General features: G+C 40.2%; 2 protein-coding genes across 6 annotated transcripts in view; both read right to left on the bottom strand.

Annotated features, from left to right (window-relative positions):
- Window positions 1-16486: 16486 nt before the first annotated feature.
- LOC130883452 (cytochrome P450 2J4-like) lies at window positions 16487-52738 on the bottom strand. Of its 4 annotated transcripts, XM_057783875.1 has the most exons (9): window positions 52517-52738; window positions 43351-43513; window positions 40566-40715; window positions 39699-39859; window positions 35904-36080; window positions 31107-31245; window positions 25024-25211; window positions 23302-23440; window positions 16487-16892 (listed from the first exon to the last, which is right to left on the bottom strand). In XM_057783875.1, the coding sequence occupies exons 1-9, from the start codon at window positions 52724-52726 to the stop codon at window positions 16714-16716; spliced, it is 1506 nt and encodes a 501-aa protein (XP_057639858.1). In that variant the 5' UTR covers window positions 52727-52738; the 3' UTR covers window positions 16487-16713. The 4 variants fall into 4 exon arrangements, with proteins under 4 accessions (XP_057639858.1, XP_057639859.1, XP_057639861.1 ...); XM_057783876.1 differs by lacking the exon at window positions 25024-25211 and having other exon boundaries at window positions 16763-16892; XM_057783878.1 differs by lacking the exon at window positions 23302-23440 and having other exon boundaries at window positions 16785-16892.
- A 7169-nt stretch (window positions 52739-59907) lies between these two features.
- Window positions 59908-62481, bottom strand: part of LOC130883453 (cytochrome P450 2J4-like) — a 21342-nt gene continuing 18768 nt past the window's right edge. The window contains exons 8-9 of one of the 2 annotated variants that reach the window (XM_057783879.1): window positions 61847-61985; window positions 59908-60086 (exon numbers count right to left, since the gene is read on the bottom strand). In XM_057783879.1, the coding sequence (XP_057639862.1) occupies window positions 59908-60086; window positions 61847-61985 (318 nt within the window). The remainder of the gene's footprint in view (window positions 60087-61846; window positions 61986-62481) is intronic. The other variant, XM_057783880.1, reaches the window with a different exon arrangement.

Below are 62481 nucleotides of genomic sequence, written 5' to 3'. Positions count from 1 at the left end.
AAGTCCGGCTTTATCCCATGCTTTTTCAGACCCAGGCCAGCTGGCCTTGGTGAGTTCCTGATAGAACATCCCCATTGTCTCAGCGTGTGGGTGCACCCCTCGCGGTCCTAAGTTCCTTGCTCGTGCTCTGTCTCCTGCTCATGATTTGGACCTTGAGATTTCAGTCCGGTGCTTCAATGTGGGTCTTTGTCTCTGTCTCCTTTCATCGCCTGAATGTTTTTCTTTGGGTTCACCTTCTTAATTAGCTTCTCTAGGACCACGCATAATAGGCTCAACGTCCCCTATTCATGGCTAGAAACCAAATATGAGTGAGTACATCCCATGTTCCTCTTTTTGGGTCTGGCTCACCTCACTCAGATTAGTGTTTTCTATTTCCGTCCATTTGCCTGCAAAATTCAGGAAGTCATTGTTTTTTACTGCTGAGTAGTACTCTAATATGTATATATTCCATACTTTCTTCATCCATTCTTCCATTGAAGGGCATCTAGGTTGTTTCCAGGTTCTGGCTATTACAAACAATGCAGCTATGAACATAGTTGAGCATATACTTTTGTTGTATGATAGGGCATTTCTTGGGTATATTTCCAAGAGTGGTATTGCTGGGTCCAGGGGTAGGTGGATCCCGAAATTCCTGAGAAACCGCCACACTGTTTTCCAAAGTAGTTGAACAAGTTTGCATTCCCACCAGCAATGGATGAGTGTACCCCTTTCTCCACAACCTCTCCAGCAAAGGCTATCATTGGTGTTTTTGATTTTAGCCATTCTGACAGGTGTAAGATGGTATCTTAAAGTTGTCTTGATTTGCATTTCCCTGATCACTAGGGAAGTTGAGCATGACCTTAAATGTCTTTTGGCCATTCGAACTTCTTCTGTTGAGAATTCTCTGTTCAGCTCAGTGCCCCATTTTTTAATTGGGTTGATTAGCCCTTTACGGTCTACTTTCTTGAGTTCTCTATATATTTTGGAGATCAGACCTTTGTCTGTTGCGGGGTTGGTGAAGATCATCTCCCAGTCAGTGGGTCGCCTTTTTGCTTAGTGACAGTGTCCTTTGCTTTACAGAAGCTTCTCAGTCTCAGGAGGTCCCATTTATTCAATGATGCCCTTAATGTCTGTGCTGCTGGTGTTGTACGTAGGAAGTGTTCTCCTGTGCCCATGTGTTGTAGAGTACTTCCCACTTTCTCTTCTTTCAGGTTCAGTGTGTTCAGACTGATATTGAGGTCTTTAATCCATTTGGACTTGAGTTTTGAGCATGGTGATAGATATGGATCTATTTTCATTCTTCTACAGGCTGACATCCAGTTTTGCCAGCACCATTTGTTAAAGATACTTTCTTTCTTCCATTGAATACTTTTAGCTCCTTTATCAAAAATCAGGTGTTCATAGGTTTGTGGGTTAAAGCTAGGGTCTTCTATTCAATTCCATTGGTCGACTTCTCTGTTTCTATGCCAATACCAAGCTGTTTTCAATACTGTAGCTCTGTAATAGAGTTTGAAGTCAGGGATGGTAATGCCCCCAGATAATCCTTTATTGTATAAGATTGTTTTGGCTATCCTGGGTTTTTTGTTTTTCCATATAAAGTTGATTATTGTCTTTTCCATATCTGTGAAGAATTTTGATGGGATTTTGATGGAGATTGCGTTGAATCTATAGATTGCTTTTGGTAGAATTTCCATTTTTACTATGTTGATCCTCCCAATCCAAGAGCAAGGGAGATCCTTCCATTTTCTGGTGTTCTCATCGATTTCTTTCTTCAAAGACTTAAAGTTCTTGTCAAATAGATCTTTCACTTCCTTGGTTAGAGTTACCCCAAGATATTTTATGCTATTTGTGGCTATTGTGAAAGGTGATGCTTCTCTGATTTCCCTCTCTGCTTCCTTATCCTTAGTGTATAGGAAGGCAATTGATTTTTTGGAGTTGATCTTGTATCCTGCCACATTCCCAAAGGTGTTTATCAGCTGTAGGAGTTCTTTGGTAGAGTTTTTGGGGTCGCTTATGTATACTATCATATCATCTGCAAATAATGAAAGCTTAACTTCTTCCTTTCCAATCGAATCCCCTTGATCCCCTTATGTTGTCTTATCGCTATTGCTAAAACTTCAAGCACTATATTGAAGAGGTATGGAGACAGTGGACATCCTTGTCGTGTTCCTGATTTTAGTGGGATGGCTTTGAGTTTTTCTCCGTTTAATTTAATGTTGGCTGTCGGCTTGCTGTAAATAGCTTTTATTATATTTAGGTATGATCCTTTTATCCCTAATCTCTCCAAGACCTTCATCATAAAGGGGTGTTGAATTTTGTCGAATGCTTTTTCAGCATCTAATGAAATGATCATATGGTTTTTTTCTTTCAGTTTATTTATATGGTGGATTACATTGATAGATTTGAGTATGTTGAACCAGCCCTGCATCTCTGGGATGAAGCCTACTTGATCATAATGGATAATTTTTCTGATGTGTTCTTGGATTCAGTTTGCCAGTATTTTATTGAGGATTTTTGCATCGATGTTCATGAGTGAGATAGGCCTGTAATTCTCCTTATTGGTTGGGTCTTTGTGTGGTTTTGGTATCAGGGTAACTGTAGCTTCATAAAAGGAATTTGGCAATGACTCTTCTGTTTCTATATTGTGAAATACATTAAGGAGTATAGGTATTAGTTCTTCTTGGAAGGTCTGGTAGAATTCTGCATTGAAACCATCTGGTCCTGGGCTTTTTTTGGAAGGGAGATTTTTGATAACCGTTTCTAATTCTTCGCGACAAACTGGTCTATTTAGCTCGTTCACCTGTTCTTGGTTTAGCTTTGGTATATGGTATTTATCTAAAAAAATGTCCATTTCTTTTGCATTTTCCAGTTTTGTGGCATACAGGCTTTTGTAGTAAGATCTAATGATTCTCTGAATTTCCTCTGTGTCTGTGGTTATGTCCCCCTCTTCATTTGTGATCTTATTTATTTGCGTGTTCTCTCTCTGTTGTTTAATTAGTTTGGAAAGGGGTTTGTCGATATTGTTGATTTTCTCTAAGAACCAACTTTTTGTTTCATTGATTCTTTGGACTGTTTTCTGTGTTTCTATTTTGTTGATTTCCGCCCTCAGTTTGATTATTTCCAGTCTTCTACTCCTCCTGGGTGCTTCTGCTTCTTTTTTTTCTAGAGTTTTCAGGTGTGCTGTTAAGTCCCCAATGTATGCTTTCTCCGTTTTCTTTAAGTGAGCACTTAGTACTATGAACTTTCCTCTGAGCACAGCTTTCATCGTGTCCCATAGGTTTGAGTATGTTGTCTCTTTATTTTCATTGAATTCATGGAAGACTTTAATTTCTTTCTTAATTTCTTCCTTGACCCAGGTGTGGTTCAGTAGTTGACTGTTCAGTTTCCATGAGTTTGTCGGCTTTTTGGGGGTAGCATTGTTGTTGCCTTCTAACTTTAATCCGTGGTGATCTGATATGACACAGGAGGACACTGATTTTTTTTTTTTTGTATCTGTGGAGGTTTCCTTTGTTACCCAGTATGTGGTCAATTTTCGAGAAGGTTCCATGAGCTGCAGAGAAGAAGGTATATTCTTTCCTATTTGGGTGGAGTGTTCTATAGATGTCGGTTAAGTCCATTTGCTTCATTACCTCCAACAATTCTCTTAAGTCTCTATTAGGTTTCTGTCTGATTGACCTGTCCATTGGTGAGAGAGGTGTGTTGAAGTCTCCTACTACTAGTGTGTGTGGTTTGATGTCTGCCTTGAGTTTTAGTAATATTTCTTTTACATAAGTGGGTGCTTTTATATTAGGGGCGTAGATATTCAGGATTGAGACTCCATCCTGATGAATTGTTCCTGTTATGAGTATAAAGTGTCCATCTCGATCTCTTCTGATTGATTTTAGTTTGAAGTCCATTTTGTTAGAAATTAGTATGGCCACACCTGCTTTTTTCTTAGGACCATTTGCTTGAAAAACCTTTTCCCATCCCTTTTCTCTGAGTAGATGCCTGTCTTTGTGGTTGAGATGTGTTTCTTGCAAACAGCAGAATGTTGGATCCTGTTTTCGTATCCAATCTTTTAGTCTGTGTCTTTTTATAGGTGAATTGAGACCATTAATATTAAGTGATATTAATGACCAGTGGTTGATTACTCTGGTTATTCCTATTGTTTTTTGTAGTAGAGTTTGTGTGTCTCCCTTCTTTGAGTCGTGCTGGTGAAGGGTCGCTAGATGCTTGAGTTATTGTAGGCAGTGTTGGCTATGTTGGATTCCTTGTGTTGTGATTTTCCTTCTATTACTTTCTGTAGGGCTGGATTTGTGGCTACGTATTGTTTAAATTTGTTCTTATCCTGGAATGTCTTGTTTTCTCCATTGATAGTGAATGATAGCTTGGCTGGGTATAGTAGTTTAGGTTTGCATCCATGGTCTCTTAGTTTCTGCAGTACCTCTATCCAGGACCTTCTGGCTTTCATGGTTTCCATAGAGAAGTCAGGTGTAAGTCTGATCAGTTTATCTTTATAAGTAACTTGCCCTTTTTCCTTTGCAGCTCTTAATATTCTTTCTTTAATCTGTATATTTTGTGTTTTGATTATAATATGGCGAGGGGATGTTTTTCTTTGATCCAGTCTGTTTGGTGTTCTGTATGCTTCTTGAATATTCAAAAGAATATCTTTCTTTATGTTGGGAAAGTTTTCTTCTATAATTTTGTTAAAAATATTTTCTGGACCTTTGAGTTGTGACTCTTCTCCTTCTCGTATCCCTATTATTCTTAGGTTTGGTCTTTTTATTGTGTCCCATATTTCCTGAATGTTTTGCGACAAAACTTTGTTGGCTTTGCTGTTTTCTTTGATCAGTGCGTTTATTTTCTCTATGTTGTCTTCAGAATCTGAGATTCTTTCTTCTATCTCTTGTAGTCTGTTGATTATGCTTGTTTCTGTAGCTTCTGCTCATTGACCTAGATTTTCCATATCCAACTGGTCCTCATTTTGTGTTTTTTTTCCTTGCTTCAATTTCCGTTTTCAATTCTTGAACTGTTTCCATTACCTGTTTGATCATTTTTTCTTGGTTTCCCAGGGCATCATTTACGTATTTACTCATTTCATCAAACTTTTTGTTATACTTCTCATCCATTTCTATAAGGGTGTTTTTTACATGTTGTTTAAGGGACTCTATTGCTTTCATAAAGTCAATTTTTTTCCACTTCTTCTTTGTTAGGGTGTTCAAGTCCTTCTGTTGTAAGATCATTGGGTTCTGGTGTTTCCATGTTGTTTTTCATATTGTTGGGTGAATTCTTGCCTTGGCGCCTGCCCATCTCCTCCTAACAATGCTATCTAATGGGTCTTTTAAGTCAAGAACAGGTTTCCCTGCTGGCCAAGGGCTCCGCTTACAAAGTGCCCTTGCTCCATTTCCTGGTGGGCCAAGATCGCTCTTACCACTCAGAAGGATCTTCAGGACCAGGACCAGGTTCCCCGTTTGCCCAGGACCTCGTCCACAAAAGGCCTACCCCTTTGTAGGCCAGCCACCAAGACAGAGAAACTCCGCTGTCCTCTGCCCCGAGCTCCCGACTCAGTGCCCAAACAGGCTATTCTGGGTGATCTCGTAGCCCCGCAGAAGGGAGGGGGAGTGGAAGAGGGCCCTGGGCACAAGCTGGGATGTGCCAGAAATAGAGAGGTTGCAGCAGAGGAGGAGCAGCCCCCGCAGAAGGTATCAGCCTTTGCAGGCTTACCAGGGGGGTGAAGGGGGTCTGAGAATGCTCCCGCTCCGTTTCCGGGCCCAGAACACTCTCCCCACTCAGGAGGGTCTTCAGGGACAGGACGCGACTCCTCGTTTGCCCGTGGACCTCGCCAATAAAAGGCCTCCCTCTCTACAGACCAGGCCCCAAAAAAACCTACTTGATTTAACTGAGCGGGCCAGGGGTCCGCTGCTTCCATCCACGTGGGCCGAGGGACCGCCACTGCCGTCCGCAGCGGGCCAGGGTTCCACTGCTGCGGGCCGGGCTTCCGCCGCTGCTGCCGGAATTTAACGGTTTTTATGTGGGACAAAAACAACATGTGGAAATATGTATCTTAGACTAGACACAGTTACATACAATGCAGATGTGCCCTGTATATTAATCAAGTAGATTAATAAGCTCATGTATCCCTATCTCTTTATATTATGCGAGAGGCTGAGTGAAATGATCAAAAGTTCAATTTTATCATGTGGACTTAAGGCAATATTCTTTTCTATTTTTAGAGCTAATCATCTGAGGGTAAAGTATCATTACAGAAAACAACTACCACCCTCAATGTTACTTTAGGTAAAACGAACGAACAAACAAACAAATAACATTTACTCTTTTAATTTGTATTCGGCTGAACTCCATTTCCCATGCCTGCTTACATAACTATGAAAGAAGAGGAACTAAACAGAAGAATAGCATCATAAACCAGCTATCAGCTACGTGCTCAGTACCAGTCTCACCTGTATTTTGTCCTGGTCTACATAAAGATGATCTGTCCCATATTTATCTGGTATTGGGTCATCACCAATGCTTAGGTGGCTACTTTTCTGTCTAGACATCCTGAGTGTTCCATAGATTGGAAATGATTCCATCCACTGATATTCTGAGGAACATATGCTAAGTTCCCCACCATGATAGGATCCTAATGTTCATCTAGTACAAAGTCAATAAACAGCCAAAGTTTGAACCTCTTAAGAAATCAAAATGCATTGAATCTGATTTCTCCTATCTTGACATTAAAAGTTCTGAGTCAGCCCCTTCTCAGGAAATCGTGGGGGTGGGGAAGCAGGCATCTCCCTTTTCTAAGCAATTAATCTTCCTTAAAACAGAGAAGACATGAAGGGAAGAGAAGGAGCAGAAAGTCCCTAGAATAATTTAGGGAAGGCATAACCATCCTAGTGTGATTTAAATTCAGAATGTACTGTTTTCTCAAGCAGCCTCCATTGTGTCTCAGGATGCTCTCTTGTAGGGAAGCGAGTTGCTTGGGACATTTGGGAGCATAACCTTTCTGAAGATGTCCCCCAGAAAAGTCATATATTATTTCATCTACTAAGAATAGGGTTTAGATAAGTCTAATTTCTATTTTTAGTTCCAGTGGTATTTTCTCAACACCATGTGGAAACCTCAGGTAACTTGTAAGCTATGTTTAGCAAGGCAGATAAGCGGAGTGATGAACAGGTAAACTCATCAACAATCCTTCAAGTTGGAGTCTGGCATGAGCCGCTACAAACCCTAGTTGAGACAGAGACATGGCTGTACATGGTCATCTACAGCTGCCTGGGGATTTCCCCTAGACTTTCCAGGACACAGCTCATGCTAAGTTAGAATTTTTGGCTTGTGGTATAGTTTAAAAGTCTTTTAATGAAAATTTAAGCATAAGCGTTAGGAGAAAGAGAGCTCCTCAAAGGGAGACTAAGATATCCAAATGCAGGTCAATTCTTGAACTCTATGCAGATCAGGAGTCCCCAAGGTTACTCTGTGTCATCTAATATCTGAAGAAACATGCAGGGTAGAAATATTATTAGAGGGTGGCAGGCTGAAATACTTGGGCACTACTGGTATCTGTGGTGCTTTAGATGAGAACTAGCCCTCTTAGGCTTACATATTTGAATACTGGTTGATGGTGATGATTAAGAAAGTAATGAAACCTTTAGGAGGTAGAGACTTGCTGAGTGAAGAATGTCTCTGGGGATGGACTTTGAGTAAGTTTATAGCCTTGGTCCATCCCAGTTTGCTCTCTTTGTTTCCTTCATGTCGATGAAACTATGATTTCTCCATTTCTTGCCCTGGTCACTGCTGCCATGCCTTTGGAAACTCCCTCTAGAAACATAGGCAAAATAGACTATTTAATGAGTAAGTTTTCTTTGGCCACAGAGTTCTGTTACAACATGGGAAAGTAACTAATATTGATCCTGGATTTGGACTTTTGATAAGAAGGACATTCACTTTTTTTTGGTTTGTCGAGACAGGGTTTATCTGTAGCTTTACAGCTTGCCTGTCCTGGAACTACTTTTTCTTCTTTTTTTATCAATTAATTAATTAATTTAATTATTAAAGATTTCTGCCTCTTCCCCGCCACCACCTCCCATTCCCCACCCTCCCCCAATCAAGTCTTCCTCCCTCCTCAGCCCAAAGAGCAAGCAAGTTTCCCTGCCCTGTGGAAGGTCCAAGGACCACCCACCTCCATCCAGGTCTATTAAGGTGAGCATCCAAACTACCTGGGTTCCCACAAAGCCATTACGTGCAATAGGATCAAAAACCCATTGCCATTGTTCTTCAGTTCTCAGTAGTCCTCATTGTCCGTTATGTTCAGCGAGACCGGTTTTGTCCCATGCTTTTTCAGACCCCGGCCAGCTGGCCTTGGTGAGTTCACGATAGAACATCCCCATTGCCTCAGTGTGTGGGTGCACCCCTCGCGGTCCTGAGTTCCTTGCTCGTGCTCTCTCTCCTTCTGCTCCTCCTCACTCATATTTGGTTTCTAGCCATAAATAAAGGACATTGAGACTATAATTCTTGATTCTAGAGAAGCTAAATAAGAAGGTGAACCCAAAGAAAAACATATAAGCATCCTCCTGAATATTAACCTTCATCAGGCGATGAAAGAAGACAGAGACAGAGACCAACATTGGAGCACTGGACTGGAACTACTTTTGTAGGCCAGGCTGGCCTCGAACTTACAGAGATCAGCCTGCCTCTGCCTCCCAAGTGCTGAGATTAAAGGCATGTGCCACCAAAACCCGGCAAGAAACCATTCGTGTATGAGCCTAGAGGACTGTAGTCCTGAGTATAATATACAGTGGTGGTTTAGCTCATGTGTTTAGCTCAAAGGGAAGCAGAATATGTAACTACTACTGAGTTAGAGGCCATTTGTATATTTTGTCAGTCTGGCTGCCATATGCCCTTGTTATAAGAACTTGTGGGAAGCTGAATTTAAAATCAATGGATTCATTTCTCTGAAAGAAAAGATTTCCAAACAGCACAATTTTGAGTCTGTGGTTATTACTGATAACTCTTACATAGATCTATCATGAAAAGGATAAACTAGCCCAGAAATAAGTAAAAAAAATATTTTGGAGAGTAAAAGAACATTAGGATGCTTTTTTTTTTATTGAAAAAAAATTTTCCGCCTCTTCCCCGCCTTCCATTTCCCTCCTCCTCCTCCCGCCCCTCTCCCCCTCCCCCCCTCCTCTTCTCCTCCCTCTCCAGCCCCAAGAGCAGTCAGGGTTCCCTGCCCTGTGGAAAGTCCAAGGTCCTCCCCACCCATCCAGGTCTAGGAAGGTGAACATCCAAACTGTCTAGGCTCCCACAAAGCCAGAACATGAAGTAGGATCAAAACCCCGTGCCATTGTCCTTGGCCTCTCGTCAGCTCTCATTGTCTGCCATGTTCAGAGAGTCCGGTTTTATCCCATGCTTTTTCAGTCACAGTCCAGCTGGCCTTGGTGAGCTCCCAATAGATCAGCCCCACTGTCTCAGTGGGTGTGTGCACCCCTCGTGGTCCTGCCTTCCTTGCTCATGTTCTCCCTCCTTCTGCTCCTCTTTAGGACCTTGGGAGCGCAGTTCGGTGCTCCAGTGTGGGCCTCTGTCTCTATCTCCACCCATCGCTAGATGAAGGTTCTATGGTGATATGCAAGATATTCATCAGTATGGCAATAGGATAGGGTCATTTCAGGTTCCCTATCCTCAGCTGCCCAAGGAAATAACTGGGGACATTGCCCTGGCACCTGGTAGCCACTCCAGGTTCAAGTCTCTTGCCAACCCTTAGGTGGCTCCCTTAACTAAGATATGTGCTTCCCTGCTCACCTATCCAACCTTCCTTTGTCTCCAATCATCCCGTTTCCCCAAGTTCCCCCCATCCTCTCCTTCACACTTTTCTCTCCCCAACCCCCCCTACCCCCATCCCACCCCATCCCCAAGATTCCAATTTTTTGCCCGGCAATCTTGTCTACTTCTCATAGCAGGAGGATAACTATGTTTTTCCTTGGGCTCACCCTCTTATTTAGCTTCTTTAGGATCACAAATTATAGACTCATTGGCCCCTATCCACAACTAGAAACCAATTATGAGTGAGTACATCCCATGATCTTGTTTTTGGGTCTGGGTCACCTCACTCAGGATAGTATTTTCTATTTCCATCCATTTGCATGCAAAATTTGAGAAGTCATTGTTTTTTACCGAAGAGTAGTACTCTAATGTATATATATTCCACACTTTCTTCATCCATTCTTCCGTTGAAGGACATCTAGGTTGCTTCCAGGTTCTGCCTATTACAAATAATGCTGCTATGAACATAGTTGAACAAATGCTTTTGTCATATGATAGGGCATCTCTTGGGTATATTCCCAAGAGTGGTATTGCTAGGTCCAGGGGTAGGTTGATCCCAAATTTCCTGAGAAACCGCCACACCAATTTCCAAAGTGGTTGCACAAGTTTGCATTCCCACCAGCAATGGATGAGGGTACCCCTTTCTCCACAACCTCTCCAGCAAAGGCTATCCTTGGTGTTTTTGATTTTAGCCATTCTGACAGGTGTAAGATGATATCTCAAAGTTGTTTTGATTTGCATTTCTCTGATCACTAAGGAGGTTGAGCATGACCTCAAGTGTCTTTTGGGCATTTTAACTTCTTCTGTTGAGAATTCTCTGTTCAAATCAGTGCCCCATTTTTTAATTGGGTTATTTAGCATTTTAACGTCTAGTTTCTTGAGTTCTTTATATATTTTGGAGATCAGACGTTTGTCTGTTGTGGGGTTGGTGAAGATCTTCTCCCAGTCAGTAGGCTGCCTTTTTGTCTTAGTGACAGTGTCCTTTGCTTTACAGAAGCTTCTCAGTTTCAGGAGGTCCCATTTATTCAATGTTGCCCTTAATGTCTGTGCTGTTGGGGTTATACATAGGAAGTGATCTCCTGTGCCCATGTGTTGTAGGGTACTTCCCATTTTCTCTTCTATCAGGTTCAGTGTGTTCAGATTGATATTGAGGTCTTTGATCCATTTGGACTTGATTTTTGTGCATGGTGATAGATATGGGTCTATTTTCATTCTTCTACAGGTTAACATCCAGTTGTGCCAGCACCATTTGTTGAAGATGCTTTCTTTCTTCCATTGTATACTTTTAGCTCCTTTATCGAAAATGAGGTGTTCATAGGTTTGTGGGTTAAAATCCGGGTCTTCTATATGATTCCATTGGTCGACTTCTCTGTTTTTATGCCAGTACCACGCTGTTTTCATTACTGTAGCTCTGTAATAGAGTTTGAAGTCAGGGATGGTAATGCCTCCAGAGGTTCCTTTATTGTATAAGATTGTTTTGGCTATCCTGGGTTTTTTGTTTTTCCATATAAAGTTGATTATTGTACTCTCAAGATCTGTGAAGAATTTTGATGGGACCTTGATGGGGATTGCATTGAATCTATAAATTGCCTTTGGTAGAATTGCCATTTTTACTATGTTGATCCTCTCAATCCAAGAGCAGGGGAGATTCCTCCATTTTCTGGTATCCTCTTCAATTTCTTTCTTCAATGCCTTAAAGTTCTTGTCAAATAGATCTTTCACTTCCTTGGTTAGAGTTACCCCAAGATATTTTATGCTGTTTGTGGCTATCGTGAAAGGTGATGATTCTCTTATTTCTCTCTCTGCTTCCATATCCTTTGTGTATAAGAGGGCGACTGATTTTTTGGAGTTGATCTTGTATCCTGCCACATTCCCAAAGGTGTTTATCAGCTGTAGGAGTTCTTTGGTTGAGTTTTTGGGGTCACTTCTGTACACTATCATATCATCTGCAAATAACGCAAGTTTAACTTCTTCCTTTCCAATTCGAATCCCCTTGATCCCCTTACGTTGCCTTATTGCTATTGCTAAAACTTCAAGGACTATATTGAAGAGGTATGGAGAGAGTGGACAGCCTTGGCGTGTTCCTGATTTTAGTGGGATGGCTTTAAGTTTCTCTCCATTTAATTTGATGTTAGCTATTGGCTTGCTGTAAATAGCTTTAATTATATTTAGGTATGACCCTTGTATCCCTAATCTCTCCAAGACTTTTATCATAAAGGGATGTTGAATTTTGTCAAATGCTTTTTCAGCATCTAATGAAATGATCATATGGTTTTTTTCTTTCAGTTTATTTATATGATGGATTACATTGATAGATTTGCGTATGTTGAACCAGCCCTGCATCTCTGGGATGAAGCCTACTTGATCATAATGGATAATTTTTCTAATGTGTTCTTGGATTCGGTTTGCCAGTATTTTGTTGAGGATTTTTGCGTCTATGTTCATGAGTGAGATTGGCCTGTAATTCTCTTTCTTGGTTGAGTCTTTGTGTGGTTTTGGTATCAGAGTTACTGTAGCTTCATAAAAGGAATTTGGCAATAACTCCTCTATTTCTATATTGTGAAATACATTAAGGAGTATAGGTATTAGGTCTTCTTGGAAGATCTGGTAGAATTCCGCATTGAAACCATCTGGTCCGGGACTTTTTTTGGAAGGGAGGTTTTTGATAACCGCTTCTAATTCTTCACTACTAACCGGTCTATTTAGGTTGTTCACCTGGTCCTGGTTTAACTTTGGTATATGGTATTTATCTAAAAAAGTGTCCATTTCTTTTACATTTTCCAGTTTTGTGGCATACAGGCTTTTGTAGTAAGATCTAATGATTCTCTGAATTTCCTCTGTGTCTGTGGTTATGTCCCCCTTTTCATTTCTGATCTTATTAATTTGCAAATTATCTCTCTGCCGTTTGATTAGTTTGGATAGGGGTTTATCAATCTTGTTGATTTTCTCCAGGAACCAGCTTTTTGTTTCATTGATTCTTTCAATTGTTTTCTGTGTTTCTATTTTGTTGATTTCAGCCCTCAGTTTGATTATTTCCAGTCTTCTACTCCTTCTAGGTGAGTCTGCTTCTTTTTTTTTCTAGAGCTTTCAGGTGGGCTGTTAAATCTCCAATGTGTTCTTTCTCTGTTTTCTTTAAGTGGGCACTTAGTGCTATGAACTTTCCTCTTAGGACTGCTTTCATAGTGTCCCATAAGTTTGAGTATGTTGTTTCTTTATTTTCATTGAATTCAAGGAAGACTTTAATTTCTTTCTTTATTTCTTCCTTAATCCAGGTATGGTTCAGTAGTTGACTGTTCAGTTTCCATGAGTGTAGGCTTTCTGGGGGTAGCATTGTTGTTGAATTCTAGCTTTAATCCATGGTGATCTGATAAGATACAGGTGGTTACTAATATTTTTTTGTAACTCTGGATGTTTGCTTTGTTACCGAGTATGTGATCAATTTTCGAGAAGGTTCCATGAGCTGCAGAGAAGAAGGTATATTCTCTCCTATTTGGGTGGAATATTCTATAGATGTCTGTTAAGTCCATTTGATTCATTACCTCCATTAATTCTCTTATTTCTCTTTTAGGTTTCTGTCTAATTGACCTGTCTATTGGTGAGAGAGGAGTGTTGAAGTCTCCTACTTTTAGTGTGTGCGGTTTGATGTCTGGCTTGAATTTCAGCAATGTTTCTTTTACGTATGGGTGCTTTTATATTAGGGGCATAGATATTCAGGATTGAGACTTCATCCTGATGAACTGTTCCTGTTATGAGTAGAAAATGTCCCTCTCCATCTCTTCTGATTGATTTAAGTTTGAATTCAACTTTGTTAGAAATTAGTATGGCCACACCTGCTTGTTTCTTAGGTCCATTTGCTTGATAAGCCTTATCCCAGCCCTTTACTCTGAGTAGGTGCCTGTCTTTGTGGTTGAGGTGTGTTTCTTGTAAACAGCATAATGTTGGGTCCTGTTTTTGTATCCAATCTCTTAGCCTGTGCCTTTTTATAGGTGAGTTGAGTCCATTGACATTAAGTGATATTAATGACCAGTGGTTGTTAACTCCGGTCACTTTTTTAGTAGTAGAGCTTGTGTGTTTCCCTTCTTTGTGTTGCGCTGGTGAAGGGTCTCTAGATGTCTGAGTTATTGTGGTCATTGTTGGACTCCTTGGTTAGTGATTTTCCTTCTATTACTTTCTGTAAGGCTGGATTTGTGGCTACATATTGTTTAAATTTGTTTTTATCCTGGAAAATTTTGTTTTCTCCATTTATAGTGAACGAAAGCTTGGCTGGGTATAATAGTCTGGGCTTGCATCCACGGTCTCTTAGTTTCTGCAATACATCTATCCAGGACCTTCTGGCTTTCATTGTTTCCATAGAGAAGTCAGGTGTAAGTCTGATAGGTTTACCTTTATAAGTAACTTGGCCTTTTTCCTTTCCAGCTCTTAATATTCTTTCTTTATTCTGTATGCTTTGTGTTTTGATTATTATATGGCGAGGGGATTTTTTTTTTGATCCAACCTATTTGGTGTTCTGTATGCTTCTTGAACCTTCATAGGTATATCTTTCTTTAGGTTGGGAAAGTTTTTTTCTATAATTTTATTAAATATATTTTCTGGACCGTTAAGCTGCGCTTCTTCCCCTTCTTCAACTCCTATTATTCTTAGGTTTGGTCTTTTTATTGTGTCCCATATTTCCTGAATGTTTTGTGATGAGAGATTGTTGGCCTTGCTGTTTTCTTTGATCAGCGTGTTTATTTTCTCTATGGTATCTTCAGAATCTGAGATTCTTTCTTCTATCTCTTGTATTCTGTTGGTTATGCTTGTTTCTGTAGTCTCTATTCGTTTACCTAGATTTTCCATGTCCAGCCGGCTCTCTGGTTGTGTTTTCTTCTTTGTCTCCATTTCAGTTTTCAAGTCTTGAACTGTTTCCATTATCTGTTTGATTGTTTTTCCTTGGTTTCCTAGGGTATCATTCACTGATTTACTCAATTCTTCAAACTTTCTGTTATACTTCTCATCCATTTCTATAAGGGCATTTTTTACATGCTGTTTAAGGGCGTCAATCACTTTCATAAAGTCAATTTTTTCTACTTCTTCTTGATTAAGGTGTTCATGACCTCCTGTTGTGAGGTCACTGGGTTCTGGTGGTTTCATATTGTTTTTCAGATTGTTGGGTGAATTCTTGCATTGGCGCCAGCCCATCTCTTCCTCTGAGTGCTCCCCTATGGATCTTCTTTTACAGGATCAGGTCTCCTTGCCTACTGTTGTACCTTCCCAGTGGTGGCACTCCCCAGTGATAGCTCTCCTGGTGCTCCAGTGATGGCTCTCCTGGTGCCAAGATCAGATCTCCATGCCCAAAGATGGCTCTCCTGGCGCCAAGAACAGATCTCCGTGCTGGTTGGGTAGTTTGTAAACAAAGCGCCTACCTTGCTTGGTGCAGGCAGGTTATTGACACACAGGAACCTCCGCCCGCCCGCTTGCCCTGAGGGTTCGACCCCAGCGCCTAGACAGGCTGAGCTGGGTGGCGTTATGTGCCCAAAGATGGAAGGTGGGCAGAGGGGAGGAGGGTTCTGGATGCAAGCTGGGTGGGATAGGAAGAGAGAGGCAGTATGTGGGGAGTAGAGCCCCTGCAGGGAGCCCAGGAAGTATTGGGGGGGGGATGAGGAACTTCTGAGTTCCCTGTCCGGGGCTGCTGCCGCGGGTCAGAAACTCACCCCAAAGATGGCTCTCCCCTGCGCCGAGAACAGATCCAAGTTCAGTATTTTTGAGAGATGTTGGAATGTTACAGGTCCAAGACTAATTACTTTATCTTGGACCAGCTTTAAGCTCCAGCAATATCCAGTCATTCCTTGCTAACCTCTGTGCATTGCTCACTTCCTGAAATGACTAGATAATGTTTATAACTTATGGACTTGCAGACCCACTGGCTTCCACCAACTTAAAAGTGAAGAATGTCATCAGTTAGCATTTCTGGTTGTCAGAGAAACCTCTCCCATCTTTTTATAATCACTTCTCTGATGTACTACTTAAATATTTTAGACCTCTTTTGACATTTTTGTTTTATAAAGCTATAAAAGTTAATGAAACTACTTTTGTGTTGGAACATGAAATTTGTGATAACCTGTGTTCCTGGGCCATGATCACTCAAAATGGATCCAGAATAAACTAATTCTTATTCCCTTTAAGATGAAAGTGATGCTTTCTTCACCAAGATCAACAGCATCAAGGAACAGACAGAGAACTCCCAACAATTCCAAGGGTCTCAGATTTCCTTATGTATCTGAAGATAGAAAATATTTACAATTTTCCATCCAAACTTGCTTCTAGGGTTTGCTTTTTGGTAACTATGTATTACCTGGTGCTGGGTCAGAGGTCAAGATCCATCAATAATATATAAGTCATAGAAATTGGCTCTACCTTGCTTATCTTGTTTGTGTGTCTAGTGAGCCATCCTTTTCCACCTGACTTCCAGGAGGACCACTGAGAGGCAGAGCAAGATAAGGTAGCTATAAACCTTCTAAGCAGGGTAGTCTTCAAGTCCTATTTCTGTGGCTTCCCCAGAAGCCGAGTTCTAACTCTTATGCTCTCTTGTTACTAATTCCAAATGACCCATTTCAACAGTCTAGAAGCACATACATGTCTACAACAGGAGGAAGGAAAAAACTTGAAGGCACACCTGTATGATGTGAATTATGATTTAAATAGCATTTTAATAAATTATTTCATTTTATATATAATAGAAATAGTCATTATTCCTTCAGAAACCTTTCTGAACTCATAAGTTCGATGACCAACATTAATTTGTGGGTCAAGCAGTCTAGGAATTTGATTTAGTTTCCTTACTCCAACTCCTCCCCTCTTTTCTCGTTGCCTTCAGCCTATCTCCTCTTCTGTGTGGATTGAGTTTGAGGTACATTTCACCCCTTCTTCTTTTCTTTACACTTTCCTTCTCCAGCATCACAGTCTGGGGACAGCACACAGGCGGTGACTGACTGGGGAAAGGGTGAGGCCCATTCTGAACTTCAGGCTCAGCTTCTCATTGACTGGGGGCTTGAAGGTAAAGTTTTGCAAAAGAGCAGTGAAGAAAATGAACAGCTCAGACCTGGCCAATTGTTCTCCCAGGCAGGCTCTCTTTCCTGTGAGACAAAAAAAGAAGTCAGCTGACTTTGGTGCACCTAGGGACTGGTGTCCCCAGTCTCCTACTGTAAATACTGAGCTAACTATGAGTTTTGTGTCCATCTGATTATGTCGAACATCTTCCTGATTTGCCCACTAGATCCCCATTCAAAGTGGCATTTCCTGACCTTGGTCCAATAATATGTCCCACACTTTCCCTAGTCCAAGATATTGTTATTTTCTCAGATGTCCTGGTCCCTTGCATTGAATAATTTGTAGATGTTAAGTCCTGAGTTGGCGGCATTCTAATAATTATGTGAGCCATTGCTTTAGGTCACTTCACATCACACACATATCACAAGGTATATATATCTAAGTGTGTGTACAGATATATACATTTCTGTCTACTTATCTACAATCTGTATCTCTCTTGAATATCTGGCTTCACATGCGTAATCTCTGTGGATGATCTCTGATGATCCAGGACAACCCTCTCATACCAAAAAAATTCTTAGACCAGCATTCAGACAAAACTACTATTATTATTTGTTCATGTTTTCCACTGTCCTCATGGGGTTTCCAACAAGGACATCGTCGCAGGAATGATAACATATGACACTCTCTGCAGAATAATGTATAAGAAACTGCATTGGTTTTACTGACGTTAATAATTGATAAATTTCTGATGGTCATCTCTCTCCACTTTGTTACCTGCCTAATACAGGTGTTGAGGAAATCAAACAAAAGCAGACCTCAAAAGTTGCATAGCAAACATAAATGTGTTATGATGATGTCTGTATCTTATGCAACATCTGTGTTTTTTGCCAACATGTTTCATTTATCCATGTTCTCCACATTCTCCTCCTGTTGTCCACCATGAATATCATGGACAACAGCTCATAAATCCTCAAGACTCTCCTGTAAGAATCCACATACCGTGACATGCAAACTTCGGACTCGGGGTTACTAACTAGCCTGTCTGCGATCTCCTATGTGACCGTGACTAAACCACTCCTTGTCAAGAAGCTAAGCCTTCCTCATGTGGCAGTTTTGTGAAACAGTCTCTTTCTTCCATCTGTTAAAGACTTGGCAGGTGTGAATTAGTTGTTCAGCATGGAGCATGTAATTTAAAGCTTGGCTTATGTGATGGATAATCTTGATTTCTGTGATGGCTGGATTGACCCATGCATTCGAATGCTTAGTAACCAGGAATGAAAGTCTTTTGGGAAGAATTAGGTGGTGTGGTCTTGATGGAGGAGTTGTGTCACTGGGAGTGGGCCTTGAGGTTTCAAAAACTTCATCAGTCCAATCTCTCTCTCTCTCTCTCTCTCTCTCTCTCTCTCTCTCTCTCCCTCATCTGTCTCTCTCTCCCTGTGGACCAGGATGTAAAGCTCTCAGGCACTCCCCCAGGGCCATGCCCGTGTGCTTTTTGCCAGGATGAACATGGACTAATTCTGTAATTAAGTGCTTTCTTTTGTAAGAGCTGCCTTGCTCTGTAGATTAGCTCATGGAAAATCAGGAACTCTACACCAACATCTGTGGAGCCTCCATGGGACCAAACAAGGTTTTCTGCATGTGGCACACAGTTGTGTAGCTTGGTCTTTTTGAGGGGATCCTGACAGGCAGAGCAGGATCTATTCCTGGTACATAAGTCAGCCTCTTGGAGCCCGTTTGCCATGGTGGGATGTCTTGCTCTGCCTTAATGAGGTGGGAAGGAGCTTGGTCCTGCCTTAACTTAATCTGCCCTTAGGGAGGAGTGGATGAGGAGTGGGCAGTTGGGGGGGTGTTGATGGGGGTGGGGAGGTGGGAAGAGGGGTGGGAGAAAGAACTGTGGTTGAAATATAAAATGAATAATAAATAAATAAATAAGTGTTGCGTTGATCATGGTGTATCTTCACAACAACAGTGTAGTAGTAAAGCCAGTGACCATCTTGATTGAGAGATGCCTAGAAAATCCAAGTTTATTGTGAGGTCATTTCAGAGATGCCTGGCATGAGGGTCATTGTAGTGAGAAGAAAGAACTGTCCTGAGCAGGGCTGATAGCATCCAGTTTGTTGACCTTTGACTCTTGGTAAGCCTGACTCTTCCTGAGCCCCTGTGACTGTGTTGATGTGAATGCTCATGATCTTCACACTCCAGCTCTCTTTATCGCTGCAAGAGACTTTCAGATATTCAGGCACAGGATGCTTCGTAAGTCCTTCTTGTCGCTAGAATTTCAAGTTTTTTGGACTTGGAAGTCACTAGTTACCTATTTCTCTTCCTCTTCAACTTGCCAAGGGGCATTTTGTCATCATATACCTGTGACTGTGTAAATAAAACTAGTAATATTAACATACTGTTGGCAAAGTTGTTCCATGTTGATTCAGAGCTCATGATACCAAACAAAAAAATTCTTTTTCCATTTTTCCTTTTACTGCTCTCTCTCAAGTCTTATTTATCTCTACTAAGGCTCTGTTAACTATGGGAAGTTCTACCCTTGAGGACATCATCATGGGTGTTATAATAAAGCACACTGAGTAAGCCATGGGAGCATACCAATAAGTCTAACCCCTACATGGCCTGTGCTTCAGTTTCTGCCTCTAGGTTTCTGCCTTGAGTGCCTACCTTGTTTTCCTTCAGTGGTGGACTGTGATAAGGAACCCAAGTGAAATAATCTTTTTCCTCCACAAGTTACTTTCGGTTATGATTTTTATCGCTGCAATAAACAACAAACTAAGACAGGGGATTTTGATGACTGAGGAAGATTGGAATTTTGGAATAATTGGTAGGGGAAAACCTACTCCTTCACAGTCACCACCTTCATGTGCATAAGCTGAAGCCGTCACTAACACGTCTCTCATAGTGTCAGCCAAGAAAACATGTCTTCAAAGATGCACTGTCTGTGCTCATATCTGCTCTTAACCTGGAGATGACAGTTACTCAGCTGGAAAACATGAATGATATGACAGCGTTCACCTAGGCTGTGTAACTTAAATGTATGGAGTTTAGCTTTTGTTCATTTGTTGGCAAAGACTTCATCAGCAAGCTTGGTTGCCACCCATGACACTATTGGGAAATGATGGATAATTAAGTAGGTGTTTGCCTAAGGTTGGCCATCTGAGATATGCCCTGATGGGATATTTGAAATTCGGTTGCTTCCTTTCCCTGCTTCCTGGCCACCATGAGGCATTCATTTTCTTCATACACACACTTCCAATGGATGCTCTGTCACACCGTGAGAGCTGGTCAATTACCACCGACAGAAACTTCTAAAACGATGACTTGTTCATCTCAGATACTGCTTCAGTAAGGAAAATGGACAGTCTGTACTAAAGGCTACTTATATGCTTTGTTTTTCACCAAAATCCCCCCAGAAATATGACATATTAAGTGAAATAAGAGGGTTGACCAAGACTATCACAAGTGGACTTCACTAACCTTGCTTTTATGTTCTATGACACCTTTTGTAAATTACTATTTTAATATTATAAACTGGTAAATATTATATTAATATTACTTATATCAATATAATTATATAAATTGGCATTAATTATATTAATGAATAGAAGATATCTATTAATTTATTAACTCTAGCAGAGGAGAGCATAAATCAGGAGAACGTGGGAATGTATGAATTAATTTTCTATCTTCTGTGATAACAATAATAATTATACAGTTGGTTATGTTTTCCAAAACAAGAGAAGTTAATATCTACTTCTAGAGATGCTGAAGGAAAGCAGTTACATGCCAAAGATAGGATTGTGGTAGATAATCCAGACTGTTGTCTTGTCAACCCAGAGGGTGGTTCAGATCTGCCTCTTCCGGTCTTCATGGCATCTCCAGGTAACTGAATTTCATTCATCTCTATCAGAAACATTGAAAGCAAAACATTTGGGTTTCCACTTCCTTTGGATCCTTGCTATTTTTACTGGGATTTCACAGCTATTCCAAAGAATGTAGGACTTTTACCACAACTGTAACTGGGACTTGTCTGGTGGTTTTAGAGTTCACTAGAGTCATGAGACGACGGTCCCAGCACATTTTACCAGTTTCATGTGCTTCAGTTCTGTTTCTTGGTATCTTAAGCAACACCATATGAAAGCCCAGGTTAATGTGTATAGCAGAACAAACAAGATTTGCTAAGCCAGTGATCTGACCTAGAAACTTCTGAGGATAATATGTTTCTTGTAAATAATATAGTTTTTGATGTTTACAGCAAGATTCTCACTAATACAGAGGATAGGCCATGAACTTAGGGAATCCTAATGTAGAAGGGCCTATAAATGGGAGGTCAGTTACCACGGATATGTGATAGGGAAAGAACTAAAGCAGGAGTGTAAACTTAAACCTGATCTCTTCTGCCAGTTCCTTGTGCACAGGTTAAATAAGAAAAAGCTCTCCTCTTCACTGAAGTTTGCTTATCTGATTTAATAGACGCTAATGTCCTTTTCCTATTGGATTACTAACAGCTATGCTACCTTGGTGATTGTCTGAGATAATTTGTCTGCTAATGAACTAACCCTCTAATTAAGTAATACAATTCTTAGTACCAGAGTACCAGTGAGTTTCTGTTTTTATTTCAGAACTAGTGTGGATAGGGGAACATTTTTTGTTGTTGTTGTTTTGTTTTTTGTTTTTGGAGACAGGGTTTCTCTGTAGCTTTGGATCCTGTTGATGGGGAAGCTCAGCCAATCACATTCTGTCTTGGGCATGTGTTGCCCTAAGGCCAAAGAATACAGATAAATCTTGCAGATGCTCTCCCCACTTCCTCTTTGGTTCCTTGCGCTCAAGGCGTTCGCGGGATCTTTGGTCTTGTAAGTTTTCCCTTTTTCCTCAATTATTAAAATCTAAATCCTTTGTATTGAGCTGGTCTGGTTATTTATCAATCGACCACACCCCTATGACCACACCCTTACAGCCTGTTCTAAAACTAGCTCTTTTAGACCAGGCTGACCTCGAACTCACAGAGATCTTCCTGCCTCTGCCTCCCAAGTGCTGGGATTAAAGGCGTGTGCCACCAACATTTTAAACTGAATGAGACATAAAGCACCTATGGGGAAAGATTTTGCAATATGAAGAGAATGCATATATGCAGCCTTCATTTGGCCTAAAGGATCATCTCCCTATGAAAGCCGTGGGGAATCGACCAACAGTCCTTTCACTGCAGATCTAGGAATCAACACATAACGCACTTATGTGGACTGTATAAAGAGTCTCTTCCAGGCTTTCAGGATCTGATTTAATAACTAGAATAATTGGTGTATATAAACACATAGTTGAGATTTTGAGTCATAAATCAGAGCTTTGTAATGTTTGGTGATCAGGAAGACAGGAGAGATGTCTGCTGTTTTGTCAGCTTCCCTACTTCAGTAAAATGTGAAGGATCAGCAAAGCTGACCCCGAAACACAGGGAAAGGGAAAGAGAACGAGCTGGACGCCATCATTGAAGTCCACATTTCCGTAGTGCGACTTCTGTGTGGCATTTGTCACCTCCTGCAGACACGTTAGGAAACACAAGCTTCAGTGTGAAGAAACCTGGGGGACACCGAGCTCTAGCTGCAGCACATCTGTCTACATCTGTGTCCTTTTCTCTTCAGGGCTTGCTGATTCCTGCTTGGAAGGCTGCAGTGAGACACATGCTCCAAGGGGAAGCTCTGCTTCATCTCCTGTCCCTCTACTTTCATGATTTTAGGTGTGTGTTGGACACGGACTCCATACTTGGTACATATTTATCGAACTAAGGAACTGCAGAATTATTTGAAAACGCATGTACAATGCATAGAAACCAACAACTGTAATATACTAGTGCATTTTGTTATGGATTCAACAACTGTAAGGCTACAATATTCATTCACAATTGGCTGGGTAGAAAACACAAGAGGATCTTCACTACATCCTTTCCCTGATCATGTGGAACAACAGAAATACATCAAACTAGAATTTCTAAGCGTGCTTAATATCTTAAAAGACTAAAGATTTACTTGTTTAAGGAGTTCTTCTTTTGAGTAGAACCTAATCCAGTTATGTAAATGACAGTTAAAATTATTGTTTGCTATTTGTAGGTAGCCACCCTCCATGCCTCCTCCCCATCTCATTACGAGTCTGATATATTAACCTTTGAGAGTCTATCACTTAAAAATAATATGGACATTACACTTTGAAAAGACATTATGTATTCAGTTTTCTTTTTGAAGAGAAGGCAGGGTTTGGATCTCTAGTGCTGTGAAAACCAAACAAGGGAAGCCAAAATTTCAGTCAGAGGCAAGGGTGAGTTTGAGTGACAGGAGTGGTCTGAAGTGATGCTCTCTCTGAGAACACTGGCCTGCAAACAACAGCTGCTCTGGGTGTGGCCTTATGGAAGTATTCAAATGGGAGTAGAGTTCTCTAGGGAGAAGAGGAGGGAAGGGGTGAGGCAGGATTCTGACCTGTTTCCTCCCCATTACCACTCACCCATTGAAAAAGGCAGAAAGGATTCTCTCTTCTTAAACTGTCCATTCTCCAAAAAATGCTCTGGATTGAAGGTGTCTGGGGTGGCCCACTCTTTGGGATCCCTGTGCAGTGCAGTCAAATTGGTCAGGACCATGGTCCCCTAAAGAAGACAACAAACAGTCAAAGCTGGATACGTGGAAGAGACCCAGACAAGGGATGGGGTTCCCAAGCTCCCATTACTTTTCACACCGACAGATCCATGATGGATTGTGTGTCCTTAGGCTGTTCTAGGCCTATCAGTCTGCTCTTTATTACAGAATACAGGGCTGTGGGAACAGGCCAGCATGTGTCTAGGGAGACAACATGTACCATCCATGGGAAGATAACTGGACATGGGCTAACAATCATCAACCTAGCTCCTTCCTCCAGGGACATGTAAAGAGGTAACCTGTCTCTGGGGTTAAATGAATGAATTGTATCTGTGTTTACAGAGTAGACTTAAACTTTCCAGGGGAACAATACATTCTGAGGCACTAAGACACTAAGACAAAGTGTTACAGATCCACAGAGGCCTCCTCTGGCAGACACTCTTGACTCTGGATCCTGGCAATTGATAATTGTCTAGGTGATTACAAAAAAAAAAAAAAAAAAAGCACTGAGACTAGCCATGAGGACATTTCTAGAAATCATTAAGCAATGGCAGGTGGACTTTCCCTGACTATATGTCACCATCCCCCATGCTCAAGTATTGCGTGGAATAAATGGGGTGGAGGTTAGCCTCCTGCAGATTTTTTTTCTTTTCCTGACTACCATCATGAGGACTGATCTTCTGAGTCACTTCCTTGTCATGCTGAACTGAAACCTTAGGCATTTATTTTGTCACTGCCAACAAGTGTCTAACCTTTTTTCAGTATACAGCAAACAGAAAGAACAGAAAGGATTGTGCCTTGAACAGAAGGAGTGTGATGTGGTGAGGAGCACGCTCTGCAGAAATCCTGAGATTCTAAGCTGGGCTGTGTGTGCACTTGGTCTGTGAACAGAGGGAACGCAAGAGGGATCCATGGAGAAAAGTATAAAAGAGATCTTTCAATGTCTAATGTAGCAAGTCCTGAGCAGTACAAATAACCTAAGTAGTTCTGGATCCGAACTCTTCTGAGGCTGTATATTGTAGTGGAGAGATCTTAGGTAAACTTAATTCCCAGAGTCTCAACCGTCTAGTGTTTAGAGTAGGGACCAAATCGCTATGAAAAGGGGATAATAAGCATCCTCAGCACATGTATGTTTGGCAAACATCTGTTCTTATCTCTTCCTTTCTTATAATTAAAGCTTCTTTTTTGACTGGTTTCTCTGTGAGATATGTAGTTCTCAACAATGGGAGAGTATGCAAAGCTGGAAAACACCTGTGAGCACAGATGTGGCAAGAACAACTAACTCCTGTAAGGTCATATTAGCATTGGAATATGTTAGGATAGCCTTCAGCTGCTAAAGCCAGATTTACATTATTTGCTAAAATCAAAGTAGATTCCACCAAGAAACCTTCCTTTCTCTATTCTTTATGCACATAAACAGCATTTAGACACATTGGAGGAAAGCTCTTTTGGTTTTTTTTTTTTTAAAGGAATAATATCTGTCTCTGTTTAATTGTTTTTTGGAGGCAGAAATGTATGTTATGTTTTAGATTTAGATTACTCAGATACTGCTAAGGATGGACTGGAGCACTGGAAACCAGGAATGAAAAGTTACCTTCCGCAGATGGAATCCAGCCAGTGTGCTATCAGCTGTCACTTCCCTGGGAACATTCAAGGGGATGATGTTGCTCATCCTCTGCACCTCATGGATGACAGCATTGGTGTAGGGCATGGACTCTCGGTCAGCTGTGCTTGGCTGCCTCCCATGGCCAATCACTCTGTCAATCTCAGTGTGTACTTTTTCTGCAAAAAACAGGGTAGTGGGGGAACTCAGCTGGTTTCAAAGTTTAGTGCTTTCTTCTGAAGGCAGAGAAGTTGTCTCTAAGCTGTTATCTCCTGAACATTTCACCTACTGTTTTGTCCACAAAAAGACACCATGTTCCTCAACTCAGAAACCAGAATTGGAAAATTGTCAATTCTGTAACTTTCTTTGTTCTTACAACATAGCCACAGCTTTCCACTGACCTTGAACTGAATAGCTGTCATCAACTTGGCTAAGCTCACAGCAATAACCATGTGGGCGGGTTTCTGCAAACTGTTTTCTTTCACCTAGTGGTTTGTAAAAATAAAAGCTTAATTTTCAGAGTTTGGTGGTCTGGAAAACCTACAGTTAAGGCATCAGGACATTTCCTTTCTAAAAAGGATGAAGTTTCTGTCTCGTGGACAGCAAAGCTTTGCTGTATTCTAGTGTCATAAGAAAAGGGGAATCTCTTTGGTTCCCATTTTTAAAAGTAAAATTAGAAAATATTCTATGACTTTTATTTGTGTATGCTTGCACATGTTTCCAAGTGTAAGAGTGAAGTCCATAGCACAGTTTGTAGGAGTCGGTTCTCTTCTGTGCTCTCTGCGTGCTGGGAATTAAACTCAGATAGTCAGGCTTGCGGAAAGTACCTTTAGCAGATGAACCATCTCTCTGGCCAGTCTGGTATCTCTTTTAAAGGCACTAATGCAGTTCACAAGGATAAACACCTTCTAACCCCACTCCACTAGTAATTAGGTTTCAAGAAAAACTTCATAAGTGATACAAGCTTTCACTCACTGAATATGTGTAGACTGTGTTTTCTTAAGGAAATGTGTCAGAGTGGAAGGTACATTGTAAGCTATTGTGACCTTTGTTGCTGCTGAAGTTGCACACATTCCTCCAGGTTTGCTTTCCTTATCTGTCCACTAAGAATGAGCAGACCTTAGTTTAAGAATGTTTTGACAATTACTTGAAATTGTATTAACATAAGAAATAATTGAACCTTCTAGCTGTCCCCATATAGCTTCCTATTTTCTGTAGTAATAGTGATTGCACTGCTATCCAGCTAAAATCATAATTTCCTGGATTTCTTTTGGAATAAATGTGAGCATGTGACTATGTGCTGGCCAGAAAAATGCAAATAGACATGATATTTTATTTGGGGACTACCTCTATACAGATAACTCTCTGCTTCCTTCTGTTCCTTTCCTGGGTACAAAGGTGGTTCTAATGGGAGCCACTTAGAGAGTGTTACCTCTAACTCCAGTTCAGCTCAGTAACACATTAAAAGGAATTTGGAATGGAATAATATGCCTGTTCCAGGGTCTAGCTTACACTTTTCTTCTGTGAGGCATACAAATATCTGTCATTGCAGTACCATCTGTAAATACTTTATTCAGCATATGTATAAAACAAAATTTTCATAGCAGGCAACTTTTGTTTTTGAGATATGATCTTCCTTTGTAGTCAAATAACCCCAACCCTGTACTACTGACTCAGACACTAAAGCATTATGAGTAATTTTGTGTTCCACCAACCTCAAACATTCATAACAATTTTTAGGTGTATAAACCAATAACTATTAAGTATTTTCTCTTAATATTGTTGTAGATGTAATTGCCGAGGGATTTTCTTCTTACACTAAAACTTAATGTCCATTAAATATACTCAGATTCTCATCTCCAATTCAACATTTTGTTTCAAGGAAATCTATTATTCTAGATAACTCATTTGCATTGCATACGATAATTTGTGAAATTTTGAAATTAGTTATTTAACTTAGCACTGTGTCCAGAAAACTCATCTATGCTAGAGTAGTTATCAAACTTCTTTTCCTCATGACAAAATTGCCTCTCTAGCTCATGTGTGTCATGCTTTATCTATTCATGGTCCACCAATTCTCTGATTAGTTTTATCTTTTGACTACTATTGAGACTTAAATGAACATATTTGTAACATCTTTCATGGAAGTCTATTGTTATTCAGAAGCCTCTGTTGCAGAAATCAAATGATATGAGATTCCCCTCTGTATGCTTCAAATGTGCTTTATTACCATTGGTTATTAAAGAAGCTGCTTTGACCTGTGGCAGGGCAGAATAGAAGTTGGCAGGGAAACTAACCTGAATACAGAAAGAAAGAAGGTAGAGTAAGGGAGACATCATGTAGTTGTTAAAGGAGAAAGATGCTGGAACTTTACTGGTAGGTCACAGCCTCATGGTGATACATGGATTAATAGAAATGGATTAATTTAAGATGTAGGAGCTAACTACAAGTATGCCTGAGCCAACAGCCAAATGTTGTTGTAATTAATATAGTCTCTGTGTAATTATTCAGATATGAGTGCCAGAAAATGAAAGACCAGTCTCTGCTTAAAGATGGTGCCCACTGTATGGCATGGATCCACAAAAATGGGTTTCTAGACCCACAAAAATGGTAGCCAAGCACAGTCTTTTGGTAGCCACCCATATTTTTTCAGATAGGCTCTGTTCACTGGCTCCAAGCAGAGTTGTGACTTCTTTAAAAGAAGGCTACCTGATTCCTGCTGGCATCAGGTACGGCTCTGGTTCTTTGATGAGGTCCCTTCACAGGACACTTCAATGGGGTTTGTGAGTAGTGTGTTACAAATTGCTTAATGGCAGCAAAGACCTGCTGTGTCTCTGGTGCTGGGGTGGTGAGCATGGCTTCAGAGGTGTGAACATACTTCTTCCATATTGGACAGGGTGGAGTCAACAGACAAAGTCACAGTGTTAATACCAGCCATACCTGCTTAGCATTAAAAAAAACCCTATTCTCTTAGTCAGAAAATAATTACAGATACACACTAAGACATATTCATTTGAAAAAGACCTCTGAATAGGTCACATTGTTTGATAAATATACATGGGCTTAAAAGAAAGATTTAAAAAGATAAGGCAGTCATAGATTAAAGTAGTAAAAATAATAAAATAAAAATTAAAAGTAAAAGAATAAAAAGATTCCATGTAAAGATGGAAAATACACAAAGAGTCTGGATTATATATATTATGATGTTTTCTTTTAGTTTTTTGACTGTGAATGAGCTAAGTACAGAGAGACATATCAGTGAATGGGCTGCTAAGCTAAACCCACATGTATATTTTAAAGGTATCTTGACTTCAAAATTTGAGTCTAAAGATATGTTAATTTGGAAAAGAGATTCTGCTTCTGTTTTCACAGAAGATGAGAAACTGTGGATCCTTCTAGGCTAATGTGGTTTGATGGACGAAGATCATGCAAAAGGTCTCCATGAACCTTATAAATAGTTTACTCAACCAAGAGCAGAAAACAGTTTGAAGAAAACAATGCCCAAATTCCCAAAATGATTGTTTATAAATGGTTGTTTTAATTTATAGAGGTATATAATATAGAGGTGAATACTTGCATTGGTATGGATCTTGGTCTATTCTTACAAAATTAAGGTTGATATTGTTACACTATATATATATATATATCTGTTTTTATTTAAGGTATTGTGTCTGTGTAGCTCATTTGAAAATGTAATGTATAATCAAAAATTAATAGTAATCTATAATAATTAAACTGTATTCATGTTAGATTTCTCAGATTTATAGAGATATATTTCACATGGATAGGTATTCTTCAAATCTTTCTAAACCTACAGAATATGGCATTTAAAATGTTTTAAGAACTTAGACTTTTTTTTTGATAGTAAGACATGTCTGCTTCCAGTACCACCAATTACTTCAGAGAGGTTGATGGACATTGAAGAAACTCATTATGGAATTTGACTTCAAGGTGACAAAGCTAGCCATTTGGGCAAGAAAATGCTCTTGCTTGGACTGCCTAATGTTATACTATATGAACTGGATATGTAGGACCCATAGAAAAGTGACTGCTGAGCTTTCCAAAAGATGGGTGGTTCTTAGGGTTCTTGCTTTACAGAGGAAACTGCCAGACATTCTTCAGAACACAGAAGAAAGTGTCTGACAAACTGCCAAAATAGGTAAAACAGTCTTTTAAATCCTGCTTCATGGAAAAGTCTGCCAGATACTATGAGCCTGTAGGCTGAATATGGATGCCTCAGAGTTACAAAAGAACTTTGAGTTACTGTCTAGGTATCAAGATGTCTCTGTCATTTTTAGAACTTTGGAAGTTGCTTACAATGCACTTCTTGTTTACTTGGGTAATATTATGTTCTTCTGGGGTCTTTGATGGAGTTGAAGACAGATAGTTACAGTTATAGTTTTCTTTAGTTATGATAAAAGATAAATTAGATATGAAATTTTAGACTCACAAAGATAAATTAGATGATAGAATATTTTTTAAATTTTGCCAGATACAAATAGATTAAATATTGTAACAATAATTATTGCTTGATACTGGTTTTGTTATATGTAATCTTACTATGTTAAAGTTAAAACCTTCCTTTTATTTAGACAGAAAAGAAGAGATGATGTGGGATTCCCTCCAAATGCTGTGGATAGTTTTTATACCATTGGTTAACAAAGAAGCTGCTTTGGCCTATGGAAGGGCAGAATAGAGCTAGGTGTGAAAACTAAACTGAATGCAGGGAGAAAGAAGGCAGAGTCAGGGAGATACCATGTAACTGCCAAAGGAGAAAGATACCTGATCCTTACCAGGCAGTCAATTCTTGGTAAAATTTAAACAGTTTTAAGAGGTAGTGTCTAAGGACATTCTTCTGAAAGCTCAAAAACTGAGATAGCTCACTTTTGTTAGGGAGGAAGTTCAACACTCTGCTTATAGGCAAGAATAAGAACAATGCCGAGGGGTTCGCAGGTGTCCAGGGAGATGTCCCCAGCTGGTACCTTGGGCAACTAAGGAGAGGGAACCTGAAATGACCCTATCTTATACTGATGAATATCTTGCATATCACCTTAGAACCTTCATCTGGCGATGGATCGAGGTAGAGACAGAGTCTCAATTTGGAGCAATGGTCTGAGCTCTTAAGGTCCAAATGAGGAACAGAAGGAGGGAGAACATGAGCAAGGAAATCAGGACCACGAGGAATGCACCCACCCACTGTGACAGTGGAAATGATTTATTGGGAGCCCACCAAGGCCAGCTGGTCTGGGACTGAATAAGCATGGGTTGAAACTGGACTCGCTGAGCATGGCGGACAATGAAGGCTGATGAGAAGCCAAGGACAATAGCACTAGGTTTCGATCCTAATACATGAACTGGCTTTGTGGGAGCTTAGCCTGTTTAGACGCTCACCTTCCTGGACATAGATAGAAGACCTTCGTCTTCCCGCAGGGCAGAGAATTTGGACTGCTCTTCAGTATCGAGAGGGAGGGGGAATGGTGTGGGGGGAGGAGAAGAGGAGTGGGGATAGGGGGAGGGGAGTGGGGGGAGGGGGCAATATTTGGGAGGAGGGGAGGGAAATGGGAAACGGGGAGCAGGTGGAAATTTTAATTAAAAAAGGAAAAAAAAGAAAGAAAATGTAATGCAGGGAGACACCATGCAGTGTGTGTGTGGTTCAGTCTGGACAGACAGAGATAACATCAACAGGACATCAGGTATCTGACTGAGGCATCCAGATGGTATTCAGGACAAAATAGGAAGGCACTGCTGAAAAGGAAGGAGGGACTACATGGGCTTTTATCAGACAGTGTCACTTTTTGCTGAAACCTACCTCATTGACAGCTGACTTCTCTATTGTCCCCTAGACCTGACGATTCTTCAAGGCATAGTTTTCAAGGCAAGCCTACACCTGTAAATTATCATAATCCTGAAAGATGTACAAAAACCCTTTCCCAAGAACACCTCTCCTCATAGCTGCTCTGTGGGTTCCACTCCACTACTCTAGCCTCTGGCCTAGCTAAGCAACAGCTTCCAGAAGCACCATTGTGCCTTGCCCAATGTGTATGTGTGTTTGTGTGTAGTGAGTGTACGCTCACCTTGCACTACTGAGTCTACAGCCATGTAGAGCAGAGCCCAGCGCAGGGTCGTGGATGTTGTCTCTGTTCCAGCAAAGAAGAGGTCCAGAGTGCTGCAGATGAGGTTTTCTTCATTGAAACTTGTAGTCTTGTCTGGGTGCTAGAAAAGTCAGTGTGTATCTTTTTTTTTAGTTAGAGGATTTGTGATTATCTGAAGAACAGAGTCATGAAACTAGGAAAAAATTTTGGAACAGTTGTCCTTTAGAATGCCATATTTTCTTTACTAACTTCCTCTAGAAGTTTTAGTTTGTTAATATTGTTCTTATTGTTGATGGTCTCAAACCTGAACTCCATATGGTAAAAAATTTGCCTCCTTCTCCAGGGATATGTTGCTCCTACTGATATTATGCCAGGAAGATGAATTAAAAGAGACGGTGGGAAACCATTTACCATTGTAGACTTGGTCAGGGGAGGAACCTGGAATCTTGTGAGTCAAATATTCTATGGCATATGCAATGATGTGTACTAGCCAGAGGCTTACTGAGATTACAGAAGTACAGTAAGTGTTATGGTCTGAACGCAAATCATCCCCTAAAGGCTCAGGTTTTGAATGCTTGGCTTCTAGTTTCTGTGACTAATTTAGAGCTTCAAGAGAATTAGGAGGTAGGGCCCATTAGGGACAGAATCAGGGTTATAACAAGGCCCTGCACTCTGCCCTTGGTTCTCCTTCCTGGTAGATAATGATGTGCAGACTCTGCCACACGTCTTTGCCACCATAAGTTAGGCTGCTCTGCCATTACTTCTCTGTAATAATGGGTCTAAGTTCTTTGAAATTGTGAAACAAAATACGTCTTCACTCTCTTAAGTTGTTTCTGAGAGTATTTTCACAATGATGCAGAAGAAGCAACTCCTACATGCAAGCAGCTGCTTTCTAGATTTCTGAGTGATTGGAGTCTTGAAATAAGGTCAGAGGGAGACAGAGGCCCCATTCAGACTCTGAAGTTAAACTCTAGCATTCAGTTAAACTTTGCCTGTGTTCTGCAGTGGGCATTGAGATGGAGTGGATGACTGGCTATAGACCAGCTCATTAAAAGCTAGAGCTAAGAAGTTTAATTGAAACGTTTATTATTTCTTACCTAAGGGTAAAAGCCCAGGAGGTGCATAAAGGGCCAATATCTTCCATTTTCAGGGCTTCATGCCAAACAGCAGTGGATCCCTTATTTGATTTTTATTAAAATTTTATTTGTTCTTTTTTCATATATTATATCCCGACTGAAGTTTCTACTCCGTTTCCTTTCCAGACACATCCTACCCTATTCACTCCTCTTCCTTTCCCTGAAGGAAGGGGCAGGCCTCAAAGGGATGTCAGCCAAACATGGCATGTCAAGTTGTTATAAGGCTAGGCACCTCTCTTCATATTAAGATTGCACAAGGCAATCCAGTAAGAGGAAAGGGTTCAACAAGTAGGCAAAAGTCAGAGACAGTTCCTACTCCCACTGGCGTCCTACAAGAAGACTGAGCTACTTTATGCAGAGGGCCTAGGTCACACCCCTACAGGATCCCCATAATTTGGTCTCTCTGAGGTCTTATGAGTCCACTAGTTGATTATATGGGTTTTCTTATGGTGTCATTACTTCCTTTGGAAGCTTCCTCTACCTCTCCAACAGGATTCACTGGGTTCTGCCTAATCTTCGCCTGTGGGTCCTGCATCTATTTCCATCAATTGCCGGATAAAGCCTCTCTGACTATGATTTTGCTAGGCCCTTATTTACGAGTACAACAGAAGAGCATTAGGAATCATTTCATTGACTTTTATCTGGTTGTTTTTGATTATAGTCTATGTCTCTGATTTATCCAGCCTCTTGTCCCTAGCCCTCGATGCAGTGCCAGTGGTGGGCTCCTTCTCCGGGCATTGGTCTTAAGCTAGACCACTCCTGGTTAGCCACGCCCACAATTTCTGTACCACTTTTATTCAGCTCATATTGCAGGTAGGTTTAGGATATTGTGTTGAGGGTTGGTGTCTCAATGCACCCACTGGCAGTCTCGCCTGGTTACTTATCTCTCATTGCTAGGAGTCTTAGGTATGGTTACCCTCAAATATTCCTGGAAGTTTTCATTACAGTAGGTTTCTATCTCATCCCTGAGATGCCTCCCAGTCTTAGATGTCTCTCCCAGTACTTTCTCTCTCCATCCTCCCCCACCTACCACTCTTTTTCCCACCCCCACCTTCCCCCAGTCTACCTGTGACACATATTCTATTTCTCCTCCCCAGGAAGATTCATGCTTCCCCTTGAGCCCTCCTTGTTGCTTACCCTCTCAGAGACTGTGGATTGCAAAATTCGTTACTTTACAGTTAATATCCACTTATGGATGCTCACCTTACTAGACCTGGATGGAGGTGGGTGGTCCTTGGACTTCCCACAGGGCAGGGAACCGGGATTACTCTTAGGGATGATGAGGGAGGGGAACTTGATGGGGGAGGGGGAGGGAAATGGGAGGTGGTGGCAGGGAGAAGGCAGAAATCTTAAATAAATAAATAAATAAATAAATAAATAAATGAATGAAAAAAAATATCCACTTATGAGTGAATACATACCATGTTTGTCTTTCTGGGTCTGGGTTTCCTCACTTGGGATGATTTTTTTCTAGTTCCATCTATCTTCAGATTTCATGATGTTATTTTAACAGCTGAGTAATACTTCATTGTGTAAATGAAGTCTTTTCTTTCTCCATTCTTTGGTTGAGGGGCATCTTGTTTCCAATTTCTGGCTTTTACAAATAAAACTGCTATGCTCTGAACATAGTTGACAAGTGTCCCTGTGACAGGATGGAGCACCCCTTTGGTATATACCAGAGAGTAGCATAGTTGGTTCCTGAGGTAAGGCAATTCTTACATTTCTGAGAAACTACCATATAGATTTCCAAAGTGACTGTTCAAGTTTGTATTCCCACCAGTAAGGAAGGATTATTTCTCTTTTCCCACGTCCTCTCCTGCATGAACTGTTACTTGTGCTTTTGATCCTAGCCATTCTGACAGGTATAAGATGAAATCTTAGAGTCATTTTGATTAACATTTCCCTGATGACTAAGGATGTTGAACATTCCTTTAAGTGCTTCTTGGCCATTTGAGTTTATTCTGTTGAGAAATTTCTCTTTAGATCTGCACCCCATTTTAAAATTTGGACTATTTGATTTGTTGACATTTAGTTTTTTAGCTTCTTTATATATTTTTGGAAATTACCCCTTTGTCATATGAAGAATTGATGAAAATCTTTTCCCATTCTGTAGGCTGTCATTTTGTCCTTTTGACGGTGTCGTTTGCTTTACATAAACTTTTCAGTTTTATGAGCTCCCATTTAATAATTGTTGATCTTAGTGTTTGTACTTTTGGTTCAGAACAGTTATCAGTGGGTTCAAGATTATTCCCTACTTTTTCTTCTATTAGGTCCAGTGGTTTTATGTTGAGGTCTTTGATCCACGTGAACCTGAATTTTATGCAGGGTGATAGATAGGGATCTATTTGTATTCTTCTACATGCTGATATTCACTTAGACCAGCACCATTTATGGATCATGCTTTCTTTTTTTCCATTTTATTATTCTGGCTTCTTTGTAAAAAATCACATGTCCATGTGTGTGTGGGTTTATGTCTGGATCTTCAATTTGACTTCATTGATTAATCTGTCCTTTTATATCAATATCATGTAATTTTTATTACTATAGCTCTATAGGAGAGCTTGAAATCAGAAATAGTGATACCTCCAGATGTTCTTTGATTCCGCACAATTGTTTTAGCTCTCCTGAATTTTTTGTTTTTCCATATAAAGCTGAGTATGGTTCTTTAAAAGTCTGTAAAGAATTGTGTTGGGATTTTGATGGGGATTGCATTGAATCTGTAGATTGCTAGTAGGACAGTAATTTTTACTATGTTAATCCTACCAATCCGTGAACATGGAAGATCTTTCCATCCTCTGATATCTTCTTTAATTTTTATCTCAGAGACTTGAAGTTCTTGTCATACAGTTTTTTTTTTACACTTACTTTGTTAGAGTTACCCCAGATATTTTGTATTATTTGTAGCTATTGTGAAGGATATTTTTTTCCATGACTTCTTTCTCAGACTACTTTTCATTTGTATATCAGAGGGCTACTGATTCTTTTGGGTTTATTTTGTATCCATCCACTTCACTGTAGGTGTTTAACATCTGTATGAGTTTCCTAGTAGGATTTGTGAAACTGTGCCACTTCCCTGCTGTAATGATTAACACTCTGGACTTTGAAATCTTTACTTCTAATAATATCCCTGGCATAATGCTCTCATGTATTTCTAAAATACTATTCATAATTTATATTTACACAGCATGTTAATCATTTACCTACAAAGATACCCAGATCTTCATTTTATAACATGTGTATGGTACTTGATAAGCTAAGATAGGCTTTGCAGATGTGATTAATTTAAGCGAGGAATATTAGACTGAATTATCCTTATGAGAGGAGGGTTGAGCATAAGAACCAGAGAGAGAAGATGTAAAGATAGAAGCAGATAATGAGAGAGGAAAGATGCTACAAGATTGATACTGAAGATGGAGGAAAGACTGAGCCATGCAAAGGATATCAGTGCCCTCTGAGACCTTGATTCTGGAGTCTCTATAATCCTCAGAAGAAGCTCACCTGGCCAGTAGGAATAGGGATTCATCTAGTACTGAATCAGTGCAATGCTACACCCTTAAACACATGGCAACGTGATACAAGATCAAACAGAAACTACTAAACCACCATATTGTTTTTAAGAAGACCCAGGCAACATTTTCCTCACCTTTGACATTTCTGTGAGGAAAGCATCAATGAAGTCTCTCGGTTCAGCGGGATTCCAATCTTTCTGGTGACTGTGCATCATGTGGGACACAAACAGTTTCAGTTTTTCCCAGTTTCTGAAAACTGTTTGGTGTGATCCAGGAAGATATTTCATTACGGATGGAAAGACATTGTAGAGCTTATAAAGAAAAATAAAATCTTAGAGACAGAGTGGAGTCATTTTTCTATATTTCTGAAGAATCATATCCTTCCGTATGTTTCATTTAGTGGAACTTTGGGGCCATCTTGGTTTCTGGCTTCCTTGTCACCACTGCATATACAGGTGTTTATCTGTGACATGTAAAATATATGAAGAACCAGGCTACTTTTCACCAGCCCAGCTCCTTACTCCCTGGTCCACACGATCATCTCTCCTATCTGAATTTTTGCATGCTATTCAATTGTTTTTTAATTCTACTACTCATGCTTTCTCAGATCATTTTGCAAATAGATCCAAGATAGAACATTTACCAATTTCATCACATGACTTCACTCCTTGTGAAACCATCCACTGTACTCATAATTGGGCATGGCGCGTTGCACCTGTAAGCCTTACAGAGATGGAACTCTTCAAGCCTTCATCATTATCCATGTTTCTCTACACCCTCCAATCGTGTCCACAGCTATGATCATATTGAGGGCATTTCTTTTTCAGGTCTAAGCAGTTACTATTCACGGTGACTAGAAAGTATCTCTGAATCGAGCATGATCCCTATCCTTCATTTCATGAAAGCAATGCTTGGAGCTCTGATACTTGATTACAGACATAGGCTTCTTTCTAATCCTTTTTCAGGATTTATTTTTCTCAGGAAAATTACTGCTAATGTGTACTCTGTGGGTTGCTGTGTATGCGGGTGTCTCCAACGTAACTTAATTTCCATATAGTGAGATAGAAATCTTTACTGAAGTAAAGTGGATGATGAATAAAGTTTCAATATTATTTAGTGGGAAACAGCATAGCACAGTGTAAAATCAACAATACTTAAAATGAGACAAATGTGTAGTTGTTACTTCTGCTACCTTTAGGCTTGATAATAGTTTTAATAATATTAATAATTTTAATATTCTTAATAATATTAAAGCATTTCAATATTTATTGCTACCAGCAATAGTATTGATAACACTAAAGCATATACATATTTAATATTATTCATATTGTTAAATTATATCAGTGTTCAATATTATTAAGTAATATTACTCTGTACTCTTTACCAGTGAAATGTCACTCTCTTTGCACACCAAACGGTATGACACAAAAAGCATTACACAGAGGTGTGGTGAATTACTGTCTACATTTGCTTAAATACTTTTGTACCAGGTTTCAGACATACATTTCATTATTTTATATGTAGAGAGCCATTGTGAAAATTAATGAACATGTGCTTTTGTAGTGTCTATCAAAGTGTCTCATTTAATGTTTTATGTCAAGAATGTTTATTATCACTCTTTACTGCCTCTTTGTTCTTTCTAATATTTCCCCACCCTGGTTCATAATCTGTAAATTGACTGGGCACTCACCGAACTTTATTGATTTCCTAGGTTCTGCTTACTAGGTGGAAAGCAAAGGAGCTGCTGAACTTGTAACTACCACAATGAAGAGTTAAAACAAGGAACATAAAATACAACTAAGTACAACAGATCAATTTCTTTGTGCTTTATTTGTCTATAAGATATGCTAATCTATTCATCAAATTTTAATGAGAGCATCCCTGAACTTGAAGAGAAAGTGCTGTGGGAAGGGGATAAGTGAGAACACTTTGGGTCCACTACAGAAATGTGGATGTATAGAAACAAAAGGTCGCAAAGGGAAAGGGAACTTTTGAAGTACTAGTAATTGTGCTCAGATTCATTCTCTCTGGAACCCTTGTGTACCCAAGTACACTAAACCAGCAAGGAGAAGGTCTCTGCAGCAGTATTATACACAGAAGAGGATCAAAAGCAATGTAAATCATGCTGACAAAGGACAGACTGAAGTACACAGAGTGGATGAACTAGTGAGAGCTATGCAGGAATCTGTTTTGATTAAGAGAATTAACAAGTAAACCTATAACAGTAATACAGAAGAAAACAAAGACTAAATATGAATTTAACCAACTAGAAAACCACCTCAAAATTATAGGTATTGATGTGGATTGTTTAATGCCAACTTTTAATGTTAATGGCCAATATACACACTTACACACACACACACAAACACACACACACACACACACACACACACACACAGAGAGAGAGAGAGAGAGAGAGAGAGAGAGAGAGAGAGAGAGAGAGAGAGAGAGAGGACATAGACTAGATGAATAAACAAAGACTGAGGAGTTGTTTCTAAGAGATATACTGTACAGGCAAGAGCACCCACAGACAGAGAGTAATATGAGAGAAAATAAGCAACTATCAAGCAAAAGAAAATTTAAAACATACAGTTCTAGCTATCCTTGTATTTGAGAGAGTACATTTCAAGTCCAAAATAGCTGAAAGTGACTTATAAAATGTCACTATAAATTAATAAAGAGAACAACCATTCAATCAGGACAATTGTATCTAAATATGACTCAGACCAAATTCAGGCCTTCTAATTTCATGCAATCAACAATAATACAAATAATATGTCAAGGAGTCCTGAGGTAATACAGAGTGATTTAAGTAAGCTGCTGTCATCTCTCGATAGCTTCCCCACAGTGAAAATTAAAAGTAAAGAAAGAATCAAATTACACTGTAGATAAAACTGCCTTGAGAAATAGCTAGAGGGTAGTTCTTCCAACAGAAATATATACATAGAACCTTATCTAAAATGGAATACATTCTATACCACAAATAAACTCTTACCAGATACAAAAGAAATAAAAGTTATTTCTGAGCTGAAAAAAGACAATAGCAATAGACATACTGAAGAGATACCAACCCAACACAAGGAACCATGGGCAACTAAGGGCTATTGAGAATAAGAGAAAACATCTTCCCAGAGAAGAGCCCAACAATTGGCTATCCAACACCAGATGACCATTCTTAACAACATACATATAAGCAAGTTTATAAAGACTAAGCCCGTTGTATTATGTATTTAGGGATATATATGTTAGAACATATGCATATGACTCAATAATTCATGAAAAATTGAGACTGTGAATGTGAAAGTGGGGAAGGAGGATTACTTTAAAGTATTTGGGGAAAAAAATAAAGTATTTGGAGAAAGGAAAGGGAAGGAAAAAATCATATAATTACATTATAATCTTAAAAATATAATAAATACCTTTTTAAAGATTCACACTAAAAATGATCCAAATGAGTGAATGTGTTCACTTGAACACTGGCACCATAATATTCATGAATATATTATTCCTAATATCCCAAACCTAGGAACAGCTCAAATACCTATCAGAGAAAAAATGACAACACATTCAGACACTACACTGCCTACAAAGAGGAATCTTAAAACAAGTAGATGGGCTCGAAAGTGACTCTGAGGTAGGAAGAGAGAGGCACAAAAGGAAACAATAATAGTCAATGATAAGACTGCTATTTTTTTTTAAAAAAGGGAATTTCCAAATACTTGTATATGTGCCAATGTAAATATTAACATAGTTCATATAAATGTTAGAAATGTTTTTATATGCTAAGCTCTTATATTATAAATAGGTTTGTATCAAATTCAATATATCAGCTTCCCAAAACTCCAAAACTAAAATAAAAAAATCTATCTGTTTTTGAATCAGTCACAATCCAATACTGTTTCCAAAATATGTGAAGTCAAAAAACTTACCAGGCATATCATTGATGCCTCCAAACACGTGACTTCATCCAGTAGCTTCAGCATCTCCTGAAACTGACTGTCATGGTACTCAAAGCGCTCCCCGAAGGTGATGGAGCAAATGATATTGGAAACTGCATTGTTGATATTGAAGTGAGGGTCAAATGGCTGTCCTGGAGGGGGGAAGAGGGCATGTGTCTTTCAAAGGTATTGGGTAGTTTCTGTTCCTCCTACCCCCCTTGTCTCTTTCTTTCTTTCTTTCTTTCTTTCTTTCTTTCTTTCTTTCTTTCTTTCTTTCTTTCTTTCTTTCTTTCTTCCTTCCTTCCTTCCTTCCTTCCTTCCTTCCTTCCTTCCTTCCTTTCTTTCTTTCTTTCTTTCTTTCTTTCTTTCTTTCTTTCTTTCTTTCTTTCTTTCTTTCCTTCTTCCTTCCTTCCTTCCTTCCTCCCTCCCTCCCTCCCTCCCTCCCTTCCTTCCTCCCTCCCTCCCTCCTTCCCTCCCTTCCTTCCTCCCTTCGTTCTTTGTTTTCCTTCTTTCTTTATTTTTCTTTACAAAGATTCCACACTATATGACATAAAATATGTACAGTAGAGCAGGATATGAAAAGCTCCAGCCCTCTATAAGAGGCCTAGAATAATTCAAGGACTTTGTCAACATCTGTGAAGTCACATAGAGAACCAGACTTTAAGTGCTACAGTTTGCTTAATGACCCATTTGTGTGCTTAGCTGTAGAACTCCTTGGGCAAGGGGATTACTAAATGTTCACTACTCAGTACTCAGTGCCTAGAACACTGCAGAGAAAAGACTAAAATTTATGCAATAAGAATCTATTCAATGAATGAAAGGGCCACAGCCTACTGCACTTCCCTGTGACAGGCCCACCTTCCTCCTCTCCTATGGCTTCCACAAGATGGAGGGCCTCCTCTTGTATGCGCTGCTCTAAGCTCTTCTTTCCCAATCCAAAGTTCTTGAGTGTCATTAGTGCAAACCTCCTTTGCTCCTTCCATGTCTGACCATTGGACATGATCAATCCTGGAAAAAATACAATCAGCATTATAGCATTGTGGTTTGGGCTTAAAAGTACCAGAAAAACTGTATTAGACATGTATACAGAGGAAAAGAAAGCCCAGTATGGGAACTGATAGCTGTCTAGAGACAATCTCAGTGCAAGTGACTAACATGTTCTGGTGATTTGCAACAGCACATAATTTAGTAAGTACTTCTTATGTAGTATATAATTTTGTATTGATAGAAACTCTGCAGGTTTATTACCAACTAGCAAATGTCCGTTTCAATTGGTGAAACACTGAGGTATGATAATAAATTCTAAAGTAATCTTTGAACAACGAATAGGTGGACATCCAGGTGTTCAAGTTTCCCTGGTTCTAAAGCCCCAAATTGAGTAGTAGAAATTTGTCTATTTATGTCACAATGCATACCAGGAATGCACTCATGGACAAGACAAGGCACACATTCCTTATAAAGCAATAAAGGCACTATAGGAGAGGTTCTAACAAAGACAGACTTGAAAGATGACAAAATGACTCAAGAAGTTAAGAAGGATGAGTATTCTTTTCTCTCTCTCTCTCTCTCTCTCTCTCTCTCTCTCTCTCTCTCTCTCTCACACACACACACACACACACACACACACACACATGGGTGTGGGAGTGAAGGAACATGCTGCTGGGGTTAGCATCCACAATGTCTCATCGCACATACAATGCCACACTTCCATCTATATCTTACCTTCAGAACAATGTTCAACTCTTTAACATGTAACATCCTGGTTTCCTTCTCCATGTGCTCTTTCATCAAATCAGTCATTTATTTTCTGAAACTTCCCCTTCTATGCTGGGTCATACAGATTTTCTTCTCAATTCTTTGACAGAAATTTTCTATGACTTTTGTTGTTTTATTTTAACTATCAAATCTCAAAACATTGAAGTTTTTAAAGACAAGTTCTAATAACACCCTCTTACAGCAAATTTTGTCTCAGAATATCCACTGGAATTCTATTATTTAATTAATCTCTTCTGATAGTTAGACTGTAGTTTTGCATGTCCCAGGAGGAAAATACTCCCGGATCATGCATGTTACTATAAACGTTGCCAGCTACAGAAATTTACAAACAGTATATATACGACAGAAGTCGTTATTACATGCCTGAAATTCCCAAGGTGACCACTAGTCACTTGTCTTTTGCCATTGTTCTCCCTGCATCACTCACAGCTCCTGCAGTCTCCTGAGAACCCATTTCCCTGCAGCTAAGACATATGCCATGATGGTTTCTCTCTTGAATGACTTCAGTCCATATGGCTTTAATGCCACCATCCCAGTCTAACCTGCTGTCATTTTTTGTCATATCGACTGTTCTAACTCCTTTTATAATTACAGTGATGATTTCTATTCTATCATTCTTCTCTTCTCTACCTGGCATCCTAAATATGCCTCAAAATGTGCAGAATTTGATCTTTTCCTCCTAACCAAAACCATTTAAGAGCTTCTGCTGCTGTTATGATGAAAACCAAGAGCTCGGCTCTTTCTTATCAACCTCAATAGTTTTATGTCCACTTAAATATATCCTTCAGATACTATACTTGCCACACTGGATCCTTGCAGTTTTTCAATATCCCTGCTTTATTGTGCCTTCAAGGATATTCCATCTCTTTGAGTACTTTTTTTATACTATTCAATGAATACCATTATTTTAAAAGCTTTTCCTGAATCCTAGGACAACTTGGATGTCTTTGATAAATGCTTTATTAATTTAGCATGATAAGATTTTAATCAGTATAGTTAAATGATTCAGACTTTCTTGTTAGATGAATTATGTGTTATAGAAGAATGATTTTTATCTATTCTGATCAGTATTAATCAATTAGGCCGATGACTCTGCTTCTCCTAGCAGACAATGTAGTCAATGTCATGCCATTAGTGGTTGATCTTTTCCAGGAGCAATTTGAAATGGCTAAAACAGAACTTTTACAGGTTAATAGAGAGGAAGTCTGTTTTCAACTTTCAAATACATAACTTGATTTAATGATCACTTTGCATACTCATGCTAGTCTATTCTCACACTATCTGGAATGCTAGAGCTCCCTGTGTGGCATGGCTCCAGTGATGTAGTTTAAGGAGTCATAAGCAAGAAGAGCAGCAACAGGAGGACGCTCACTCACACCCATTTTCCTAAGGCAGAGGACTGGAGTGGAAAAAGGGAAGTGAGGGCTCAGCCTGTCTGGCTGTGGAAGGAGCTGTCCTTACCTATCCATGCATCTAGAGTTAGTCTGCAGGACACGTGGTTTCTCCAATTCTCTCTTACAGGATACAGTGCAAGTCCTCTGATGGTTGCTTTCATCTAGGATATACTACATCTAGCTGACTTTGAAGATAACATTTCATGAAGGGTTTGGTTTATAGGAATGTTGTAAAATTACAGATATAGAGGCACCTTTATCACATCATAAAGCACCTTATACTGCACTAGAAACAATATTATATGCACTTTAAAAAATTTATATGTGTGCAATACCGGTTGATCATATCCATTTTCCAATCTTTCTAAAACTCTTTTGGGAACCCCTCTTAATATGCGTCCCATCCTCTATCAAAATTCATGTGTTTTTAAAAAATACCCTCTACAGTTAATAGTGTTGCCAGTTAAACTTACCATTGTCATTAAAGACACGTTTTCTGAGAGGTGTGATGGGGCGTTTCAAGAAGTTTTGTTCCATGTGAGTGAAAGCTTCTTTTATTAAGGGCAGTCCAGTTATGACCACTGAAGGGATGTTACCAAAATCCAGGCTAATTAGGTTTCCGTACTTCTTCACAAACTGAAAAACATGGCAAAAGTCATGGTCAAGTGTGTCTGTGTCAGGGATGGCAGACGTGTGTGTCTAATGGGATTCATGTTGAGAGCTCTCTATGTGACTGTGAATTGAAGGACGCACCTTGTTCTTTGGTTACTGAAAAGGTTTTCTCCTCCTCTGAACTAAATTCAAATTCAATTAAAACTAGTATTTACTCCATTAAAATCATTGATAAAGGACATTATGAATTGAATGAGCATTTATAATGTACTACTAAACGAATGTAAAAGTATGTAAGTGTCAAAAAATATGCAAGGTCTTGACTCTGTCTCCGAACCCTCCTATTCCTCCTCCCCCTGTAACCTCAGTGGAACTCTGAAACATAGGCTGCAAATTCACAGAAAGGACCAAAGGGTGAGAGACCACACACCTGGTGGGACACCTCACCTTCTAGGCCCTCTATACCATGGCAAAACCCCAGAGCCCTTCACCACTCACTTCAGCTTCTCTAGCCAGCCAGCAGGCAAGCTTCCTTCAGGTAGGCTGCTCCAACATCCCCATCCCATTGATGGGACCCTGCAAGCTGTAAGTTCTACTCTGCCCCCAAACTTCCCTATCCTATGCGACATCAGTGGAACTCAGAATCACAAGCTGCAACTATCATAGAGGAACAAGAGAGTAAACCAAGAAAGCAGACAAAGAGAGCGTGTGAAAACACTATCCTGAGTGAGGTAAGCCAGACCCAAAAAGAGGAACATGGGATGTACTCACTCATATTTGGTTTCTAGCCATAAATAAAGGACATTGAGACTATAATTCGTGATTCTAGAGAAGCTAAATAAGAAGGTGAACCCAAAGAAAAACATACAAGCATCCCCCTGAATATTAACCTTCATCAGGCGAGGAAAGAAGACAGAGACAGAGACCAACATTGGAGCACTGGACTGAAGTCTCACGATCCAAAGGAGGAGCAGAAGGAGAGTGAGCACGAGCAAGGAACTCAGGACTGCGAGGGGTGCACCCACACACTGAGGCAATGGGGATGTTCCATCGGGAACTCACCAAGGCCAGCTGGCCGGGGACTGAAAAAGCATGGGACAAAACCAGTCTCGCTGAACATAATGGACAATGAGGACTACTGAGAACTGAAGAACAATGGCAATGGGTTCTTGATCCTATTGCACGTAATGGCTTTGTGGGAGCCCAGGTAGTTTGGATGCTCACCTTAATAGACCTGGATGGAGGTGGGTAGTCCTTGGACCTCCCACAGGGCAGAGAAACCTGCTTGCTCTTTGGGCTGAGGAGGAAGGAAGACTTGATTGGGGGAGGGGGAGGGAATGGGAGGTGGTGGCGGGGAAGAGGCAGAAATCTTTAATAATTAAATAAATTAATTAATAAAAAAAAAGAGAGTAGGCCAAGAGATACCTCAGTGGTTCCCTGAGACACAAGGAACAACATTACAGGACAGATCAATAACAGTTCTTAAAGACAAAGACAGCCACTACAAGGATTGGATCAAGAGGCAAAGACGCTGACTGCACCAATTGGAGGAAGAGATGAGTAGGCACTAATGCAAGAATTCACTCAACAACCTAAAAAGCAACATGGTACCCAGTGGTCACAGGACAGGAAGACTTGATGATCATAATCCAAAAGCAGCAAAAAAAATTTTTAAAAATCACTTTATGAGAATGAAGGAGACCTTTAAAGAGGAAATGAAATATTTCCTTAAAGAAATGAAGGAAAGGGCAAAAAAATCTCTCAAAGAAACCCAAGAAAACCAAGAAAAAAAAAACAATCAAACAGATGAGGCAAACAGTTCAAACAGTTCAACACTTGAAGACTGAAATAGAGGCAATAAAGAAAACACAAACTGAGGAAATTCTGGATATGGAAAATCTGGGTAAACAAACAGCAACTATATAATCAACAGAATACAAGAGATAGAAGAGAGAATCTCCGGTGTTGAAGATACTCTAGAGGAAATAGATTCATTAGTCAAAGAAAACATTAAATCCAACAAATTCTTAATACAAAACATCCAAGAAATCTGGTACACCATGAAAAGACCAACCCTTAGAATAATGGGGATAGAAGAAGGAGAATAACTCCAGCTCAAAGGTGCAGAAAATATATTCAACAAAATCATAGAAAAAAAAATCTTTCCTAACCTAAAGAAGGGTATCCCTATGAAGGTACAAGAAGCTTACAGAACACCAAATAGACTGGACAAAAAAAAAAAAAACAAACCAATCCCTTCACCATATAATAATCAAAATGAAAAACATACAGAATAAAGAAAGAATATTAATAGCTGCAGAGGAAAAATGTTAAATAACATATAAAGTCAGGCCTATCAGAATTACACCTGACTTCTCAAAGGAAACCATGAAAGTCAGAAGGTCCTGGACAGATGTGCTGCAGACAGACACTAAGAGACTACGGATGCAAGCACAGACTACTATACCCAGCAAAGCTTTCAATTAACATTGACAGAGAAAACAAGATATTCCGTGACAAAACCAGATTTAAACAATACCTACCCACAAATTCAGCCTTACAGAAAGTACTAGAAGGAAAACTACAACTGAAGGAAGCTAACTGCACCCAAAAAACACAGGCAACACATAACATGATACCAGCAAACCCCAAAAGGGAAACACATAAACACTACCACCAAAAAACAACAGGAATTAACAATCACTATTAATTAATATCTCTTAATATCAATGGACTCAATTCACCTATACAAAATACAGGCTAAGAGAATGGATATGAAAGCATGATTCATTCTTCTGCTGTGTACAGGAAGCACACCTCAACCACAAAGACAGACATTACCTCAGAATAAATGGTTGGAAAATGATTTTTCTAATCTAATGGACCTAAAAAACAAGCAGGTGTAGCTATCCTAATAGCTAACAAAATAGACTTCAAACTAAAATCAATCAGAAGAGATAGAGAAGGACACTTTACTCTCATAACAGAAATAAGACGAAGTCTCTATCAAGACAAAGTCTCAATCCTGAACATCTGTGATCCAAATACAAGAGCACCCACATATGTAAAAGAAGCATTACTAAAGCTTAAATCACATGTCAAACCTCATACACTAATAGTAGGAGATTTCAACACCCCACTCTCCACAGTGGACAGGTCAACTAGACAGAAACTTAACAGAGGAAGAACTAACAGGTGTCATGACTCAAATGAACTTAACAGACATCTACAGAATATTCCACCCAAACACAAAGCAATATTCTTTCTTCTCAGAACTTCATGGAACCTTCTCTAAAATTTCCCACATATTTGGTAACAAAGCAAACCCCAACAGATACAAAAAGTAGGAATAACACCCAGCATCTTATTGAATCATCATGGCTTAAATTTAATATTTAACAATAACACTAATTTCAGAACACCTACAAACTCATGGAAATTGAACATTGTTCAGTTGAACCAACCTTGGGTCAAAGAAGAAATAAAGGAAGAATTTAAAGACTACCTAGAATTGAACAAAAATGAAGGAGATTGGAACAATATGAATGCAGTCCTAAGAGGAAAGCTCATAGCATAAAGTTCCTACATAAAGAAAGTGGAGAAATCTCACAGTAGTGACTCAACAGCACATCTGAAAGCTCTGGAACAAAAAGAAGCAGACTCACCTGGGTGGAGTAAACAACAGGAAATAATCAAATCAGAAAGTTGGGAATCATCCTACCTCAGGACCCAGCAATACTACTCACACCCAAAGGATGCTCAGTCATACCAAAGAAAATTAAACCATGTTCATAGCAGCATTATCTGGAATAGCTAGAACCTAGAAACAACCTAGATGCCCCTCAACTGAAGAATGGATAAAAAATTATGGTATATTTACAAAATGGAGTATTACTCAGAGGTAATAAAATGATGACATTTTGAAATTTGCATGCAAATGGAACTAGAAAAAATTCCAGCGTGAGGTAACCCAGACCCAGAAAGATGAGTATGGTATGTACTCACTCATAAGTGGATACTAGCTATAAAGCAAAGGATAATGAGCCTATGGTTCACTACCCTAGAGAAGCTAAGTAACAAGGTGAACCCTAAGAAAAACATATATAGAGTACCCTGGAAATTTGAAATAGACAAAATCACCTGACAAAATTGGGAGCTTAGGGGTAGGGGGAAAGGGAGGACAGAAAGGGAAAGAAAGAAAAAGGGGAAGGGAGGAAGAGAACTTGAGAGAATGGGATAGTTGAGATGAAGGAAGGACAGAGACGAGAGCAAGGAAAGAGATATTTTTGATTGAGGGAACTATTATGGGACTAGCAAGAAACCTGACACTAGAGAAATTCTCAGAAATGACCCCAGCTAAGATCCTAAGCAATGGAGAGAGTTCCTGAACTGGCCTTGTCCTGTAGTCAGACTGATGAATATCTTAAATGTCACCATAGAACCTTCATCCAGCAACTGATGGAAACAGAGGCAGAGACCCACAGCAGAGCACTGGGCTGAGCTTCAAATGTCCAGTTGAAGAGTGGAAAAAGAAAGAATATGTGTAAAGAAGTCAAGTCCATGATGTAGACACCCACCGAAACAGTTTACCTGAGACAATGGAAACTTACCAACTCCAGCTGGACAGGGAGGAACCAGCACAGCACCAAACTAGACCTTCTGAATGTGGGTGACAGTTGTATGGCTGGGGCAAACTGAGGGGACACTGGCAGTGGCACCAGGATTTATCCCTACTGCTTCTACAGGAATTTTTGGGAACCAATTCTCCTTGGATGTATACTTTGATCAGCCTAGATATAACTGGAGGACATCTTGAATTTTGCATGCAATTGGATGGAACTAGAAAATACCATCCTGAGTGATGAATACTCAAAAAGATGAATATGGTATGTACTCACTCATAAGTGGATGCTAGCTATAAACAAAGGATGCTGAGCCTATAGGTCATGATCCTAGAGAAGCTAAGTAACAAGGTGAACTCTAAAAAAGATATATAGATCCACCTGGAAAGTCAAAATAGACAAGATCACCTGACAAAACTGGGAACATAGGTGTGATGGGGAGAAGGGAGGGTGGAATGGGAAAAGGGTGGGAGAAGTGGAGGGACAAGAGGAACTTGAGGGAATGGGATAGTTGAGTTGGAGGAAAGACAGAGATGAGAGCAAGGAAAGAGATATTTTATATTGAAGGAGCCATTATGGGGTTAGCAAGAAACCTGACTCTAGAGAAGTTCCCAGGAATCCACAATAATGACCCCAGCCAAGACCCTAAGCCACAGATGAGAGGGTGCCTTAACTGGCCTTGCCCTGTAATCAGACTGGTGAATATCTTAAATATCACTATAGAATCTTAATCCATAAACTGATATAAAGAGAAGCAGTGACCCACAGTGGGGCACTGGGCTGAGCTGCCAAAGTCCAGTTGAAGAGTGGAAGGAATAAGAATATGAGCAAAGAGGTCAAGATCATAGTGGATACACCCACTGAAACGGTCTACCTGAGCTAACCAGGTAGCTACCAGGAACACCAGCTGGACAGGAATGACACAATCATAGGACCAAATTAGTCCCTCTGAATGTGTTGCATGGCTGGGGCAGACTGAGGGGCCACTGGCAGTGGCACCAGGATTTATTCCTACTACTTGTACTGACTTTTTGGGAACCTGTTCTCTTTGGATGGATACCTTGCTCAGCCTAGATATAGTAGGAAGGACCTTGGACCTTCCCCAAAGCAATATGCCTCACCCTCTCTGAGGAGTGGGTGGTAGGTTGGGAGGCAAGTGGAGGGAATGGGAGGAGAGAGGAATTGGGAACTTAAATTTGTATGTATAATGAAAAAAAGATAGTTTGTTTTCTATTTTAAAAAAATAAAAGCATAGAATTTATTTTTAAAAAAGTAAACGATTCGTGTGACCTGACAAGGCCTGAAGAAGGTCTGTCCATGGTTTTTTTTTTTTTTTCAGCTTTCTTGGACTTCCAAATGTCTTTTAATTAGAGGATAATGCCATCTTCACACAGCTACTAGACACGAGATGTATGTGTGTAAATAATGAGACTAAAACTGAGGGCAGCTCATGCACCTGTGTGTGGAAAAGGTACCTTGATATAAAAGGAATGTTTAGCCATTTTTTCTTTATCTTCACTTCACCAAACTCCAATTCACTTCAGAGTCTGAAATGTCTTCCTATACTTTCATTCATGCATTCACCAATATGCACTGAGTGAGCATCAGTGTTTCTCTGGAAGTGTTTTAAAAAAGCAAGGACTCTAACCTGGAATCTAGTGAAGGCAGGAAATTCAAGTCATTGCTCCTCAGAGAGTTCAAGTTGTCTACGTAAAAGTTTGTTGTAGGAAGCATGGAAGTTTGAGTGAAAATTACAGTATCAGTGTAGGAAAGGGAATATTCTCTGTTTAATCATTAGTAGATATGAAAAATGCAATAAAGAAAGGGTGGAGGCTAGGAGTGGAGGCATCTCTGCAAATCTGGAGTGATGGAAGTATACAGGCTCTATGGCTAGCTGACTTTGGGTTCCTGGGGCAAGTGCTCTCTTCCAAGTCTGAGATCTCCCAGTTATAAAAGAGTAAAAAAAAAATCCCTACTCAAAGAGTTCTGCGGGGTATAGTGAGAGTTGCACTATGAAAAGCATTGTTTAGTTCCAGGCACCCAGCCACCCACTGCATCTCTGACAAATGAATGAGCTCTGTGTTCAAAGGTTTGGAGATACAAATGCACGGTGAGAGTCAGGACAAGAGCCTACTGATCCCAAACAGCCACACAAACTGAGTGGGGATTCAGTATGCTTTGTGCTTTACTTAGTTATGGCTAACTGTTCTACTATAGCTAGGATTTTCTTCACCACTCTGAAAAGGCAAATAAATTGAAGGTGGAGTAATCTCATATATCAGATTGTAGGCAAACACCTTAATGTAGAGATGTCCGTAGGGCCTTAGAGTTTAGTGGAAGGTAGCATGGGGAGCAGCCATGAAAACAAGGAGGTCATTTAGGAGAGAAGGAGAGTTCCTATGACTAATGTAGAAAACATTGGTTTGAATGATGCTATGCGATCAATATCAAAGCTCCTTCCACCTGTGTTCTCAAGAGTCAAAATTATGTAGAGCCAAGCTCTAACTCTTGTCTAGCTGCAACAGTAGTCTCAAACAGAAGGGTTCAATTCCTTCAGGTATCTGTGGTCTTCTACCTCATCTCTATGCACTGTCACCCTACCCTTAACTTTGAGAGCAAGACCTGAATCCATGAAACACTGTCAAAACATATGTCATGATTTGACATCCATAAGCCTTAATGATTTCATTTAGCCTCAATTAGTCTACCCTATCTTGGTCATAAGCGCAGAACCAATAAGTGAATGTATTTTATCTTAAGAGCTATCAGTAGGATGCATGGCTATCCAGTAAATTCGTAATTTCATTTTGAATTTCCAATGAAAGAGTTCTGGAAACAACTGAAAATTTGGTTTAAGCTAAAATGCTGCTCTCTGGCAATGTGTACCACCTAGATTTTGTAGCTGAACTCGAACTTGAGAAGGATCCAGAGACTATGTTCTGAGGTAAATGACTTTTTAATTTTTTTCTTTTTCTTTCTTTTCTTTTCTTTTTTACTTTTTTGGTTTTTCGAGACAAGGTTTCTCTGTGTAACAGCTCTAGCTATCCTGGAACTAGTTCTGTAGATGAGACTGGCCTTGAACTCACAGAGATCTGTCTTCTGAGTGCTGGGATTAAAGGTGTGTGCCACCACTGCCTGGTGCCTTTTCCCATTTTTATCAGCTCTTTGATTATGTATAATTCTAGTTCAGTAGAATTATAGCAATAAGTTTTATATTCGTACCAACCAAGTGAAGATCAGCAAGTCAATCGGCCTCTGAATTTCTAGCCTTATGATTCTCAAATGTGTCAGTTCTGTCTTCAATTGTTTCATGTGGATTAAATGACCAAGGTGATGTTTTAGGATAAGTCATAAGACAGGGCATGTTTTTCACTATGAAACATTAAGTCAATAAAAAATAATTTTAAAAGAGTATAGAAAGATAAGACATGGCTGGAGTGATGGATCAGTGGGAAGGAAAGTTGCTCTTCCAGATGATCTGGGTTCTATTCCCAGCACCCACATAACTGCTTACACTGGCCTGTGACTCCCATTCCAGGGGATCGAACACCTCTTCTGGCCTCTGTGGGCACCAGGCACATATGCAATGTACAGACATACATGAGAGTAAATTATTCATATACATAATTTTTAAATATAAGCTAGTCCAGAAGGCTAAAACAAGATTAAAAATGGGACTAATAATAGAAAAAATTAGAACAATGGATTAAAATACGAGGTAAAATATTTAAGGGAAGCAATAGGACAGGACATCAATAGTAGGAACGAGATCTGTAAATGTAGTGTAAAGAAAGAAGGATCAGCAGAGGGAATGCTTAGAAGAGTAAGAAATTTCATTCCAAGGGTTAGTGAGACAAGACACTGAGCAATGAAGAGCAGCTTGCGAAAGATTCCACTATATCAACGTTCTTAGATTTAAGAAAGAACAAAACAGTGTCACTCAGAAAGAAAATGAATTAACTTTTCCATAAGGAGTAAATAAGAAGGTTATTAGCCTGAATTCTTAAAAGATTGGTCAGTGAGATTGTGTGTGTGTGTGTGTGTGTGTTCCTAATGGGCACAAGGAACCCATAATCTGTTTATTTATCAAGGTGAGCTATTCTGTCATCCATCTACTTAACATACTTAAGAGAAATGAAATCATACATAGTGTGTTTTTCAGATCATAATGGGATAACAACGGAGATCTTTCATAGAAAGATATTAAAAGCAACTTTTTGGAAACAAAGCAAAGCATCGTGTGTCATAAGTGAGGGCACAGATTAGAAACTAGTTCTACTGGCTGGGTTAGCCTGCAGCCAGCATCAGCCTACAGCCAGCTCCTCCCGCCCCCAGTGCCCGGATCCCTGTTCCTGCAGCTCTGGATTGGGTCTTGGCACATCCAAACGCCCTCACTCTTTCTCACCTGCTGAACTGCCAGATGCGACTGTTCCAAATCCAACTGGAGCAAGTTTCCCACAAAGGGCAGGCGCCAGGGCCCTGGAGGGCAGTTCTTGGGGCGCCTGTTTATTAGGAAGTTGGTCAGGAGCAGGAAAGTGACAGCAGCCAGCAGCAGAGTCCTAGGATGGAGCGCTGACCAGACGGCGGCCACCAGGGAGCCCTCAGTGACAAACATGGCAAGAGCTAGGGCCGGTTTCCTGGGTCTCTGCCTGGTGCTGACAGCAGAGACAGTCCCTCTGCTAAGTTCCACCCTGCTTCTTGCAAACCACGCCCTCTCAGTCCTATCAGAGCCCTGCCCTGTGCATTGTTCCTGCCCTCTCCACTGGCCACGCCCATTTCTCTGTTCTGCCTGGGAGCCAGTACCCTGTTCATCAGTACTGGTTAATGCTGCAGGCTTCCACAGAGGCCTCTGAAACTCTGCGCTTTTACCCAGTCCACTCCCTCCTAATCCTTGCCTTGGCTCTCTTTCCTTTGCCCCATCCCCCAAGTCCTGCTTACCTGCAGGTACTCAGCCTCCACCTCTAGGTGCCAGGCACTGTATTCTCAGCACTGGTCCCCAAGGGGATTTAAAAGGGCTGCCTAAGAGTGGTTGCTATTTCAGAAATTTGTTTTTCTGAAACCTTTCTGTGGCTCTGGGAATAGTGATTTACATCCCAGCAGACTCCTGGTTTAAAAAGGAGCTTTCCCCAGAGCTGGCAACCTTCCTGAGAGGAAGACTCCTATAGACAGCGCCCCTGTCAGTATGCCCGAGGCCTCTATCACTGAGCTCTCAAGCCCCGTCTTTTCTTCCTTCAGTCCTTTTTATACATACTTTTCACACATTTAAAATGTTTTAGCTTATTTGAGAATTCCAGACATGATATTTCGATCATATGCTTTTTCCTCCCCCAACTCCTTCCTGATTTCACCTACCTCCCCACCTGAACTTCATGGGCTTTCTCTTTAAAACAAAACATAAATTTTAAAACAAAATGGTGTGTGTGTGTGTGTGTGTGTGTGTGTGTGTGTGTGTTAGATGATGTTAGGCACCTAGAGGAAAGGAAGCAGCTTTGGGAGAGTCCCTGACACTAACTGTTCAGCACGTGAGAGTTTTGTAGAATTATCTGTGTCACTAACAGCATGGCAAGGTTCTGAAGAGAGCAGCCAGTACCCGCCAGCAAAGAGAGTCCATTCTCAAAGGTTCTGAGGGGCTTGGAGGTTCCACACAAGGAGGCAAAATAATTAAAAAGTAGTCTATGTTCCATGCCTCTGGCCACTTACACAGAGAAAGAGGAACAACTCGGCCATTCGTGAGAGCTGAGGAGAGAAACGCTGTTTCAGCGAGGGAGCCAGCATTTCTATCTACTTACTTAATACTTGCTTACTTATTATTTTGAGACAGGGCTTCACTGACTAGTGATGATTGCCCTGAAACTATGATGTTGGCCAGGCTCCCCTCAAACTCACAGAGATCCACCTGCCTTTTGCCTTCCCAGTGCTCGAATTAAAGGTGTGCACCACACATCAGGCTGCTGGTCTCACCTTTAAGCAGCATCTTATCAGAGGAGAGAGATTGTGTGTGGGCGGTGGGGTGGGGAAGGGATGACCAGATTCCTCAGACTGCAGAGAGAGGTCACTACTGGGAAGATTCTCAAACACTTCCTTCCCCATGAACTGTGCTGTACAGTTATGAAGGTGAGGAAAGGTGTTTATTTAGACCTGTATGGGTTTTTAAAATCTTGTTTTCATAATCATTCTCAAGTTGGGAGCACTAATGTCAATTTATTTGTGTGTTTGTAATCCTTTTGCCCAATACCATGAAGACTCGAATATATATTCTGAAAGGCGAAGACCCTGCAACTTCTCATATTCACCACTGTGTATATATATAATAAATTATTGATAAATAATAACAAAAATTGAATATTATGTCTCATGATTGTTGATTTCAAGGTCCAGTTCCATCCACCCTTACCAACTAGAGGAAATGATTCCTATTATTTGGCTTCTGTGTGAGTATATATGGGTGTTAGGAAAGCAATATAATTTTACCAAATAAGAAACTACTATGAATTTCAGTTCACAGGAGGGGAAGATATTTTTACCAACTCCCATCAGAAAGAGGGCTAATATTCAAAATACATAAATAACTCAAGAAACCTGATAGATACTTTGCTGAGCCTTGATGCAGAGAGAGGGGCTTGGTCCTGCCTCATCTTGGTATGCTAGACTTTGTTGATTCCCCAAGGGAGACCTTACACCATCTGAGGAGTGGATAGGGGTGGTGGGATGAGAAGGAAGGAGGAGAGGAAGAGGGAACTGGGGTTGGTATGCAAAATGAAAAAAATAATTTAAAAAATCCTCCCAAACCACATAACTCAATTAAAAAATTAGGTTCATATCTAATCAGACATCTCAATGGAGGGCACTCAAATGGCTAAGAAAGGCCTGTTCTTCAATCCCTGTCTCTGGGTTCCGGCCTTGGTTTTCTTCAGCTTGTGAGGAGGAAGTACAAGCTAAATAAATTCTTTCCGCGTCAAGTTGTATTTGGTCATGTCTTTTATCACAGCAATAAACAGCAATCTAAGACAGGGAATTTTGAAGACTGAGGAAGATTGGAATACTAGAATAATTGTTAGGATCAAACTCCTTCTCAGTTCCCTGACATTTACCCTGGGGAGTGCATTACACGTAGCTTCACTAATATGTTCCTCATAATATCAGTGAAGAACACATTTCTTCAAGGGTGCACTGTCAATGCTCCTGTCTGAAGACTGCAGTCACTCAGCAGGGAAGCTTGAATGATATGACCATGCTCACCTGGATTTTGTAACTTGAATTATGTAGTTTGGTTTTTGTTCATGTGCTGACAAGGACTTCATCTACAGACTTGATTGCCAATGGGGGTACAATTGCCAATGGGGGAAGTAGTGGGAAATTAAGTGGGTGTTTATCTAATGTAGGTCATCTGAACCTGGACCCTGCTGGGATATCTGCAATCTGGTAACATCATTTCCTTGCTTCTTGCCCACCATTCAAAGGCTTCTTCAGTCACATACTTCTAGTGAACTCTATAAAGCAAACATAACTTTCTCCTAAGAAGTTGCTCATCACAGATATTGTTTCAGTGAGGGAAGGCTGACAAATACAGCCTGGTCTAATGGTTTCTTTGGTTCTTTTCCTTTCAAAGAAAGGCAGAAAAATGACCTAGTGTGTGAAATACAAGAGTTGACCAAGGACATCATCAATGGTCTCTGCCTTTGTGTTCCATGATGACAGTTGTAAATTTTAAAAAATTCTCTTATTTAATATTTTAATAACATTATTTATATCAATATAATTATATTGATTATATTAATGAATAGGAAGCTACCAATTTGTTTGCCATAACATGGGAGGACATAAATCAGGAGAAAATGTAAAATTTTAAATTATCTTTAAATTATTAAATTATCTTTTGTGATAACATGCAAATAATAATTGTACAGATGGTTATCTTTTCCAAGAGAAGAGAAGCTGCCTAATAGAATATCTACAGGGATGTTGTCTTTATAAGTTCTAGAAATTCTGAAGGAGAGCATCTACAGGCCAAAGATAGGATTGTGGTGGAAAATATAGACTGCTGCTTTGTCAACCCAGAGGGCTTTTCAGATTTGCATCTTGGGGTCCTCACTGGGCGTCTCCAGGTAACTAAATTTTATTTACCTCTATCAGAAAGAAATGTGGAACGTGAAACATCTGACTGTCCCCCTGCTTTGGCTTCTTGTTATTTTCACTGGACTTCACAAAGACTGTAGGACTTCTGTCACCTGGAATTTGTGGCTTTTATGGGACACCGGAAGTCATGGGGTGACAGCCTCCAGCCTGGATCTGACCAGGGGCATGCGCTTCAGCTTTGTGTCTTGGAATCTTCAGAAACATCATTTGAATTGTCAGGATAACATGCATGGTGTGTTAGTCAAAAGCAGCTGAGCCACTGATCTGGCCTGGAAATCTCTCAGGAAAATAAGCTGTTTGTAAATAGTATAGTTTCAGATAGTTGTTGTACAACTAGTTTCTAACTGATACATAGGCCATGAACTCAGGGAATCCTCAAGTGGAAGGGCCTATAACCGGGAAGATCCGTTATCATGAATATAAAATAGAGAAATAACTAAAATAGAACTGAAAGCTTAATCCTGACCTTTTTTGTCAATTCTTTGGGTGAATGGTCTTGAAAAAGAAAAAGAAAAAGAAAAAGAAAAAGAAAAAACTCTTCCTTTAATTGGAGTTTGCTTGCCACATTAAATAGACATTAATGCCATGTTGCTATTGGATTAATAACAACTACATTGCCTTGATGACTGAGATAATTTGTCTGCTAATAAACCATCTACTTAATGGAGAGTCATTCATTTCTCAGTAGCAGAGCATCAGCGAGTTTTTAGGTATTGCTGTGTTTATTTTACAGCTGCTGCAAATAGGAGACCATTTTGAAGGTGATAAGACATGAAGACCTTTTGGGGCCGACAGTTCCATCAGAGGCAAGGGAGAGCCCGAGAGATGGGAGTGGTCTGAAACAGTGCTATGTCCTGAGAACGCTAGGCTACTAACAACAGCACCGCACAGCTGCACTGGGTGTGGCCTTACGGAGATACTCAAGTTAGTGAGAGATCTCTAGGAAGAAGAGGGAAGGTATGAGGCAGGATTCTGTCCTGTTTCCTCCCCATTACCACTCACCCACTGAAAATGGCAGAAAAGATTTTCTCTTCCTTAAACTGTTCATTTTCCATAAAAATGCTCTGGATTGAAGGTGTCTGGAGCGGCCCACTCTTTGGGGTCCCTGTGCAGAGCAGTCAAATTGGTCAGGGTCATGGTTCCCTACAGAAGACAGCAAAGAATCAAAAAATCAAGGCAGGATGTGCAGAATAGACCCTGATAAGGGATGGGTGTCCCCAAGCTCTCACTCTTCCCACCACAGCACCTCCAGAAATTCTGTCCTTAGTCCAGATAAATGATGGATTATGTGTCCTCAGATTACAATGCTATTAGTCTGCTGTTTATGTAAAATGCTGGTCTGTGGGAACAGGTCAGCCTTTGCCTATGCAGACAGTATGTGACCATTCATGGGCTGATAATCAGACAGGGATGAGTAACAGTCAAAACTTCCTACACTGAGGATCATGGAATGTCTGGAAAAGAAAGTGATGAGTCTTCTTTACTGTTTTTACATTCCTAGCCCTCATTGTAGAGGCCTCTGAATCCCATCCATCAGCACAATTAGGAGCACATCAAGCAAGCAGAGTAATCATGCCCAGTCCACCAGGCTCCCTCTTATGGTGTCTGGACCCCTCCAGATTTTCCCTTACCTCACACTGAATCGTCCACCCCATCAACAACCTGATCCACCATTCTATTAATCTCTTCTAATTCTGTAATGCCAATTTCTGATCCTACTGCCAAGTTAGTGTTCTCTTAGATCTACATCTCCTCCTCCACAGCTGGCAATGAACTATGCCATGAATACAACTTAACCACAGCACACTCCCTCTTCTCATTATTCTCATTACTACTCTGCAGTATGTTCCTGTCGGTCTCAGTATGAAGAGGTATTATTTGATTCTCCAGGAAGAGTTCCCCTTATTTCCTGTGCTACCATGGGCTGGTATTTATTTTATCAAATACGACAGCTTCCCATTCATTCCTATCCCTTTGTAAGCATGGTTTCCTTTGTCATGAACAATCTTCCTCTCCCAATGTTGGCTAAGTGAAGTCTAACATTCCTTTTATCCTCAGCCCTAGCATCTCTTTCTTTAGAGCATCTCTTGTTGCCTCCCATCCTGTGCTCCTCACTCCAGCCTGCCTTCCTGTAGGAAGAACCTAGGTGTTTCTCCTTGTTCATTCTCATGATGTATAAACTGGCATTTACCTGCTTATTTTGTTCAGTATATTTTAAGGACAGAAAATCTTCAGGTTTGTAAGTAATAAAATGTCTAACTGCTGTATGGTATGGAAAGCTCTGCATGCATGTGCTCTCCTACTATGAGGACTGCCCATGACCTGTGCTGGGCTTCCAGTACATTGTACAGATGTAGAGATTAATGCTATGAGACTTTAACAATTTTCTTAGAGTCACACAGTAGGCAGAGACTCAGCCACTTCTGGAACTAGGTCCATGTGAGGTCAAAGCCACAGTTTGCTGTCTCCCTTGGATATTATTGGGTTAAATTGTCAATGTCTAGAGCTGCTGTTGAGTTGAAACTGTCAATACTTGTTAGGAGACATAATTGAAGAGGCCTTTCTCTTGGGTTAAATGAATGAATTGTATCTGTGTTTACAGAGTAGACTCTTCTTGTTCTAGCTCTGACAACTTTTCTGGAGAACAATACATTCTGAGGATCTAAGACAAATATTGCAGATCCACAAAGGCTACCTGTGGCCAGTAATCTTGATTCTGGACTCCTATAACTGATAATTGCCAAGGAGATTACAAAAAAAACCACTGATAATAGCTGTGAGGACATTCCCAGCGCTCATTACCTAATGGAAGTAGACTTTCTCTGACTATGTGTCACTGTCTCCCATGCTGAAGAACTGGATGGAACAAATGGGGTGGGATTCAGCCTCCTGTAGGCTTTCTTTCTTTTCCTGGTCACCATCATGAGGACTGATTTGCTGAGTCACCCCCTTGCTGCCATGTTGAACTGAAAGCTCAGGAATTTATTTTGTCACTGCCAAGAAGTGTCTGACCTTTGTTCAGTAAACAGTGAACCGAAAAAACGGAAAAAAAAATCTATAAACCTAATTTAAAAATGTGGTACAGATCTAAACAATGAAGTCTCAATAGAGGAAATTCAAACAGCTGGTTCTCAGGTCTAGTTAAAGGTAGAGTTACATAATTGGAGACACATCTGTCATTTGGGAGAGTCTTCATGGCTTCTTCCTATGGATGCAACCAGAAAGTCAGTTCTGATACTTATTGTCTCTTTGTACCACTTTAGACCAACATTCAAATGTGTCAGAAACAAATGCATGTCTACGAAATGAGGAAGGAGACAAACTGAAAGAACACCTCTTGAGATGTGACTCATGACGCACTTAGCGTTTTTAATGCAACCATTTGTTTCCAGTGCATTTTCCTTATAGGAGGAATCATCATTCCCCTTGCAACTTTTAGATGAAAAGGTATGCCATTGAGTTCATAAATGATTTTCCCATCACCATATTAGGGTTCAACGGTCCAGAAATTTGATTCAATGTTTTTAGCTCAATTCCTTCACCATTTCTTGAACTGTCTTCATTCTCCGGCATTACTCTCCTCTCATATGAACGAGGCCCACAAGCTTCAGGACATCCACCATATCTTTCTGTACTCTTTTTCTCCTTCCTTCCCAAGCATCACAATCTGGGGACAGCACAGAGGCGGTGACTGACTGGAGTGAGTGTGAGGCCATTTCTGAACTTCAAGCTCAGCTTCTCATTGATTGGGGGCTTGAAGGTAAAGTTTTGCAAAAGAGTAGTGAAGAAAATGAACAGCTCAGACCTGGCCAATTGTTCTCCCAGGCAAGCTCGCTTTCCTGTGGGACCAAAACAAAAGATCAGTCATTTTCTCAGCTGATTTTAGTGCATGGAGGGACTGATGTCCACAACTTCCTACAGTAACTATTGAGCTGCCCATCAGTTTTGTGTCCATCTGATTATGTCTAACACCTTCCTGATTTGGCCATTAGAGCCCCATTCAAGGTGGCATTTCCCGATCTTGAATGACCCAACAATATGTCCCAGACTTGTATTTTAATCTTGCCATTTTCCCAGGTGTCCTGGTTCCTTGCATTGACTAATGTTAAGGAAAGACTTAGACAAGAGGCATTGTCACAACTCTGGAAGCCATTCTCTAGGTCACTTCACACCATAAACAATGAGCTGAGTTTATTATTCAAATTGTGTGTATAGACACATGTATTTACATGTCAGTCTCTCTAGTGAATTTCTGGGTTCTCACCATTCTTCTTAGATGGCCCAGGGCAACCCTAGCATGCCACTGTTCTCTCCCTCAGTGAGCATTCTCACCATGTATCCCAACAGCACTGCAAATATCTACACAGTCTCTAATGCATCTTTAATCCCACATTCAAGTAGATGTGCTTGTGCATATGTGTGCCTATTTGTGTGTACACATGTGTGCACATGTGTATAGAAGTTAGTGGTCAGCTATGGGCGTTTATCCCCAAGTGCCATCCACTTTATTTAATTCATATATGTATTTATGTATGTATTTATTTTGGAGACAGTATCCCTGCCAATCAGGCTAAGCTGACTGCCCAGTAAGTGCCAAGGTTCTCTTGTCTCTGACCATCGAGCAGAAAGAGTACAAGCATATGCTGACATACTCAGCTTTCTGTGAGGCTTCTGGCGATCAAATCAGGGACATTATGCTCATAAGACAAGCAATTTACCAGCTGAGCTACCATGTCAGGTACGTCAAGTAATTTGTTAATAGTTTCCTTTATTTCTAAATAATACATGTTAAGTGAAAAAAAAAGGAAAAGAGTAATACTGTAAATTCCAAAGCAAAATCCAAAGCCTCAGGATAGCTATGCTAACTAAGTAGAAGTTTACTGAGATGTACAGACTGGTTATGGGCAAATTCTTTTTTGGGTTGGCATTGATTTTCAATTTTTTTCCACTCTCCAACTTGTCAAGGCCATCTTTGCACTCTGAGTCACTGTGAATCACACTAATACTAGTAGCACATGCTGTGTACAAAGTCTGATTGTTTTTCTTTATTTCCTCTTTTCCTTTCATTTCCTATCCTTTTCTCTTTCCTTGCCTTCCCCTCCTCACTTGTTGAGTTTCTTTCTCTTCCTAGAACTTCTGAGTCTAGGGTCTTGAATATTCTAGAAAGTATACTTTTTCTAAGCTACACCCCTGTTTATATAGCTGTTAACTATTCCATCTGGGACAGGATCTCTCTAGTTTTCCCAGGACACATTTCTCCTCACCTTTGCATTTCAAATCAAGTCCATTTCCTCTAAGAGTGTATCCCTTATCATAACTTGGAAATCTGAAATTCTTATAAAGTTTTCACATGTCCACCTTAGTGAAGAATCTATATATATATAGGTCTCCATTCTTAGTGTTTTGAGAAAAAAAACTGAGGCAAGCTAAAATACCCAGGTAATTCAAGGCAGAGTGAAAAATAAGGTGGGTCTTAAGTAGTGCCAAGGCCAGGGAATTGGGCCATCTGGAGAAGTTTTCATTGAAGCTTAGGATTATGCAATGAGAGGAGAGAACTGCTGGGTGGAGCTCTGAACTCTGTCCTCTCATCACAACTCACCCATTGAGAAAGGCAGAAAGGATTCTCTCTTCTTAAACTGTCCATTCTCCAAAAAGTGCTCTGGATTGAAGGATTCCGGGGTGGCCCACTCTTTGGGGTCACTGTGTAGTGCAGTCAGGTTGGTTATTAGTATGGTGCCCTAGAAATGGTAGCAAAGAGTCAAGGCTTTATATATAGAACAGACCTGCAAGGAGGTAAAGGTAGATACTTCTTGAGCTCTCATGCATGACTCTCCCCACTTAGTACCTTCTTCTTTGTCTAGATAACTTTGCATTGACTGTGAGTACCTACTTGGGATATTCTAGTCCATTAGGTTGCTCTTTAATGCTGGACACAAGTTTATAGGAAGAGTCTGTACAGGTTTATGGAGAGACATGTTAGCATCCAAAGGGGAATAAAGAGGCAGGCAAGAATAAAGACCAAATAAGCCTCCTCCTACCTCAAGGACCTAGGCAGGTATATGAAGGGAAATGATGAGCCTTCCATCTCTGCTTTTCCATTTTTAGCCCTCACTGTGGCGGATTCTGAACCCAGTCATAAGGGTTAGGAGCACATCAAGAAAGCAGAAAAAGCAATCTCAGTTCACTGAGATCCTTGGCACCATGCACACTCTCAAGAGTGTGCCTTTACCTCAC

The sequence above is a fragment of the Chionomys nivalis genome, chromosome 11 (assembly GCF_950005125.1).
Source record: "Chionomys nivalis chromosome 11, mChiNiv1.1, whole genome shotgun sequence".
Classification (NCBI taxonomy): Eukaryota; Metazoa; Chordata; class Mammalia; order Rodentia; family Cricetidae; genus Chionomys; species Chionomys nivalis.
The sequence above is the reverse complement of the archived record's forward strand: the minus strand, read 5'-3'. Positions and strand labels throughout refer to the sequence as shown.

Bases quoted from the DNA above. Each gene is read 5' to 3' on its own strand.
- LOC130883452 (XM_057783875.1), bottom strand. From the start codon at position 52,726: ATGTTTGTCACTGAGGGCTCCCTGGTGGCCGCCGTCTGGTCAGCGCTC. The intron at 43,514-52,516 runs GTGAGAAAGAGT...CATGTTTTTCAG, and splicing joins CGCATCTGGCAGTTCAGCAG to TTTGTGAAGAAGTACGGAAA. The intron at 36,081-39,698 runs GTAAGTTTTTTG...TTTCTTTATAAG, and splicing joins AGGCATCAATGATATGCCTG to CTCTACAATGTCTTTCCATC.